Source organism: Anastrepha ludens, chromosome 4 (assembly GCF_028408465.1).
Source record: "Anastrepha ludens isolate Willacy chromosome 4, idAnaLude1.1, whole genome shotgun sequence".
NCBI lineage: Eukaryota > Metazoa > Arthropoda > Insecta > Diptera > Tephritidae > Anastrepha > Anastrepha ludens.
The window spans coordinates 24,437,543-24,509,631 of record NC_071500.1 but is presented as its reverse complement, the minus strand read 5'-3'; the positions used below and the strand labels follow the sequence as shown (position 1 = coordinate 24,509,631).

The 72,089-nt window shown below is 37.3% G+C and overlaps 5 protein-coding genes across 6 annotated transcripts in view; 4 read left to right on the top strand and 1 right to left on the bottom strand.

The window, feature by feature from the left end:
- LOC128861280 (uncharacterized) overlaps positions 1–660 on the top strand; it is a 5,683-nt gene extending 5,023 nt beyond the window's left edge. The window contains exon 2 of the mRNA XM_054099295.1: positions 1–660. This exon is cut by the window's left edge and continues 708 nt beyond it. Coding sequence (XP_053955270.1) covers positions 1–18 — 18 coding nt within the window. The 3' untranslated portion in view covers positions 19–660.
- A 37,363-nt stretch (positions 661–38,023) lies between these two features.
- LOC128861675 (sterile alpha motif domain-containing protein 1) lies at positions 38,024–38,749 on the top strand. The gene is made up of 2 exons (XM_054099978.1): positions 38,024–38,101; positions 38,182–38,749. The coding sequence occupies exons 1-2, from the start codon at positions 38,090–38,092 to the stop codon at positions 38,635–38,637; spliced, it is 468 nt and encodes a 155-aa protein (XP_053955953.1). The 5' UTR covers positions 38,024–38,089; the 3' UTR covers positions 38,638–38,749.
- A 4,289-nt stretch (positions 38,750–43,038) lies between these two features.
- LOC128861146 (uncharacterized) lies at positions 43,039–44,048 on the top strand. The gene is made up of 2 exons (XM_054099063.1): positions 43,039–43,056; positions 43,131–44,048. The coding sequence occupies exons 1-2, from the start codon at positions 43,039–43,041 to the stop codon at positions 43,779–43,781; spliced, it is 669 nt and encodes a 222-aa protein (XP_053955038.1). The 3' UTR covers positions 43,782–44,048.
- Positions 44,049–52,367: 8,319 nt separating this feature from the next.
- On the top strand, positions 52,368–53,050 carry LOC128861647 (nematocyst expressed protein 3-like). Its single transcript, XM_054099934.1, has 2 exons — positions 52,368–52,449; positions 52,519–53,050. The coding sequence occupies exons 1-2, from the start codon at positions 52,432–52,434 to the stop codon at positions 52,894–52,896; spliced, it is 396 nt and encodes a 131-aa protein (XP_053955909.1). The 5' UTR covers positions 52,368–52,431; the 3' UTR covers positions 52,897–53,050.
- A 2,207-nt stretch (positions 53,051–55,257) lies between these two features.
- LOC128861356 (uncharacterized) lies at positions 55,258–56,136 on the bottom strand. Of its 2 annotated transcripts, none has more exons than XM_054099447.1 (2): positions 56,001–56,136; positions 55,258–55,832 (listed from the first exon to the last, which is right to left on the bottom strand). In XM_054099447.1, the coding sequence occupies exon 2, from the start codon at positions 55,830–55,832 to the stop codon at positions 55,482–55,484; it is 351 nt and encodes a 116-aa protein (XP_053955422.1). In that variant the 5' UTR covers positions 56,001–56,136; the 3' UTR covers positions 55,258–55,481. The 2 variants fall into 2 exon arrangements, with proteins under 2 accessions (XP_053955422.1, XP_053955421.1); XM_054099446.1 differs by having other exon boundaries at positions 55,261–55,832; positions 56,018–56,136.
- Between the last annotated feature and the right edge of the window lie 15,953 nt (positions 56,137–72,089).

Here is a 72,089-nt window from a genome sequence, read left to right as displayed (position 1 = left end):
CAGCGCAAGCGTAGATGAGAGCGCATGGCATCGGCTTGGCGGTGCTACGTAGAACTGCGCGCTGGTGTAGAACTGTGCGCTGCAAAGAGGCTCCTTCGTTTGTGGCTAATTTTGTGTAACACCAACGCAGCACTTGACATTTGCGGTTAGCTTTTAGCTGAATGCTTCAGTGCAGCATTCCACCACTTAACAGTCACCAGTCTAGATTTAAGGTCATCTCTCTTTGGAGCTGTATTGCTCATTCGATTATTATAAGTAACTGATAATTTGTACAATTTAAAGCATAATTTGTCGTTATGCACAATAGAAAAAGTGTATAGAACTGCTGCAATCAAAATTATTCTACCAGTAAGCGACATATTTGTTGCATCTATCGAATCACAGGTTTTCTTTTTATTTTTTTCCCTCCCTAAACTCGTATGCTGTATTAATTATTATTCTTTTTTTTTTTTTATTCAAATTTATTTTTAGTTTATTATCTGCTACTAACGCTTTTGTCTGTTTTGTTTCACTCACATTTTGTGCGAATAGAGCTTTACAAGTGGTTGTTGATTAAAAATACTTGCCATAATATTTACATACCGATAAATACACGAAAAAAAAAGAAAAAGAAAAAAAACCTAACAAATTGCATGTGACTTTTTCTCGAAGATTTCTGCATTAGCGCCATTAACATTAAATCCGTTCACTTTATTATACAATAATTTGTATTTGTATTTATTTCAAAGTCAAAGCGAATATCCGCTGTTGATGTTTGGAGGCCACCTGAAAGATATTTGAATAGGTATTGGCAAGATTTCGCCAAACAAACATTTCAGATAAAAACTCATTCACAGAAGCGTTTCTGTGGCTTACTTTGCTAAGCAATTGAACCTTAAATCATTCCACTATATCCGCAGCAGTAAACAGAAGATTTTATTTTTCTTCGCAGTCTTAGAGTTTGTTTCGTAGCACGACGAAATATTTGTTGCTTTTCAATGGTCAATGCTGCAGCGCTGCGCTTACTATTTGCATAAATAATTAAATAACTTAATTAAAGGTTTCTGGGTTACGGCATCTTCAGCGCCATCTTAGTTATTATAGTTCGATGGAATATTTTGTGAACACATATAATTAGCGCATAAGTACAGTGACGGTGAAAAAAGTTACATTGATATAGTGAACTTAAAGCCGTTCTGTAAAAAACCTGAAAGAGAAAAAAGGATAGTGGCACTATGTTCTATTGGCATTATTCTATTGATTACTATAATCATTATAGTACAGAAAATTATTAAAATTAAAAAACAAAAAACCGTGGTCCAAGAATGCGACGCAGCCAGTATGCGTTGTCATCTGCAAGTTTGTTGCTGAAGTTTTGTCCACACATTTTTTGGTTAGTCTGAAGCGAATAAACAAAGTTTTCGATCAGTAAGAAAGTTCCGAACAGCAAAAAGCATATCAACGTAATGTTGGCTGTCAATGCCTCAATCAGTGCTGGTTTATACACAAAGCATTTTACAAAGCCCCACAAGTAATAGTCCAAATGTGTGATATCACACGATGTGGTCCGAGACGAGGCATAAATTGCCTACCGAAACGACAACACAGTAACTCAATTGTTTCACGGACTATATGACAAGTAATGCCGTATTATTGGAACCAAATGTTATGGAAATCATGGGCTTCAATTTCTGGCATCCGGCACCTAAAAGTCGTTTATCATGGCTTGATAACGTTACTGTTATATTGGCACACAGCTTTGGAAAAACACGTTTAAAGTTTGCCTCTAGCGCTCGGTTGCCCATGGCGCACAGGCAACAAACTCCGAGAAGAGTGCCGTGCACAGGTTCTTATAAGGCTTTGAATTTGAATTCAAATGTTTTATGCGATGTTATTGAGGGCGTAAACTAATTGTTTATAAAAAACAGAAACCGACTTTAAGAAAGTTCGAAAAACACCGTCACCTTTAAACGATGACAATAATAATATTGGTTAATGGTTAATGGTTGTAAAGGGTTAAGGTATGGCCCTTTAGCACTGCGACCATATTGATCTATTGTGCACCCTATGCTGTCTATTGACTGTTAAGTATGCTTATGAATTGTACCAACTCCTTCTGAGGGAGTGATTGGAGGTCTTCCTCTGTAAGCATGAACTTGTTTAAAAACCTTTTTCTTCTATGCGTCAACCCCGGACATTCGATAATGAGATGTTCTATAGACTCCTCATCTTCGCAGCAAAATCTGCAGGTGCTGGTGTTAGTTATGCCTAATTTATGCAAGTGTTTGTTTCAGGTGAAGTGATCCGTGAGGGCGCCTGTGAGCGTGCGAATGCTCTTTTTGTTTAACGTGAGGGCCATGTTAGCTCTTTTAGCGTTGAAACTTAGGAACTTTTTGGAGTGTCTAACACCCTCTACCTTGTTCCAGTGCTGATTTAATAGAGTTTTTGCCCAGTATTTTACTTTTTGTTTTAGGTTCTTTTTGTTGAATCCGAACATAGGACTAGGTCCGATGAAGTTTTCATCTGCCCCTTTTTTGGCTTGAAAGTCTGCCTTTTCGTTGCCGTCATATCCCTCATGTCCCGGTACCCAAATTAATGAAACATTGTTTTTGGATGCCAGATTATTGAGTGCCTTGTGGCATTCTAAGAGGGTTTTTGAGTTGTATGTATAGCTATCTATAGCTTTTAGAACTGATTGGCTGTCCGAGAGTATTTTAATCTTTACTCTCTTGTGGTTTCTACGTTGCATGATGTTTGCTGCTTCCATTATTGCGTATAGTTCCGCTTGGAAGATGGTGGTGTCCCTGTTGAGAGTGTATGATTTGTGGATTCTGGGCCCCACTACTCCTGCTCCTAATAATATTATATTATTTTTTTTTTTTTTTTTTTTTTTATTACAAACATAGATACAATATAAAATACATAACAAGATAAATAAACAACAGATAAACTAACGAGCAGTACAATTTTGGTAACATAAATAGAATTTTGTGAAGAGATTTTCATAGTCCCTTCCTTAAGCCTAACAGCCATCATGCCAGATCATGTGGTTTAATTCGATGCAGTCGTCGAGTTAGGCCTGAGGTGTTGAGCAGATTGCTAGCTTCCTCGTTCACGTGCCTTTGAAGCCTATGGGAGTGGGCTTCTGCTTGTTTTTTAATTTCTTCAGCGACCGTAGGGATATTGAGGTCACGATGAATATCCTTATTGCGAACGAACCAAGGTGCGTTGAGAATATCTCGAAGGATTTTATTCTGGAGTCGTTGAAGTATATTTATATTACTTTGACTGGCGCAACCCCATAATTGCGCGCCATAGGACCACACTGGTTTTATAATTTGTTTATATATCGCTATTTTGTTATATATGGATAGCTTTGATCTTCGTCCAATTAGCCATTTAATTTGTATTACCTTCAGATGGATTTCATGCCGTTTAAGTTTTATATGCTCCTTCCATCGAAGCTTAGCATCAAGCGTCATGCCAAGGTATTTTGCAGTGTTTGCATGTGGTATTGCGGCACCTAGCAGCATTATTGGATAATGATTCACTTTTTTGTTGGTGAAGTTTACATGTATTGACTTGGTATTGTTCAATTTTATGCGCCAAGTTTTCGTCCATTCTTCAATAGCGTTTGTTGCAATTTGAAGTTTGGTTGCAGCTTCTTCAGCACTTTTTCCAATTGCTAGGATGGCAGTGTCGTCGGCGAAAGTGGCGATCAAGCTATTCGAGGGTATCGGCAAGTCTCTGGTGTATAAAAGGTATAAGAGCGGACCAAGAATGCTTCCTTGCGGCACACCAGCATTTATTTCTTCAAGGTCAGAGTATTCATTTCCTTGTTTAACGCGAAAGTAGCGTTCACTCAGATACGACTTTAGGAGGGCGCAAAAACCGCTTGGAAGGCAGGTATTTAGTTTGTTATTTAAACCGTCATGCCAAACCTTGTCGAAAGCTTGTGCGACGTCCAAGAATACTGCTGAACACACGTTATTCTGTTCAAAAGAGTTTTCAATTTCGGCTGTGATTCTATGCACCTGATCGATGGTTGAGTGCTTACACCGAAAGCCAAATTGATGCGAAGGTAACAAATCTTTAGAGTCGATAATTGGCGTCAACCGATTGAGGATGAGCTTTTCAAATAGCTTACCAATTTGAGGCAGCAACGAGATTGGTCTGTACGAGGAAACAAGATGTAGATCTTTTCCCGGCTTCGGAATCATTATCATTTCCGCAACTTTCCACAGGGTTGGAACATAGTGAAGCTGAATTGAATGATTAAATAACTTTACTAATTTAACCAAACTTATGTAGGGTAACTTTTTTAAAACCTCAGTTGTAATTAAATCGAATCCGGGCGCTTTTTTATCTTTTAGTTGTTTTATTTCCCTTTTGAGTTCTTTTATAGTAATGAATGAAATAGGAGTGTTTTCATCTACAGTATGAGTATACAAATTGTCAGATTGATTTTCATTGGGTTGGAAAGTTTCTGTTAAGTGTTTTGCAAAAGCTACTGCCTTGTCTTTGTCACTTTTTGCCCATGTATTATTATCTCTTTTGATTGGAGGAACATGACAATTTGGTCTTTTCAAATATTTAGTACACTTCCAAAGTGAGTAGTCACCTTTTTTATCAGATCTCAAGCTTGAAAGGTATTGATTTATTGATTCATTTTTAATTATATTATTGAGCGCACATTTTTATTTTTGAAGAAATATTGGCTTAACATTTATTTATTCGATTGATGGTAGATAGTTATTATTATTTTTTATTAAAAAATTATTTTGCGTAAAAAGTTGAATTTATATTTATTTTGTTGTCATACGAAAAATATTTCAGGTCAAAAAGCGCAAAAAAAACGAATTTCTAAGTGAAAAAAATTATGCAGAAATGGTTTTATAGTTCATTGTTCCAATAAAGTTAGCCGCAACTAGATAATACACAGTGGCACAAAATTAATCCGCCTATCGGAATATTTATAATTTTTGCATATGCTGTCGTATACAAACAGACAAGCAAAAGAATGATTCGAAGTGGTGCTTTATCAAAAAATTTGGTTTATTGAAAAATTATTAAATTTGCAGAAGATCATTTGGGCTGGCCAATAGAGAAATGGAGTAGAATTTTATGGACACGCAAAAGCAAAATCGTCTTGTCTGTTGGTCTTACCCACGGCTATCCCTAAATACCAAATACAATGACAAATTTGCCACGAAAGCACTTGAACATGGAGTTTTATCACAGTGCTTTTATTTATGTCATCACTGTACATACCTTGTGACGTGTTTGACGAGCTTCTACGATGTGTATTGACGTTGGCCTACAAATGGAGCGCCCACGAGTTTTATGACGTCTCTGAACGGCAAATGATTTTTATTCGTGGAGATTTACTATGTATTGCCTATCGAGGTGCAAGAGCAAACTTTTTCAAGCATTTAATGTTTCATGCCCACATTAGGCATCCAACCCCAGGCCAACCAAATGATAGTCACACACAAACCCACCCAGCTATGGCGGTCGGTGATGATTAATCTTGTTCGCTGCTGATTAATCTTGACAACTCCTCGTTATTTTTTTGTTGTTTTTTGTTTTTGATGCAATAAAACATTGAAGTTACTTCTTGCATCGCCACACATTCTTTCCTCATGAATCCTTTCACTTTTGAAAATTGGAATTTATTTATTTTCCAGTTTCAGACACTTCAAACCACTTTGAAGCCCAAAATAAATGCTAAAATTATTTAAACGATCAACATAATATGAAAATTAATTTAAAAATCGAGATTATTACAACTTGTTCAAACAATAAATTACTATGCTACTGATTTTGTTTACCTAAGAGAAATGAAGAGATTTTGTTGAAATAATTATATTTTATAAATTCTTTGTTAGTTCATTTCTATTATTATTATTTCTTCGCCAAAAGCAAATTTGTAGTAAAAAATTTAATTAGTTCCCTCAAACAAATCAGGTATTCTGCGAAACTTAGCAAAAAGGGGGCAAATACTCCACCACTAATATAACTAAGTACGCTAAGTGTACGTAGTTGTTGTTGCAAAATATAAAACGCTCCGAATAAAGAGCTAGTAATGGGGCTAGTTTAACTGGTGCATAACAAGATGAGTTGACTGACCGGCAGCCGCCGCACAGTGGGAGCGTTTCATGCAAATGTTAGAGCTAAGAGGAAAAGCTGAGTTAACTGGTGTTCTCTTAGCTGCGCGAGAACTAGCGATATCTATAACTATGGCTGGCAGCAAGTCATCATGAATAGGCGTCATCAAAGTTTAGGTGATGTTGGAAAATGAATTGTCAGGAGACATGGGAACATATAATTCCACATTAACAAAATATATACAGGTGAGGCTAGAAACTGCTCAGACGATTGATATTGCAATGAAACTGGGAGTTCGCCAAGGATGTATTTTTCCTCCAACACTCTTCAAAACTTATACAAGTTAACCAAGTTTTAATAGCCATTAACCAAATACACGGTTGTTTTAAAAACACTCATCCACTCACCAAAACAAATATTCACTTGTATGTATATGACAACCTACACCAAATAGAATCACGTTTCAAGAATGTTGGCTTGGATCAAAAACAAAGCAATTTGTTGCAGGATCGAAGCAGCAAAAGAAGTCATTTTCAATTATTGAAAAGTTCTCCATAATAGAAATTTCAAGATAAAACTAGGCATTCGGTACTTTAAATGTTATGTTTGATCTGTTTTGTTGTACAGTGTAGAGGCATGAACACTAAAGGTAACAAGTGTGAACAAATTAGAGGGGTTTTAGCTATGCTGCTATAGGTGGATCATGAAAAAATCGTGGACAGACAAAGTCAGTGACAAAAAAGTCTTAACCAAACTTCGAAAGGATAGAGAGCTAATACATATTTCGGTCATTTTATGCATGGTCCTAAACATCAGTTATTACAACTTCTTGTGCAAAGCTAAATCGGAGGCAAACGAGGGATTGGAAGAAAGAAAATGATGGGGTTATGTAATATAAGAGAGTGGACAGGATTAAGGACTACTGGGCGGTTTTTTGAGGCAGCTCATAACAGCAAAAACCTGTAAAAAATTTTTTTTCACGATTGAGAAGATAAAGACCGACTTGCAGAGTCCGTAGTAACACATTAAATATCGGCATATTCCTCATCATTATTATACCTTGCCAAGTTTGCAAACGGAGATCAAAATCTTGTTCACGAGCCAAGTTACGCACTCAGAAAAATTAACAGCCCAAATCCTAGGTAAGTCACATTTTTACAGGCGTAAAAAGAGTACGATGTAGCACCTTTCATGAACTATCAATAACTGCCTTTGGTCACATAAGCAGACCCAAGAAAGCAGATAACGATTAAAGAGCAGTTAGGCATGTAGTTTTCCGGCAGCAACATTTTTCGATTTTTTCAATTATGCCACGTACTAAACTGTTGGGGCTAAGAATCGATGTTTCTTTATGGGGTTAGGGATAGTGAGAATTTTCAAAAAAAATGTTGTTGTTAAAGTGAAAATTTGAAGTGAGTCCGACAAATACTTTTTGAGTTATTCAACAATTAACACAAGGCGCTCGCTTGCTTGGGCGGTCCGGAGCGTTCGATAGCAAGTAGCTAGCAGCAGTTACAGTTATGTATGCTGAAAAAATGGATGCGGCACGTATGAAAGTGGCAGATAATCACGCAAACGATAACACTTGAGAAGGTGGAATGCTAAGTAGGCAACAGCAAATCGATATTATGCGAGCTGCTTTGACGGCTGACGAACTATTATATGGCCCAGGAATAGATGACACATAAATCGATAGCAAAACTTTAAATGAGTTTTTCTCAAAACTATGTTATTTGAACTGGTGATCACTGTAACCTGAAAACTGCTTGGAAGATTTCAATAAAATTTATACTGCTTCTGAAAAATATAAAAAAAAAATCGTGCCTGATAGAAGGATTTTTTGTTTTTCAAAACGTTCGATTTTTGACGTGATAACGTCTTATAATTCGATTTAACAGGCTGCACGCACGAAAAAATGTGTCGTTACCTTGCTCATTAGTGTTACCTTGCTCTTTAGTGTTACCTTGCTCACTAGTGTTACTTTGCTCTTTAGTGTTACCTTGCTCATATGTAGTTACCTTGCTCATTAGTGTTACCTTGCTCTTTAGTGTTACCTTGCTCATATGTAGTTACCTTGCTCATTAGTGTTACCTTGCTCTTTAGTGTTACCTTGCTCATATGTAGTTACCTTGCTCATTAGTGTTACCTTGCTCATATGTAGTTGCCTTGCTGAACTGCAAATTCTTTCACCATTCGAAATATAGGTCGAGATATAGGTCAAAACGTGGACCTGGGTAACCTTCGGATGTGTATGTACAATATGGGTATCAAATGGAAGCTGTTGGTGAATGCTTTAGTCCAGAGTATTTTTCATGCCGCTCCGTGACTAGGGTCTCGAGATAGAGACCAAAACGTGGACCCTAGAATGTGTTTGTACAATATGGATATCAAATGAAAGCTGTTGGTGAATGCTTTAGTACAGAGTATTTTTCATGCCGCTCCGTGATTGGGGTCTCGAGATATAGGTCAAAACGTGGACCCGGGTAACCTTTGGCTGTGTATGTACAATATGGGTATCAAATGAAAGATGTTGATAAGTGCTTTAATACGGGGTAATTTGTTATGTTATGTTATGTTATGTTATGTTATGTTATGCTATGTTATGTTATGTTATGTTATGTTATGTTTTGTTATGTTATGTTATGTTATGTTATGTTATGTTATGTTATGTTATGTTATGTTATGTTATGTTATGTTATGTTATGTTATGTTATGTTATGTTATGTTATGTTATGTTATGTTATGTTATGTTATGTTATGTTATGTTATGTTATGTTATGTTATGTTATGTTATGTTATGTTATGTTATGTTATGTTATGTTATGTTATGTTATGTTATGTTATGTTATGTTATGTTATGTTATATTATGTTATGTTATGTTATGTTATGTTATGTTATGTTATGTTATGTTATGTTATGTTATGTTATGTTATGTTATGTTATGTTATGTTATATTATGTTATGTTATGTTATATTATGTTATGTTATGTTATGTTATGTTATGTTATGTTATGTTATGTTATGTTATGTTATGTTATGTTATGTTATGTTATGTTATGTTATGTTATGTTATGTTATGTTATGTTATGTTATGTTATGTTATGTTATGTTATGTTATGTTATGTTATGTTATGTTATGTTATGTTATGTTATGTTATGTTATGTTATGTTGTGTTATGTTAATATATGTTATGTTATGTTATGTTATGTTATGTTATGTTATGTTATGTTATGTTATGTTATGTTATGTTATGTTATGTTATGTTATGTTATGTTATGTTATGTTATGTTATGTTAAAGTATATTATGTTATGTTATGTTATGTTATGTTATGTTATGTTATGTTATGTTATGTTATGTTATGTTATGTTATGTTATGTTATGTTATGTTATGTTATGTTATGTTATGTTATGTTATGTTATGTTATGTTATGTTATATTATGTTATGTTATGTTATATTATGTTATGTTATGTTATGTTATGTTATGTTATGCTATGTTATGTTATGTTATGTTAAAGTATATTATGTTATGTTAATGTTAACTCATTCTCTATATCCATACAAAATATCTATCAAACAAATAAAATTAAAATTTTCTTTTGAAAAATGCAACCATTCAATCAGTATTTTCTTATCACGTTAAACTATCGTCAGTAAACCGACTTTACAGACCACCTCTTTTTTTTTAAACAATTAATTGTCAATTTTTATCCTCGAAAATCTGAGAGATATTTCCTCAGGCCGCCATATTGTAAATTTTAGAAAAAAAAAACTTCGATCAGGGAGAAGATTATCTATTAATAAAACTAATTTCTCTTGCGCGATATATTTTAGATGAATCTCCTAGGACTTGTCATGATCACAGCAAGAGACTTCTGGAGGAACAGGCTTCACACAACAAGCAATAACTTTTAGAATATATAAACTTTTTTTTTGAAATCTTGCTATAGTCAAGTCGAAACATGATGTATTAATGCTTTATTTGTGTATGTTTTTTGTTGTAAATAAAGCAATTGACTAGGAAAAAAAAAATATTGAATATCATAATTTTTTTTGTGCCTCTGACTACCACTAACCGCTTATGTTACTCTCATATTGCAGAAATTCACATGGAGTAAATATTTTTTTGTAATTTTAAAAATTTTTTGTAATTTTATAAAATGTATGTATCAGGTTATTGGCTTCTTTAGACATTTGGCACGGTAATTTACACATTTTTTTGGTCGCGTCGAAGTGAGCTCCATGAAGATTTTTGTTACATTATTTTTTATTTATTTATTTATTTGCTTAAGAAAATATTAATAACATAAAAATGCCGTATTTTTTATAGGCTACTAAAAACTGATTAAAACAAAAATAAATTAAAAATATACAATAACAATTAGTTACTTCTACTTGACTAAAACATTGTTCAGAATTAATAGTTTTTCATGTTCTTAGGAACGCTTGGCATTCTATTGGCAACTACCTATGTACAGAGGGTTATGAAAGTGAAGCAAAATGCATCCCACGCTTTTAACTCTAATTTGAATTATTCTATTTGTATCTTAATTTTTGTTATAATTCTGTTCTGAGGTAGTTGACTATGACTGATCGTTCGATTTGCTATTACTTCATTATAGGTCTATTTGTCATTAAAATTTATTTTCTACTTTTTAGTTCGATTAGCAATAAAAGCGTGTTTTTTTTTTTTAACTATTTTTACTTTCTACTTTTTAGTTCGATTAGCAAAAAAGCGTGTTTTTTAGTTGTTTTTTTAAAGTATTTTTTATTATGAATGAAAATTATTGTTATCATTGCAATCAGTGAATTAATGATTCGATATATTCTTGTTATATTTAATTCCTTTCTTATAGACTGTGAGTCTAAAGCTATGCAGTTATCGGTCGTGATCAAGAAGTAATCGGGATGAAGAACTTATTTCGTGGAGGGAGCCTGAGAAACTGTTTTACAAGAATAAATAAAGATTTTTCATTTTACAACCAAATTCACCTTACTTTTTGCCCACAGTGAAAAAAAGAAAACATTAATCCTGGCAATCTTAATAGGGATAATGGAAAACTTTGTCATCGGTCCTTGATAGGTGTGCAAAATTTCAAGTCGATCAGATTTTTAGAAGCCATTGAAAATTAAGCTCAAAGATTCCGTTACATACATACATACATACATACATACAACCCGAGCTAATAAAAGTGTGTTAAAAAAACTTCCATTCGGAGGCATGACAACTTCACGACGCTCACCACACATCGGAGGAGGTGCTTAACCTAAACCCCTTTCAAGGATGTAAGCGCCAGCCTGTTGTTAATTATTCGAAATAGAAACAAAAATTATTAGTATTAAATATCTGGCAAATCCAATCGGTTTACTATATCAATAAAACCAATTTGAACGTAAATCTGAATGAGAATATATTGAAAGGCATTTTATTGTTGTCTATTAAAATAGTGAACCATCCAATGTAGTCATCAATTTTTATGTTACCTTTACTCATTTCCAAAACCAATCGTCATTTCAATGTTATGTAAATACAAAATGAGTTTGTAGTAATGCGCAAACAGTATCGTATTTAACAGCCTGCTACTTTCAAATTGATAAACAAATGCAAACATGTGTATGTATGTATGTATGTTCACTAACGCTTAAGTGGAACCATCTTTGAATAAAAATGTGCTCGGCAGTGGAAATCAAGGAAGCAAGAATTAGGCTGGGCTAATTTTAATAGTTTATTGGCAAAGGAATAAATGTTTAAACAAAGTTACTTAATAAAAATGTAGATGTTTGTTAGAATCTATACGCATAACACGTCAGTCATATGTAAATATATACATGCATACATATTAGTATGTATGTACATGCGAGTATTTCATTATGTATTTTTGTTTGTATAGGCATTCTAAAAAATGTAAATTTTTATTGAAAAAAAAAATTAGTTGGCAAATTTCCGCCTCTTTTGTTTGTTGGCGTACTTTTCAATTCATAATTGCGAATACTGGTTTAAAAAATTCGGAATCAATTTTCACATGGCAAAAGAAGTTTCGATTACTCGACTCGACTCAAGAAGCTATTTCCTGGTTTACAAAGATATCGATCCCGAAACATAGGTAAATTTTCTTTTGAGCTGTGTTCAAAATACAGGGTGAGCCAAATAAGACCTACTAATGTTAAGCACAAATAACTTTTTTTAATATATTTTTTGACATATTTATGTTTCTCTTTTTGTAATATAGGTTATAATTGAATTGTTGGAAAATTATTATGGAACCCTACAGTACAACATAACCCGTTAAAATTATCGAGTTTTTCTATTCTTGTCAACGATCAATTGTTTTAACGCAGCATAAATATCGGCAACATTGCATGAAGCGCATTTCCATTTAAATGGTTATGTCAACAAACAAAACTGTAGATTGTGGGGCTCTGAAAATCCAAGGGCAACACACCAACATCAGTTGGACCCATCTAAATGTACTGTTTGGTGCGGTGTTATGGCCACTAACTCTAGTGGCTATCGGCCCATATTTCTTCCAAAAATAGAATGAAACGCCGGACTCGATTTCAGGAGCTTCTTACAGAACATTGAAAACTTTTTACGCCCAATGGCGGAGCAGTATCCTAATTTGTGGTTTCAACAAAATGGAGCAACTCCGCATACTCCTAGGCAAACTATGGTCCTGCGGCGTAATAGTAGTAGGTCTTATTTGGCCCACCCTGTATAAGGTGAATTTTCATCTTTCTCAAAAAATATTTGTTTATTCATCAATTTTTATTTTATCTCCTTCACAGTAGTCTACCTCAGATATAACACACTTGTGCCAGGGTTTATTCCAATCCTCGAATCAGTTATGATATGCACTTTTTGGTATGTCCTAGAGCTCTTCAGAGATTCGATTTTTATCTCATCAATCGTCGCAAAACGCCGTCCTTTCAAGGGTCTCGTCAATCTTAGGTACAGGACAAAAGCCGCAGTGGGCCAAATCTGTTGAATACGGTGGCTAGGGCATGATAACGGTATTGTTTTTGGTCAAATAATCTCTCACAAGCAAAGAAGAGTGAGCAGGTGTATTATCATGATGCAAAAGCCATGCATTTTTTTCACAATTCAGGCGTTTGTATCCATTCGGACGACATTACCTAGCCAACATAGCCGCTGGAACTTCATTCGCTGCGCTATGTCTATGTCGCCGTAAAGCTCATATAGTTCCTCGTTTCGTCTCAAACACTCCAAGCGTCACTAGAAGCCTGTCTTCCATCTATCACAACATGGCCGATTTGGTTTCGCGTTTTTTCGATCAGGAGACAATCAGGTAGCTTGGTGTATCTTCTTACGCTGGAATCTGGTGCTGCAGACTACCATGTTTTGGCACCCGGCAAAGTCGATCAGTCTCTGTTCGTTATCGGGCAGGTGCAGAGTGAATTTTCCGACTGTGGGACCACGTTCGCTCCCTCTCGAGCGGGTGTTCGGAAGCTCCCCAGAGGATACTTGGGCTAATCTCGGAAGTTGTGTAATAATTTAACCATATGTAGAAGAGTAGTCCTGGTCACTCCCTGGCCACATGCGTGGACTTCTACATATAGAACCATCCTCACCAATTACGTGACAAAACATAAATGAGCCCTAATTTCTTAGTTTTCTTAGAAAGGCTTGAGAGATACGTTTGGTTATTGAAGTGCGCGAGAACAGCTATTGATTGCTCAGTTCCATAATATAGTAGAGTGGGGTCTGTAAACTTCTGCGATTACTCATTAACTTTTATTGCCACAACTTCACTGCTTTAGCTGACGGAATCATTGTAAAATGATTCTCCATCGAGTTTTTTACAACGTCTAATTTACATTTAACTATGTGTCTTACAGCGGGCATAACCAGCCCTCCATCAAAAATTATGCCTCGGCCATTGCTTTCCCATGGACGACTGCTTTAAAAGAAAATATTTTTCTATAATCTGCAGGATTGAGGCAAGGCTGCAATCTATCGCCACTCTTCTTTCTAATCGTAATGGATGATATGCTAAGCAATGCCCTTGACGCTCAGACTGGCAGAGGCATCCTCTGGAATCCAATCAGTATGAAACATCTAGATGATCTCGAAATGACGAGCTCATTGCTCGAAGTAAACAAAGCCCGGTTGAGTTTGAAATACGCAAACGAAAGTGGAAATGGATAGGCCATACAATCCGTAAACCTGCAACTGACATCAGCAGAATGTTCCAAGACTGGAATCCGCAAAACTCTCGCCGAAGAGAACGGGCGAAAGGAACATGGAGACGAAGCCTGTATGAAGAATTTACGACATCAGACGACTTGCACAGTTGACCGCAGATGGAGTCTAAAGCTGCCAATTGACCCCAATGGAATTTATTTATATCGGCACTTTGCGCCCCCTGCCGGCGCGATAGCAAATAATAATAATAATTTGGTGTTTTATGACCACAGTCGTTTCAAATCCGGACAGAGAGGTAGTTACACACCAACCCATTTGGTTGCGGGAGCCGGTACAAGAGTATAATACTTTTTAAAATAATTTGCAGAATAGTTGGCATCCATTTTTTTATTTATGGATGGGAAGTTGGAAACACGTAAAATAAATAAACGTAAATAAACTTTATCAACCAACCACTTTTAATAGGACTATGAATAAGTTCGTGCGGTTTTACAACAGATGGCGTAACTTGATTATTATTCCATCGATCCACATTTCCAAACATTCATTGGAGAGCTACTGTCGTAAGGCACAAACGTCAGTATAAGTTTTTTATTTGAAGCGTAAACAACAATATTTTTACCACACTTGAAAATGTCGAATTTCGTGCCAAATAATGTGTTTTTGCGGGGAATTCTTCTTCATTATTTTAATATGAAGAAAAAAGCAGCTGAAAGTCATCGTATCTTGGTGGAAGTTTATGGTGAGCATGCTCTATCTGAGCGAACGTGCCAGAAGTGGTTTGCACGCTTTAAAAGTGGTGATTTTGGCTTGGAAGACGAAGAACGCGAGGGTGCGCCGCCAAAGTTCATGGATACCGAATTGGAGGAATTGCTCGATCAAGATCCGGCTCAAACGCAAGAAGAGGTTGCAAAAACTTTGGGAGTTGATCAATCAACCATTTCCAAACGTTTAAAAGCCATGGGAATGATCCGAAAGGTAGGCCATTGGGTGCCGTATGAATTGAAGCCAAGAGACGTTGAACGCCGTTTTATGGCATGCGAACAACTGCTTCAACGGCACAAAAGAAAGGGTTTTTTGCATCGAATTGTGACTGGCGATGAAAAGTGGGTCCATTACGACAATCCAAAACGTCGGGCAACGTATGGATACCCTGGTCATGCTTCAACATCGACGCCGGCGCAGAATATTCATGGCCTGAAGGTTATGCTGTGTATCTGGTGGGACCAGCTGGGTGTTGTGTATTATGAGCTACTGAAACCGAATGAAACGATTACGGGGGATGTCTACCGACGACAATTGATGCGTTTGAGCCGAGCACTGCGAGAAAAACGGCCGCAATACGCCGATAGACACGACAAAGTTATTTTGCAACATGACAATGCTCGGCCACATGTTGCACAAGTGGTCAAAACATACTTAGAAACGCTCAAATGGGATGTCCTACCCCACCCGCCGTATAGTCCAGACCTTGCGCCATCCGATTACTATCTCTTCCGATCGATGCAACATGGCCTGGCTGACCAGCACTTCCGTAATTACGATGAAGTCAAAAAATGGATCGATTCGTGGATTGCGGCAAAACCGACCGAATTTTTCACAAAGGGAATCCGTTAAATTTGCAAACATTTTACGTCAATAAAGTTTCAAATTTCGAAAAAAAAACCGCTCGAACTTATTCATAGTCCTATTAATTGTCAGTGCTTGGTTCATATTTTATTACTGCTTTTTATTACTTGACATATCCTTGAACTTAAGACAGAAAAAAAAGTAAGTAAAATTTTTCCACGCTTTGATTTGAAAAGGTTTCAAAACCAAATGCGCATGTAATTATCAATTGATAAATTTCACATCTTTGTTTCTTATTATTTTCATTATTTTAAAAAAGGTTTAGAAATATTATAAATAAATTATTTCCAAAAATCTACGGTATCTTTTAGTGTCTTGAATCTTGCACTTACTAAAATTCCTTGGGCAATAAATCTCTATGCATAGAAAATTCTAGTTAAAAAGTAAAAATCTATCGTGTTTCAGCTGAAACCGAACCCTGATCTCATTTTGTTTTCTTTTGTTTTGGTCTGGCAACAAAACCCAACCGAAGTGTCAATGTCACTATTTACATATACGTATATGAGTATAAATTGCATTGACTCCCAACCGTAAAACACATTTCGTTTATATAAAAAAAATGTTATTAACATTTTGAATAATTAACATGGGCAATGTCAACGTAACATACATTTGTGTATATGTATGTGTAATAAATACATAACACATTTCTCTCGTTAAATAATTTCTATAACATCACTTTTTTATTTCATTTTTTGTATACTCTTATAGCAGGTGCACCAAAAGAAACTACTCCATCCATTATTTAAGCTTCACTTATACATTAAAAAATCGGTGACGACTGGGTCGATACTGTCAATATTTGAAATTAATGCTCATTATTTATTTTTTTATATTAGTTCAACGCATACAGAAGCATTTTTTATGGGCGCCCACATTTGATCAAGCATTTGCATTTTTTTTCATATTTTATTTTTTAATTGGACTAAAGTGCATAAACAAATATTTGAATCATCTGACTGAGACGTAAAAACCCAGCACATGACACAGCGGCAATAAAAAATGTATATTAGTTAATAAAAGACAAAGCAAATGGGCTTCGTACAGTCAACGAACTTTCAGTTTGATGTAAAAAAGTAGTTAGGAGAATTGGCAGAAATCATCAACACGTTATAATGATCACACTTAGTGACAGTCACAACTTTAATGCTTACCTATTTTTAAATATGGCGCCCTAAACTTGTGGCTCCTCTTTGTTTTAATTCTACGTTTCTTTTATTTCTTTAATTTCTACTTTTAATGCTTCTTCGGCAAAATAAACTCTTTCCAGTACAGTGCGCGCTCACTTAAGTAAAATATCTATTTGCCCGCTTATGAGAAATGTGTGAAAAAAAGGAATAATATGTTATGGGAGGGTCAACGTGTTATGGGAGCGTGTCCGCTCAAGAGGAAAACTGAAAAAAAAATCTTAAGAATTTGTGGTTTGTACTGAAAAAAGTGCTCGCTTATAGAAAGTGCCCGCTTATGGGAGGTGTTAGACTTAAGAGAGGTGTCCGTTAGAAGAGAGTGCACTGTATACCTATGAATTATTTGAAGGCGGATATCTAGGTGCTGGGAGCTTAAGTATTTTATTGTTAAAGTTACTACTCCTTAATTAGTTGTATTTTATCGATTTAAAGAAATCTTTAGAGTGAGGTCACAAACCGCTCAACTCCACTTTTTGAAAATGCTTAAATTTAAGTATCAGAGCGTTTGCTATAGCATAGCTTTACATATTTTTAATAACTTTCCAGAATAATAAAGACTAACACCATAAAACGACAACATTTTTTGGGCCATTGAGTAATAAGTAATTCATTTCAGAGTCCATTTTTATTAACTATTTAGCATTAGCAACTTTCAAAAAAAAAAATTGTAGATAGAAATTATACATATTTTATTTAATTTATTTTTTCAAGTCGACTTCACCGAAAAATTGGCGAACGCCTGGCTTTCGGACCAGCTGCTGGGGACTGCCTGCTTGAAAATGGCCGGTTCTGAACACTGCTTGCAAGCGCTCAATGACAACGGTAAATTTTTAAGTGCTTCTTTTAGTCTTATTAGAATTAAAGTACAATAAAATAAATAAGTCAGTCTGAGTCTAATTCCATTAATTAAGGTAATCCGTCCAAAAATTTCGAAAAATATAGATCAGTCTATATTATATCATAAAGATATAACTATGAAAAACAAAAATTGGAGATACATGATCGACCTGCTAAAATCCATTCAAACGTCAAAAATTCTGTCACACTTGATTACTAATAAAAACTTTACAACAAATCGAAGTGACAAGTCCTCCTCTACTGCTGATGAAGAATACATAATTTATATTGGTGATTAATTTATTAAAAAGAAATTCAGTATTTTCTCCGTAGAAGGCTGACATTTTAGAAAATGTCAATAATGTCGACAAAATCACAGAAATAATCGAAGTAGACCGGCATGTTAGTAGTCGTAGCAGGAGCCCAGGAGCTAAAGATCGACCGCCAAAAAATTTTAAACCATTTTCGCAAAGCTGGATTCAAAAAGAAGCTCGATGATTGGGTGCCACACCAATTAACATCAAAAACATGATTAGTCAAATTTCTATCTGCAAAGCCGTGGCCAAACGGAATGAAATGGACCCATTTCTTAAACGGATGGTGACTGAGAATGGGAAGTGGGTCACATAAAGCAGGGTCAAAGCATGGTGAAGCAGCTCCGACAGAGGCCAAAGCGAGGAAAGTTCTACTTTGGGGGACTTGAAAAGGGTCATTTACTATGACCCCTCTACTGCCAACAACTGGATTGACCAGAAATGGCAAGAATTGGGAAGCTTTACTGCATCCATTATATAGTCCGAACTGGGCACCAATCAATTACCACCTTTTTCTCTCATTGAAAATCGATTCCCATAGTTTTTTGCCAATAAGTATCAAGACTTCTATGAAAGAGGCGTTATAAAGCTGCCTATAAAATGTCAATAAATTATGCAACAGAACGGTGCATATTTGCCCAATGTGAACAATCCGAAACTTCTTAAATAAAGTTTTAAACTTTGTGCAAAAATAATAGGTTTTTCCCTCCAAAATATATTATAACAAAACTATGAACTTTTTTTATGGAAGATCTGTATTCAAGGTATATAGTATAATAACTAACTTTTTCTGTAATAAAATGCTTACAAATTACACTGAATTTAACTTTATTACTTTTTTCATTAAATTCTTCGATTAATTCCACCAGTCGCATAAAATTGATAACCTTATTGATTACTATTTTTTGGCTATTCTTTTTATTAATAGGACTATGAATAAGTTCGTTTCGGTTTTACAACAGATGGCGTAACTTGACTATTATTCCATCGATCCACATTTCCAAACATTCATTGGAGAGCTACTGTCGTAAGGCACAAACGTCAGTATAAGTTTTTTATTTGAAGCGTAAACAACAATATTTTTACCACACTTGAAAATGTCGAATTTCGTGCCAAATAATGTGTTTTTGCGGGGAATTCTTCTTCATTATTTTAATATGAAGAAAAAAGCAGCCGAAAGTCATCGTATCTTGGTGGAAGTTTATGGTGAGCATGCTCTATCTGAGCGAACGTGCCAGAAGTGGTTTGCACGCTTTAAAAGTGGTGATTTTGGCTTGGAAGACGAAGAACGCGAGGGTGCGCCGCCAAAGTTCATGGATACCGAATTGGAGGAATTGCTCGATCAAGATCCGGCTCAAACGCAAGAAGAGGTTGCAAAAACTTTGGGAGTTGATCAATCAACCATTTCCAAACGTTTAAAAGCCATGGGAATGATCCGAAAGGTAGGCCATTGGGTGCCGTATGAATTGAAGCCAAGAGACGTTGAACGCCGTTTTATGGCATGCGAACAACTGCTTCAACGGCACAAAAGAAAGGGTTTTTTGCATCGAATTGTGACTGGCGATGAAAAGTGGGTCCATTACGACAATCCAAAACGTCGGGCAACGTATGGATACCCTGGCCATGCTTCAACATCGACGTCGGCGCAGAATATTCATGGCCTGAAGGTTATGCTGTGTATCTGGTGGGACCAGCTGGGTGTTGTGTATTATGAGCTACTGAAACCGAATGAAACGATTACGGGGGATGTCTACCGACGACAATTGATGCGTTTGAGCCGAGCACTGCGAGAAAAACGGCCGCAATACGCCGATAGACACGACAAAGTTATTTTGCAACATGACAATGCTCGGCCACATGTTGCACAAGTGGTCAAAACATACTTAGAAACGCTCAAATGGGATGTCCTACCCCACCCGCCGTATAGTCCAGACCTTGCGCCATCCGATTACTATCTCTTCCGATCGATGCAACATGGCCTGGCTGACCAGCACTTCCGTAATTACGATGAAGTCAAAAAATGGATCGATTCGTGGATTGCGGCAAAACCGACCGAATTTTTCACAAAGGGAATCCGTGAATTGCCAGAAAGATGGGAAAAAGTAGTAGTAAGCGATGGACAATATTTTGAATATTAAATTTGTAACCATTTTACGTCAATAAAGTTTCAAATTTCGAAAAAAAACCGCACGAACTTATTCATAGTCCTATTATTATAATTTATTATACCAGCAGATGAAGGCTATATCTGTAATAAACATATCTTTGAAAGTATTTTGAAAAGGGAATTAAAAAAAAAATTTTCGCTATTTTATCTCCATTACTCTCCATTTTTTTTTTTTTTTGTGAAGTTAATCGATTTGTGCACTGGACGGCTTTTTTAAAAGTGACAGGTCGATTTTGAAAGGCTATGACGAGTCATGTTTATTTAGCCAAGGATGATAGATTTACCTGGTTTGTTCTTCAACTATGGTGAAAAAGAATATTGTGAGGGGAACTTCGACTGCCACGTCTCTTGTGAGATTCAGCCGAATTCGTCACGATCATTTCACATGCAGGCACATACTTGTCCAATCAGTCGTTGTTCAGGCGGCAACGAAGTGTCATTGGTTAAATTGTTCCTATAACTCCAACACAATCTCCATTTTTTTTTAAATACATCCCAAGTGCCGTTAGCTCATCAGCTGACTCTGTCAAATTCGCTTAGATCCGAATAACGGTGTGCCAAAGAGCACAACCCTAAAAATCGTTTCACCATGGGCTTAGCAACGTTTGCCGAATCGCCTCTTTAAAATTCACTCACCATTGGCATTCGGAAATGCGCAACACCCCCAATGAAAAAAAATTATAAACTGGCTTCGTTAGAAATTTCGAACAATACAAACGAATACAATTTTTCTCAAAATTTTAATTTAAGGGGTTAAGGGTAGTCAGAAGCCCGAAAAAATGATGATAGTCAATAATTTTTTTTTTTTTCCTTGTCAATTGCTTTATTTTACAAAAAGAAAAACATAGCATTAATACATCGTTTTTCAACTAGATTTTAAAAAATTTTCAAAAAAAAAAAAAAATTAATAATTGTAAAAGTTATTGCTGTTTGTGTGGCGCCCGTTTCTCCAGAAGTCCCTTGCGGTAATCATCACAAGTCCTTGGAGATTAATCTAAAATCAATCGGACAAGAGAAATTAGTCTTACTAATAGATAATCTTGGGCGTGATCGAAGCTTTTTTTTTTAAGTTAACAATATGGCGGCCTCAGGAAATATTTTTCATATTTTCGAGAAAAAACCGTATAAATTTTATTGAAGTCTTCGAGGCGGTTTTTAAGTTACAGTGATCACCAGTTCAAAGAACAGAGTTTTGAGAAAAACGCATTTAAAATTTTGCTATCGATTTATGTTGATTTATACGAATTATTTAATCACTTACACTGTGTCATCTATTCCTGTGCCATATAATAGTTCTTCAGCCGTCATAGCAGCTTCCAAAATATCGATTTGCTGTTACATTGCATTTTACCTTCTCGAGTGTTATCGTTAGCGTCCAGCTACTTGGTCTCGAACACTCCGGAGCGCCCGAACGCAGTTTGTTAATTACTGAATAACCCGAAAAGTATTTGGCGGCTTCACTTAAAATTTTCACACAATATTTGTAAGATATAATACTTTAAGAAAATGCAAAAAAAAACCAATTTTTTGAAAATTCTGACTACCCTTAACTCCTTCATGGAATTCGATTAAAAGGCTTTTTGGAATTTTTTTAATTTTCGCATAACATTTTAAAAGTGGATTTATTAGTTAGACAGTATATATATATATATATTCTATAGAAGTAATGGACATTCGAAAATTGGAAAAATAAAAAAGGCGAAACTGGTCAAAACGTTGATATGCTACTGTTTTATTGCATGCCTACTGCAAACATGCCAAATTTTATATTGAACTACATAGATGGTATATTCACCAGTTTTTCTCATCTAACATCGAGTTTTTAAGAATCTCCTACCTTAAATTGCCATGCACAGGCATAAAAAGAAATAAATAAATAAAACAAAAAAACTTCTCCCATAAAGAGTTTGCAAACCCGCTAAATAGCGCATACGTACCCACATGGCCAGACCCACATACATAACTAAATAAGAGTATCAGCTTCTAAGATCCACAAGTAATGAAGCAGGAAATACAAGAACGCTGATTAAAACTATCGATATGACAGTGTTTTGAGCAACATTTTTCTATTCTCGCCCATTTAGTTCAGTAGGAAATAGCAACAAGAAAACATACATTTGTTTCTACTCTTTTGCATAAATATTTATTTGAAATGGCAAAACGGATTTTAATTGTTGGCTTCGAGGCAGACTCTGGGAAGATAAATCTGCGACATAATAGAACGAGCAGAATCTGTGATTACTATGTATATAAAATAGAAACAAACAAAAAAACAAATATAAATACAATTGCGTCAGATAAAACAAACATCTGTTAAGATTTATTATTGCCTTGCAGGCAGACACCTTTGGAGTAGATGAAGAAATCAAAGAAAACTATAGAACTGTGTACATATCTTAATTTGGTGATAAGTAACCCAAACACGCAACATATTATAAAGAAGAATACTCCAAGTGCCGTGGAAGCAGGTTTTTCTGTTTTTGTAAAAATCAAAAATATTTAGATTCGGTATATAAATTTTCTTCGTACATTCTTCCAACCCAAAACTTAGCATATCATTTAGGTACAAATATGATAAAAATATTTAAAGGAACACGTATGCACGATTGAACTTGAAGGATATCAGATTTCTCTTGCAGTCGCTGCTGACGATCTCCGAAAATGTGGAGTCCAATGACAAGGGAGTGGTTTGGAGCATTAATGCAGTGGTATTAAAAAGGTCGGAGGAAGTTAAAGAGGAGCAATTTAAAAGGCAAAAGGCAATCGGTGTTCAAGGCTTATTCTCGGAGAACATCTGAATGACCACTTGATCGCGATTATCTTAGAACTCCCGCGGGGCGAAGCGAAGTGACGATGGATGTCACGATGTAACCTCAGGAAAGTGATGGAATCGGTGACATTGACAGCGAGTTCGAGGAGTTGAGGCAACTCAGAGCATATCGGCATATGATACAGCGATGATGTGATGACAGTAGCTGAAAGTAAATTTGTGAAGGGGTAGTAAAACTGGTGACCAGCACTAATATCGTCCATGCCAAAGCTGGCTCGGCATTAAACGTAAGGGCAATTATAGATATTATATAATATATAGTTGGTGTTTACATCGTTTTTGAAATACTCTCGGAAGTTTGCCATTGCCCCGCTATTAGAGAAAAGGTTTCCTCCGTTTTGGTCTTTCACCGAGATTCGAACCTACATTCTTCCTGAATTCGGCTATGGTGGCGGCGAGGACAATTAGCAGGTCTAAATTGAGTATAGTGCGGGTTGAAGAACCCTGGGTCCTTAGGGGCCAGATTAGAGGTTTGGTCGCAATAAATACGCTGATGTTAAAGCGTCAGATATAATGACCCCCTAGTCTGCATGGTATTCTCTAGGAATATAAATTTCATAAGTCTTCCAGAGTTTTTATCCAGAGAATTAGTAGCGGTTGAAGTACCAATTTGCTGAAGAGTATGCCAGGAAAACATAGTGGTGGCATCAGGGCTAAGGTATGAAACTCAGGTACCACCTCTCTAGTCAGTAAACTGGTAGAACACTGCCTGGAGAAGGAGGTTGCCTTTAATACTTGGATTCAATATTAGATGCCAATGTGCATAATGAGGTATGTGGAAAGCACGGATACCAAAAGGCGTGGTGAGTACCTTCTTGAATTTATTCTCAGTTTCAAATTAGAAGTTTTTAAGGTAAGTAATACGTTAACATTTGTAACTGGCGTAGGGGGAGAGATCCTTGAAAAACCCATAAGAATTACTCGAAATGGGGAGCTAGTAAGAAATTAGATAGTATTCAAGAAACTGTGATACTTGATAATATGATATGGCATTGGGGCTCTTAAACAAGTAATAGAATCCTTAGGAAACCAAAGAAGGTATATTGGGGTAAATAGTTATGGAATCTTACAATGATAAAGGCCAATACAGATGGAAACCACTGTCACGAGCATATGAAAGCAGTTGTCCAATAAATAAAGTAAATTTTGACAAAGACGTTTCTTGGTAGAATAATGACCTAGCTCAAAAAAGAAGCGCCATCAGCAGGCTTGAAAATAGACCAAAAAGAATCGGAGGCATATATGAATACAAAGACACTCTAACTCTTTGAGAATAATAGAGAAGCGAGAGATACAAGTTTGAGTAATTTTTGCGAATACGATTGAGCACTCCAATTAGGTTTCTACACACTATAAAGTTCTTATTAAGGAAAGTAATATATTTAATTTGAAAAGGTCGAGCCAAGGAGCACCAGGAGATTTGGTGGCTTCTAAAACACTCAGGCTAAAGAGCCCATTGTATTGAAAGCTCTGGAAAGGGAGTAGATAGTCAAGGAGGAAAGGAGAAAAGTATCAGAGAAAGAGATAGGAAAGAGTAGAGACAGAAATAGAGATAGTTAGTCCTGTAAGAATTTTCCAGATTCTTTGGCAAATCTGTAAATATCCTCCAATTTTAGAGATCGAATATTACTCATTCTCATGACATCGGAACCCAATACTCGTAGCCTTGCTCTAGCAAAGGCAGGACACTCACAGAGAAAGTGCTCAGTGCTATCCGCCTCCTCCAAGCATGACACGCATACCGGGATCTCGATGATTGCAATGGTGGTCATATGCTGACCCCATGGGTTGTGTCCTGTAATGATGCCGACCATCAACCGAATATCTTTCCTTCTAAGTTTTAGTAGAAAGTTTGACAGTTTTCTGTTCGGACTTGTCACAAAACACTTTGCAGTTCTGCAGCGTTTCAGACCGGACCATCGCTCTTTATGTAGATTGCTTACATAATCGCTGATCCAATTCTTTATTCCTGCGGGACTGATTCCGATTATTGGCTCTGGCCCCTGTGGGGGCACCGCTGATCCACGGTTGGCCAATTCGTCGGCAATTTCGTTTCCTTGAACACCGGAGTGTCCTGAAACCCATATAAGTACAAGTCTGTTTTGTCTTGCGACAGAATTAAGCTCCTTCTTACATTCTTGAACAATCTTTGAGGTTTGCTTCGCGTTCTCCAGGGCCTTCAATGCATCCTGACTGTCACTGAAGACTCCAATCTGTTTCCCGCTCCATCTCCTCTCGATTATCCATTCGGCTACTTTTAGGATGGCAAAAACTTCTGTAATATAATATATTACGCACTAGCTTCAAAAAAATATACAGGATCTTCATCGAAAGGGAAGATGAAACAGTTAGACTAATTTTCGAGGCACTTTCTAAGCCCCTCTATGACATTAAAGACAAGAACAACACATAAAGAAACCCTAAGAAGGGTTAACCGGAATTAATGGATTATTGAAATGGGCGATAAATAGTTTCGAGCTACTAAAATCAATAGGCGTTGATGGAATATTCCCAGCATTACTCCACTGCATAGGATTTAGAAAACACATATGGCTCTTAGGTACATACAAGGCAGCTCATGTATAATAACATCAAAGTCTATTTCAAAACAAACTCACTATTTTGAGGGGGTATGAAGCTTTGACTTCAGTTGAGGAAATTGAAATTATGATTCATCAACACTTTTGACTGTTTTTTAACAATAAATAAAAAATTCGATAACGGTATTATTTTTTCGTAGTCAAAAACTTTGCTAGTTATACGAACCCGAAGAAAAGCTAATTGGTCTGATGCTTGCAAGTTGAGCTCAATGTTTATCGTACAATATCTTCCTCAAGCTCAATTCGTTATATATAAAATTCTTTGAACTCAAAATTGTAAGCTTCAATATATCGATAATTGTAAGGACTTTGGGTACCCCTATACTAGGAAAATTATTTTTAACTTACAGGAAAGTTGAAAATCAGAATAATACGGCGGCGGCTGCCATAGCCGAATGAGTTGAGACCTACCATTCGGGAGGGCGTAGGTTCGAATATCCGTAAAACACCAAAATGGAGACACAGCTTTTTCTAATAGTGGTCACCAGGCAGGAACTGGCAAGCCTCCGAGTGTATCTCTGCCATGAAAAAGCTACTTATAAAAAATATCTGCCGTTCGGAATCAGCTTAAAACTGTAGGCCCCTCTACTTGTGGAACAACTGTAAGACGCACGTCACAAATAGGCGGAGGAGCTCGGCCCAACAGAAGTGTACGCAGGAATTTTTATTTATTTATTTTTTTATGTTTCTAGAACCGAACGAATTCGAAGATAATTCCTCCGTTCTGCCTTCAGCCTCTTAACTATTCTGATTCGCTTCCATTTTATGCTGCTCACTGTAAACTAATAAACGTACAGTCAATAGAAAGTAGAAGGCCTCTTCGATTACTGATGATTATTTTCTGTCTGGTTTGTGAATACACTGATTGCCCTGAATTACTCCAGTAGATAGGTATAGATGATCCGCACAGAATATGACGTTTTTAACCGAATTGAATTAACAATTTAGAGCTCTTTTGGAATTTAATACTTTCTCAAAGGGAGTTCATATTGAATTTTCATCACCAACATTCATATCTAAGTCCATTCTCGATTGATTTTAAGCTTAGGCTAAGTTATCAAGTAACTCCCAATCATGTTTTTAAGATTTAGGATAAGTTACTTATTAACTAAATACTTCGACAAACTACTATGTAGGATTTGCGTATCATGGAGTGAAATAAATTGAAATGAAATGAAAAAGCAATACTCTTTGAGTTAACACCTTTTATGGTGCAGCAAAAAAAAAAATGCTCTCACGGTCCACTGAATGATTTTTTTGAAGTTTGTTATTTTCGTAAATCAATCAAGCGGCCATAACAATTTAGTATTTAAGCGACCACACACATCAAGACATATGTACGTATATGAATGTAGCTGGTACACAGAAACGCCGGGATCAATGGTACATATAACTCATAAGCCATGCTGACCTTGAGCCGGATACATACATACATGTAATAAATATTTAAGTAATATAACACAAAATAAGCAGAACTTCCAGAGTGACATTAAAAATATCTTTACGAATAACTGGGACTTTCTAACATTTCTTTTTGTATAAATTCTGTGACTGGCCAGCTGCGAGCTTAATCAACCAAAGTATTCATAAAATGCAATAAGAAAATTAACAAATGGACAGCAGCTTTAGACCTGTGTGTATTTATGACGTCGGTATATTTGGTAACTAAGCAGGTCTAAGCTGTTTAAAAGCTAAGCTATTTAAAAGGTGGGTAATTGGCTGCTTTCTTTGATTTTTTTTAATTATGTGCCATTTTGAAACTTACAGCTATTTCTAGCTCAAAAACTTAGCAACAATTTAGAAATATATTATCGAGGTACGAAAGGGGATCGATTTATGCATTAAAAATTTTCGAAATATTATAAATACTTCCAAGCACATTTTTAAAGATAAATTATCGTTCAGATAGTACTTCAACCCCACTTGTCTACATAAATTTGCAAAAAAAAAAAAACAAATAGCCATTCTAATTGATAAGGCTATCCTCGTGTTCGCTTGGACCACTCACCATATTACGGCTGTAGCCAATAACTACTGACCACATCAACCCGAAAAAATCAACTCACTGTATATCGCAGCAACCCATCACCAAACGAACCGCTTTCAGATATTGAGCCCAAAATAGCATCCATTTCGATATCGATTTTTAATTAATTTAAAATTAATCACCTTACCAGAAAATTTATAATTTTTGAATAATTTGAAATTTGTGAACTAGACATCGGCAGCATATAAACATGCAAGCAATGGAGCGCATAAAGTTGATATGAATATTTCCATTACTTAAAATGATTATGTTTTATTCAGTAAAAACATTCAGAAACAAACTGGGATGAGTAATTTTGCGCCACCCTGAACTATACATGCACGCTACAGGCTAAAGATTACGTTGAAATTCTAATGCACAGTTGGACTTGTTTGGTTCTATAATATAATTATTGCATCGGGTTTGCAGGAGCATACGTTTTCTTTTATTTTATAACGTTTTGTTTGCTGTTTGACCAAGGGTAAGCATTCATTCGATAGAAATATTTCTGCTCTACAAAACTATGTTAATTGTATTTTTGAATTATTTAATTTTTTTATTATTTTTAAGGCATAGAAATGGAGTACCCAGGAGGCAAAAATCAACAGATTCGACAACTGCACTTCTTTGCTTTTTATCGAGGTCAAAAAGTTGCCGAAGCAGCCCGGGACATTTGCGTCGTGTATGGGGAAGGTGTCATAGGCGAGTCTACAGTACGAAAATGGTTTGCAAAGTTCAAAAATGGCGATTCGCGACTTTGACTTTGATGACACGTCCCGCAATGGAAGGCCTTCTGAACTCCATACGGAACTGCTCAAATCACTTTAGAAGGAGAACGGTCGCCAAACCAATCGTGAATTGGGGGAAAAATGAACTGCGAACATAAAACGATTCTCAATCCCCTTCATTCAATGGGATTTACCGTAAAACTGGGAGCTTGGGTGCCTCACGAGCTCAACGAAAAAAACCAAAGAAAAATTGATTCTCAGCCATCAAGCAATACGCGATCATAAACAAAGCTTTGTGTACCGGAGCGTCACAGTAAATGAGAAATGATGCCTATATATTAATATGAAGCAAAGAAGGGAGTGTGAATGAGGCTATTCGACTGAAAAGACCTAATCGACATGGTCAAACCATACTCTTTAACGACAACGCCAGGCCCCATGTTGCACAACTCGTCAAAGTCGCACTCAAAGAGTTTAAATTGGAGGTCGTTCATTGGACATTGAACAGACCGATTACATCTTTTTCGCTCCCTTTCAGGCCGTATGAAGGGCGTTACCTTCGATAACAAAGAGGTTCTTAAAAACTGGGTCAACAATTTCTTTGACACCAGACCTGGCAACAAATTGATCGAGAGGTGGGATGAGGTTGTAATAGCAACGGCGTATACACAATTAATTAACTTATTGATATATTGTAATTATTGTTTTTTTTTTTAATTAAAAGTCTTCGGTAAAAGAGCTACGAACTTATTCCCAAACCCCACATTTATTTTTTCTTAATCTTACACGAAATTTTTTTACTTAATAAGGCTTTTTTTAGGAATTATGGTTTGTTTAGAAAAGAGATTCATGTAGAGAAAATTTCGTCTAAAATATTTATTAGTTAACCGTCGCGAGATCGTGTAAAAAGAGAGTTGGATGCAATTGGAAAATGATTCCGATGTTTGCACAAAATCTTCTTTGCCCACCTAATTCGCAAAGAAGATTTTGTGCAAAAACTGCAAACTATTGTACCATATTTTGTTTGATTAATTTTTTATTTCATTGCAAATGTAATATAAGCCCCTAACGAACAATATCATATTTGTAAAGTTTTGCGTTATACAAATGAGTTGTGATGCTCTGAACACTCCTTGCAAAGTAATTGGCTGCTGCGTGAGGTGATGCGGCCTCAGTCGCTTTTTCACTCATTCCGATTGGTGAGAGCTGAAGCTTCGCTATTAACATGGTGAGAGCACCTCTTCGTGTGTGATATGGCATATTTTTGAATTACTGCAGCAACTGGCTCAATACCAAGATCCGCTACTGCGTGCGTCCAAGGCGCGTTAACAGCACATTTCAAAACTTTGTTTTGAAACCTTTGTAATGGCAAGGTATTGCTGGTGCTTGGGCGACCGCATACATCCATATTTGTTTGAGCATCTGGTTATGTAGCAGTACTTCTTCTTTTCTTCAACTCTTCTTTTTTTTACATGTTCGTTCCATTTCAGTTTAGTATCTAAGGTCTTACCCTATATTTAGCGGTGTTGTGTTGTGGGACTTGTACTACTCCAGTCGCAGACTAATAATCGCATTCTGAGTATGTAGGTTTGATGTGATTTCTAGCCAACTTTTAACCATTTTGGAGAGTTCAATTAGCCTCCACGGATTTAGGATTTGACATAGTTAGACTTTTTCTGCTACCTAGTAAAGCAGAATATTATTCAGGGCATTGCTGAAATAGAAAAACGAAACTATTTAAAAACTAATCTAAAAACTATCTACAAAATTTCAGAACAAAATAGGCTACAGCAGCTTAATCATTAAAAAAAGTTTAGAAAGAAAGTTTAATCTTTTCATTAAAGCAAACTTCACTGAAAATTAATCTGCTTCATGCCTGGTCACTGACCCACCCTTTCATCACGTTTTAATTTTTTAAAATCCAAGTTGAAATAAGGCAAGGTCACTCGTGATATTCCTATTTCTAAATATATGCTGATTTAGTCAGACGTGCGTTAGTCTTGTTTTGTGCTGATTTGTCGAATGAATATCTGAAATTAAAACAGACTAGACGGCTCTGCGGACTTTTTTCTTTGCAATTCAAAAATTTGTAGCTTAAAATAACAATGAATTAAAAGAAAACAATACTCGAAAAAAGTGCGCGAAATGGTGTCAATTAAATTAACAACATTTATTGCATAATTTAGTATTCTTATATGTACATACAGTGGCTCACAGCCGCAGCAATCACTTGTCACAACATTAAGTTAAAATCTTGCAAATATTATAAATTACTCAAAAAAAAAAAATTTTGTTTAATTTTCATTTAATTTCATATATTTATGATTGAGAAAAAATATTATGTATATATTGTGAGCACGTAATAAAATCAAGCACGGAATTATATGCAAATATGTAGTCACAGCCAAATGATGCACTCGCAATTACTGTTAGTCGCGACGAAGCCGTGTGAAATTTAAAATGTGCAGCGAGCGTTCTTAGTGCCTAGAAAAAAAAATAGGCACAAAAAAATTTAACAAAAAATACGTGGTCACGAAAATTTAAATGGATCATCAAGTACCTGCTGAAGTGCGTGAAATAGTATTAAACCATTATAAAGATTGCAAAAACCAAGGAAAAATCGCATTGAGTCGCGGCACTGTTCGACAAACTATTAAGTGTTTTGTGCCCGAAAACCGAGTGCAAAATAAAGTGAAAAGTGCGCTTAAAGAGACTTTCAACCACATTGATTCTAACTGAATATCGCGAAGAGCACGTGAAAATCAACTTGAGGGCGTGCTAGCAATTACAAATGAAGTTGGAAAATATCTTGGGTAAGAGTCTTAAGAGAAGCTGATTTCCCTGGAAACACAGCCTTATTTATTTAACTGACAACTACAACCGATAGTCGGTCATGGTCGCTACCAAAATGTTGTGCAAATAGCCTCTTAGAGAGAGACGCCAGTTAGAAAAACCAAGGGCGATCAGGTCATCGTCGGCTTGGTCATTCCTATGTAGATGAGGACGTACTTTTCTTGCGAGTGCCACCAGTACATTTCGAAAAAGAGCCTTCTTTGCTGGGGTGTTGTTATCCATTCACTCAACATGACGTAGCCAGCGCAGCGTTGAATTTTAATGCGCATCACTACGTCGATGTCCGCGTGGCTGCATCTTATTCACGCAAATTGGATCATAGATTTTGCGAAGAATTTTTCTTTCGAAAATTTCTAACAACTGCTCATCGGAATATGTCAATGTCCAGGACTCAGCGCAATACAGTAAGACCGGTAGGATGAGTGATTGATCCACTTCACGGGATCCTACGAGTATTTCATGACTTAAGGACGGTGCACTGAGTATCCGCTCACTAATGCCAACGATGTAGATATCGTCAGCATAAGCGGTCAACATGACGCTTTTATAGAAAATACAGCTTCCGTCACTCGAAGTGTAACCAATTAAAAAGGCTATAAATTTAGTTTGGAAAATTACTTTTATTCAATTCAAATTAAAAAGTGTGTGAAAATAATACAAAATTTAGTTTTTTGCTCGATATGACTACCTTTTGTCTTGACTATGGTCTTGAGACGGTCCAGCAACGAATCTTAAGCTGCCCGAATGTGACTTGCAGGTTTTTTTGGGCTCACTCATGGACAATGGCTTTTTTCAACACCTTGAGACAAGTGAATCTTTTAGTTCGGGTCTTGCTCTCAATAATGATCCAAATAGAATAAACCATCGGATTCGCGTCTGGTGAATTTGAGAGCCATTGTGTGGATGTTATGAAGTTCGGAACGTTGTTTTTTAGCCATTCTTAGTTCACTCCAGTTTTGTGAGACGTTTCCTGTTGAAACGTCCATAGTCTGCTACCGAAATATTTGTCTGCTCATGTCCTCAAAGCACCCTCCACAATACTTTCCCGATAATATTTCACATTTACCTTGACGCCAGGCTCGATGAAAAGGATTGGAGAGCGCCCATCTGCCGGTTACAGCGGCGCAAACCATTACCTGTGACGGGTGCTGCCTCCTGGTGGCCAATCCAAGACTCAAATTCTTGTACAAAGGGTCGGTCAAATAAACCCTATCGGTTTGAGAGTTTACGAATAATCAATTATAATTATCAATTAATTATAATTATCAATTTGAAAAATTTTCTCGTGAGAAAACACAATGTTCGGATTGACCGCTTTCGATTGACTCCTTTGTTCTCTCAAGTCTGAGTTGTTACTGCTTTGGTGTGAGATTATGCGCCTTTTGGATCTTGTAAGGTTTGACTTCGAGATTATTTTTCCGTATGTGGCGGATGCTACGGTCAGATATTTCCTTCTTCAGTTCATTCGCCATTTGATTGGTCCTTCGTCGGGGATTTCGTTCAAGTCGCTTCTTCTCTTTTTGAACCATTTCACGTGACGTTGAAGTTATTTGATGACCACCTCCATGACGTTTCGCGATGCTACCAGTATCATTGTAACAAGTAATGGTGCGATAAAAAAAAACTTTCTTTACTTAAAGGCGCTCGAGCTCACGAACAATCGCTGGTTGTGACCTTCCAGCAAAATATAATGCAATCACACTATTACCTTTGAAAAAAATTACTGATTTTATTTTTTCGCGTTTAGTCTCGGCAAAATGCTTCCGCGCGCTTGTGAACAATACTCTGGACTGTCATTTGCGCGAGAGGTCTGAAGTTGAATTCACTTCGAATAGTAGTATCGAAGAATAATCCATCATCAAGTTGAAAACGCCGCATGATAAGGAATCGCCTTTTCTGAAGCCCCGCTTGGTCAGAGAGATTTTTGCCAATTCTCACTGCGCTTACTAGTCACTTAAAGTTGTTGTTAATGCAATAGCTATAAGTAATGTTGATTGGGAATGCATGATTTTGGGTATGAATTTATATTATGTTTAGGGTACTATCCAATGAATCGTGAACATTCACAATGATTTTTTTATTTACTGCACCATTCTTGACATCATCATGGATGTGAGGCGCTGTATGTGGAACATAGTAAAGGCCAAATGTTAGCCGGATTCACATGCATACGAAGCGACGATGCTTACAGATAAGTAAATCACACTTCCATTTCAAAAAAAGAATATCACAAATACCTAAGCCCCACCTTCAACTTCGTTTAAAAATATTCATATGTTTTAATTAATTGCTTAGCAGCAGTGATACGAAGCAAAAAGACATCAATAATACGCACACGCTTTTAAATATCGGACTTATAGTCGTATTTTCTAATCTACGCATATTTCGTTTGAACTTCAGCGGCCGATGAAGTGACTGTGCAAGAATACATAAATAAATGCCAAGTTTCTGAAACTATTCGAATATTAAGAATTGGAATGGTCAGTTTTGTGCGTGACTGGTGGGCGTATTTGATCAACAAATAAAAATCTAAATGCACACAGTTGTATATGCACGTATATACCAATAATAACAAACTTGGTTCAATAGCAGCGTTCACCGAAATGCCACCATTATACTATTCTACCGGCGAAAGGTGCCGAAGAAGCCACCAGAGAAGAGTTCTTCACGCAACTCACGGCAACGCTCCCGCGCACACCGAAAGGGGGCATTATTTTCCTGACAAGCGAGTTCCAAGTGCAGATTGGCAGCAATAAAGCACCTCAGGAACGCACGGCTGCGAGGTTTGCAATAGAACTGCTGAGCGATTCATTGAACTCTGCCAGCTAATTCCAGCTAATCGTCGGCTGCATCTGTGTGAGTAGAACAGGGAGAAGCTCGCAAGTCGATGTAAGAAATAGACGACGAGCTGGCACCGACAGTGCTCTCGGGCACCAATACAATTTAGCTGAGGAAACAACAACTTGGTCAACAAAGATTATGAGAGTCTAGATGGCATCGTCTATCATACGTAAAACTGTGAAACTATCAGCTCTAGGATAAAGTAAGTCGCGGAAGAAACACTTTTCATGATAAGGTGTAAAAGCAGGAATAAAACGTAGATATCGGAAACAACCTGTCGCATGATTGCGCTGTCAAACTCACTCAAGAAACCCATTATTGTGAAGAGTGGACTGGAGAAGTACGAAATCAGCATGAAAGAATAATCAGTCAATTAGTTGGTGGTCGCTGTTGTTTATGCTATTTGTCGACTTCAAGAAAGTTTCTTGGTCAGCGTTAAGCACAAACCTATACCCCAAAGGATTACTCGAACTATTAGATCGATGAAAGGAAATGAGGATACAGTAATGCGGCACAGCACAACATGATCAGTGAGCCATTCACTATAAACACCGGCCAGGCAGGGATGTCCTTTCATTTTTACTCTTCTCAATAGTCTCATATGAAGCAACATTCAAGCTGATTACTTCTGATTATTAAGTGAGCATTATGAAAAATTCCACATCCCATCGCGGGCAGTTGAGCTAACCACGGCTCTTTTTTGTCCTTTCACACAAGTTATCTGAAATACAAACCAAAACCAACGAACATTGCGAAAACTAAGTCCATAAGAATCAACAAAACCAATAACAGCAGAATTATGGTAAAAGGCACCGCACTGAAATTTCTCGCCAGCTTCTGTGATCAATAACTACGAGGGATGTTTGAAAAGTCCGAGTGAAAAAAACTGCTTGATTATTTGGGGTAAGCCTTTTTTTATTTTTTAACATAGTCACCTTTTAGGCTTATACACTTATTCCAACGCTGTTCTAGTTTGTTGATCCCTTCCAAATAATAGGATTTGTCTAAGTATGAAAAATAGTCAATCATTTCTGCAATCACCTCCTTGTTTGAATAAAATCTTGCTCCCGCCAGCCTTTCTTCAAATTGGGAAACAAATAATAGTCTGAGAGATCCGGGGAAGCCAAACCTGTGAGGGAGTTGGTACCCTGTGCCTCAGTTCCAATAACTTTGTGAACACAATGCAGAGGCGTGAGCTGGTGTGTTGTCATGGTGGAAAGGGAAAATTACTCGACTTCCCCGAGTTATAACGAATGCCAAACAAAATATATCTGGCTGAAACTTATTGTGGGTTCTTCAAAGAGGTGGTACTAACTAAATATAACATCGGTATGTGGCAGTAGTGCCATCTCTCTGACTTTGCACGGGCTTTTCTAATACTGCGGTATAATATCGTTGTGATGGTGGTGGTGGAGGTATTGTTGAGTAACACAGGCCAAACTCAATTAGCACAAAAATGTCATTTTGATGCACCACTTGTAGAACAGCTGATTTTTATTACTCGAACCATCTTGATTTGACTATGAATCTGCTTATGTAGTCTATTTTGTTTTCTGCAATTTATTTCAAGGTAACCATTTCGAATTCCCCACGAATTCTATGTCGTAGAGCATCCAAACTTAGGCGCTCACAGAGATAGTGAAAGACTATTTCCTTCTTCTAGATTGCAACTTCTGCATCGATCGTTGTACGTCCACCCCATCTTCCTGGCATGGTCTCCCAAAGGCCAGTGGGCGGTTATTATTGACGTAATTTTGAAAATGTCTGCCCGTGGCTTTCTTAACAACTCGGCTGTTCTAGATTTGTTGAAATTCAGCCACGTTTGTTAAGTTATTTTGCAGGTAGCTGTGTTAATCCATCTGTCAATGGCCTGCATCTGGATTATCGAGAATATTTCCTTTTGGCACACTCCTTGGGGACAGCCTATTTCTATTGCATCGGATTCGTTATAGGATGCGGCTGTCATACTCCGTTTCTATATTCACGCGTAGTTGTTCGCAGCCGTGTAAAACTTGCGATTTTTATCAGCATTTCATACCAAATACTCAGAGATATGACAGGTCTTCCCCGTCCGTCTGATGAAAATGAATGAAATCGGTCAATAATAACGCCCACCGCCCATATAATGGCAATTTCCAAAAAAGAAAAAAACCATTACATCTCAGTTACGAGGGTTGTTATTACATTTCTGAACTAATAGAAAAATGAAAGTGGTGCTTAAAAACGTGATTCATGAGGCACCGTTGCATCCCGAAAAAATCACTGTTTGGTGCGGTTTACATGCCGGCGGCGTAATTGGCCCATATTTTTTCGTTGACGAGAACGATCGCCACGTTACTGTGAATGGAAATCGATACCGCGACATGATAAACGATTATTTTTGACCGCAATTGAATGGTATGGACTTAGACGACATGTGGTTTCAACAGGACGGGGCCACAAGCCACACATTTCCATTATTTCCAGAAATGGACCGGTCGAATGACCGCCGCGCTCGTGTGATTTGACGCCTTTAGACTATTTTCTTTGGGGTTATGTGAAGTCATTGGTTTACAGTAACAAACCGGCGACGATTTGTGAGCTCAGAGCCGATTTATGCAAAAGAGTGGTCGAAAATTGGGTTCAATGATTGGACTTCGGAAAACGTGCACGCGGTGGTCATGCAAAAGAAATCGAATTTCATACTTAAATGTATATGTTCAAACTCGATAATAAAAAAAAAATTATTTGAAAAAGTCAAACCGATTGAGTTTTATTCAAAAAAAAAAGTTAAAACGCTCTCACTGAAAAACGCTTTATGTATCTCGACAATGGCTTAATAAAATTCGCACAAGCTTAGTAACCGCATTACTCCCTACCTCTTTTCGGCCCGGCATGCTTATATGTCAAGACAAATTTTTCGCAAATCTGTCTGATGTTAGAAGCGACACAAAAGTCTAATTGTCTATGAGTTTGTTTGGCTCAAATTCAATTGTATTGAAATGTGCGCGATTGCATAAAGTTCAGTCCGAAATAAATTGCTTTTTCTTACTAGTTTGACTTATTTTTTTAAAACCCACAACTAATAACTGTTGAGAAAATAAAAATTCATACAAAATATTATATTTCTCTAAAATCAAGTGGATATACAAACACATACGCCTCAAATAACGTCACGCATAAAAAGGGAGCAAAAAGCAAAAATAAAAGCAAAGTCACAGTTTCATCGTTACTGCTTTATTTCGTCTTATTTTCGCATTTTTTCGTCGCTAGCATATCAAACAAATAATCTCACTTCCTCTAGTGAACACCAATAAATACATGCACTAAAACAGACTTTCAAACCCAATGAAGAGCTGAATGTTTATAAATATTGTATATGCGTTTGTATACTAAAAGCAAATAAAAAACGAATCAAGGGTAAATGCTACTCTGAATTGGTTGCGAAAAATACATACAATAAAATACAAATAGTCAATTTACAAAATTACCACTTCAGTTACCATTTCACGTTTCATGCCAATCACTTATCGATTGCATTCTGAATTTTATACATTTCTTTTAGCTGCTGCAGCAAACATAAATAGTTTGATATGCACGCGCCGTAAGTTGGACGATGCAAATTAGGTGAGGTCTTTCGACGCATTCATTGTTTTTATTTAACACCATCAATCGAATTTGTATAAATTTTCGGGTGACTAATTTACAATAACTACTTTTTACTTAACAATTACCAAACACTTAGTATTTTTAGTATAAAAGGTGGTTGCGTTTGGCAAAGGAAGCATACAAACACCACACTTCCTACTGTCAACTACCAGCACAAATCCTAAACAAAAGCAAAATGTTCAAATTCGTAAGTTTTTTTCTTTTCAAAAATTGCATTCAAATTTGTAAAGTGTATTTTTCAACATTTCATTTATTACACATTTTTAGGTGACTTTCGTTCTTGCCGCTCTCGTCGCTTGCGTGTCAGCCCATGTAGCACCACTAGCCGCTGCTCCTCTGGCTGTCGCTGCCTACGCCAATGCACCATTGTACGCCGCTGGTGGCAGTAGTCAAATCGACGTACGCAACAACTATGATGGCACACTCTCATCGTACACCACAACACCATTCCAATATTCTGGTCCCTTCGCTAGCCGCTATGTGTCCGGTGTACCCGCTGCCTATGCTGCTGCTGCTCCACTGAGCGCTCCATTAGCTGTTCCAGCTTTAGCTAAATACGCTGCGCCAGCTGCTTTCGCCGTGCCCGCACCATTGGCTGCTTTACCAGCTCCTCTGGCTGCTTTGCCCGCTCCCTTGGCTGCTGCGCCCGCTCCTCTTGCTGCAGCACCATTTGCTACGCCCTATGCCGCGCCTTTCGCTGCCCCAGCCCAATATGCTTGGTAGATAGTTGCTGAACGTAGCAAGTAATGGAAACACGAAGCTTGTCGCCTTTGCTTGCAAGTTGCTGAAGATTGAACTGACTAATTTGTTAAAATAAAAAATAAATTCACTTATATTTAAAAAAAAAAGTTATTAGAGTGTTTTCATTTCACTAACTTCAGCAGTAAAGAAGGAAATATCATGTTTTTGATTGCTAGGCGAAATCGCTCATAAACCACAACTAACTTTCCTATAACCATAACTTTCAAAAAAAAAAAAATTGTAAAAGTAGTGATTAATCAAGAATCCAACTAGCGCTTCCGCATCATTTTGTTGCCACATCCACTCTATCAGCTTCTTTCATGGCCAATTACAGCTTGTCTTTATTCAGTCTGTGCGATTTAAGAACCTTATTAGGTTGCTGACATCTAGGCCAGACAGTTGTTCGAGACTCTCGCACAGTGATTTGTCAAGAGTTGACGTTCTCTCTCCCCATAAGGCACGGCAATCACAGAGGAAATGGAAAATAGCTTCCTTTTTCTCTGGTTGTTTAAAACTATGACAATGCAATTTTAGCTGCTTGTTCCCCGATATACCAGCACTTCCCTACTTGTCTTAAATGAATTTTGAAAAATATTATTTTCCCCCTCAAAGATAAGTATAAAGACCTGTAAACACATTTTTAATCCCTTCATTATTTTTCCTTAAAAAAGTCTTTAAATAACAAAAAAGCTTAACTTTTGACCAGACCAAAAAGTGTGAGATCCGTGTTCACCGTTCCACAACAAAAACGGGTGACATTATCAGCAAAATTGGTAGTTTAATTCCAACAGATATTTTTACTGGGGTACCAAACTGTTATTCAAAATTACTACCTTCACGTGCTTCTTAAGTATTAAGCCTTCTACCGTAAAGATATGTTGATTCGCGCAAAACCTAGAATAATAACATTCAGAAATGTTCCGATGGGAAATATTTGCGTAACTGAATCGTTACATAATTGTAGTTGTTGAAGTGCTGGACTGTTTTTATTGTGGTAATCCTAATTAGCGACTATTTTACTACCAAGAAGTCTGCACTTAGGCTATTGACAACAGTACAACTAATTCAGAGGCCTTATGGCCACAACCGAATGTGCAGAGGTTTAAACGCTAACTCGGACTACGTTATTCCTCAAGCTAACTTCAACAGAGAACCAAGGTAGTATTCGAAAAGGACGGATGGCGGAAGGGGCAACTTTTAACGTACCACACTTTTAACACATACGAGTACACAGACGGTTCCAAAGCGGCAGAGGGGGTTGGAGGTATTCTGTTTGGAATTAGGGTATGAACAGTCATTTGAATTACCGAACTATGTACTGTAGTATGTTCCAAGCTTAGATTTACGCGGCAACGAAAGCTGCAGATTTAGCCATAGAGAACAATCCTCGGAACTCTCAAACAAACATTTACATAGACAGCCAAGCAGCCATCAAAATAGCAGCTGTAATGACAAACTCACACTCCGTACGATAAGGCTGGATGAGCTAGGAACTGAGACAACAGCCCCATCTACTGGGTTCCAGGATACAAAAGAATTGAAGGAAACGAGATGGTGGGTATACTAGCCAAAGCAGGCGCTAATCTTCCTGTAGCTAGCATGACCGGTATCTGTCTGAAAACAACGACTTGGTGTAGATGCAGCAATGATTCACGAAGCGAACTTAAGATGTTAAAATCAGTACTACAAACTATATTTTATCTCTTCCTAGGAAAGAGTGTAAACTTATAGTGGTAATACTGGCGGGACACTGCTTCATTCCATCGTACGCTGCCAAACTGAAGCTGGTACCGAACAATACATACACAATATGCAACGAAGTCAACGCGAGACGAACTCTGGAACACCTACCACTAAACGGTATATAGCAAAACATGAATAAACTGCTTAGGATCTGCATCATTCTTTAGGAAGCGTGGCATCCAAACTGTGTATTAAAGAAAAAATATAAAATAAACTCTCCATACTAACACTTGGAATCACCATGGATCAATTTCTGGTCTATGTGCGATCTAAAGGATCAACCAAGTCCATCCTAATCTAATCTTTATAATTTAAATAAATGTATGCAAGAACTAGTTTCATCAGTCAGTCATCAGTGGTTTTGAGAAAAAATTCTTTGGATAAAAAGTGAGACCTGGACGCAGGTACATGGGCGTAGACTTTTGTAATGAGGAAGATGGAACGCCACTCTGAAGTTATGCGGAAGCGTTTTCAGAGCCGGCGACGTTTCCAAATAGAAGGGGAACTTTTTAGTCTCTGGACATAGCATTGATGCGATGGCAGCTTTAATGACGCACCTCCCTCATCCGCAAAAAAAACATAAAAAAAGAGTGTCGGTAGTTTTAAATTATTTTGCACTTTGCTTCACGCTTGATATTTGAGTTTCTTGAATGAAATGGTTATAAGGAACAAGTACTTTCGTTAAAATTTTACTGCTTGTAGTGGCAATTGCGTACAATTTTTATATGTACATTTTATAATTGAAAAGCTTGCTTAAGGTAAGTTGAGTAGTTTGTATTACCGAATAAATAATTTTCGTTCGGGGAAAATAACTTTTTAGGACACTAAGCCAAGAGGAACGCAGCTATCTACTGAGGAGCAGGCTAGTATTCTATCTTATAGTGAGACGGGGGCTTCTGCAAAATAACGCTCAAAGTAAATAAAAATAAAAATACCATCCACATCTTTTTAAAAAATCCTGCTGGATAATTCCAAAAATTCGAAAAATTCAAAGAACTGGTCCGAGGCTTACGATTGACGACTGGCTGTCAATAAAATCACTAGAAGTCAAAATAGATGTGAACTTTCTTCCAATGTTACGAAGAGAAAAATACGGCAAATTCTGAGTGTATATTCAAGTTTAAAATATCAAAATAGACTACCTAACCGAAGCTTATCCTACGGCACAAAAAGTTGGACTTGAATTCGCCTATATCATAAGAAGTACTGGAGAGATATTCACGAGCTACGACAAACGCGTCATTCCGAAACTCCAGAGAGCTACCTCTTATTACCTGTGGTGTTTTAGTTACTTGTTTAATTTCACATAAGATGAACGCAGAAAGTTACATAGAGGTCTTGGACAACGTTTTATTGAATTTCGACGAAAAATTCCACAGTGAGTCTTGAACATACCAACAGGAGAATGCTCAAATTACAGCACTGAGCGTACGAAAACTATTCCTGTGCTGAAGTGGCCCGCAGTTAGTAGTAATGTAAATCAAACGGAAGACCTCTAGAGCATTGTTAGCAATCAAGTTTATAAAAGCGGACGCTAGCGGACAAAGCGGATTCCATAGGAATCGGCAAAAATCGTTCATGGTGTCCTTCAATAACTCATAAATTCAATGCCACGTCAACTAGCATTAGTTACAATAGATACCGGAGGGCATACAAGCTATTAAATATTATTAAATTTTTGCAAGAAAGGCTGAAATAAATCGTTTAATATGCCTTATTCTTTGTTAACTTTTCGGCACGACACTGCGTATACTTTACTTCATTGGAGGAAAGTTCAAAATTCAAAAACAGCAAGAGACGCGAAATTGGAATATAAAAACGAATACTAAATTTATTTCATAGCTAGCAATATCTGCTTTTGTTTTATATCCACATTAAATCATATAGTAAGTATAAGTATTTAGAACTATCTATCTATTTTAAATGTAGTCCTTTGAAACTTTATAGTCCATTAGAATATAATTAATAGATGATAAAAAACGGAGTATGCTGTATTGCTTCATAAAATCTATAGTTGTGCGTGCTTGTGAAATCGTTCCGCGTTAACTTTTAGTGTCGCCCAATGTAATAAGATCAGTTTAGTTAACAAAATATTCGTTGATGTCACCCACTAACATTGACATAATTGCACCGCGTTTCATAATGATAATGCACCATCGCTTATGCTTAGCACTATAAACTATGTGTGCACAAAACTATGAACCTATAAGGCCAGTGACATAATCACCTTACTTTAAAAACAATATTTGTTACTACATACGCCAAGCCACCAATTAAAGCAAGTTTACGTTGAAGAAATAAATTAGTCAAATTATTAGGCGCACAAACCTATGCAGCCTTTCTTTCGAACTGCATACTTACTAAAGAAGCGTTGAGTACTGACCCACCCAATTGACCACCAAAAATGGACACCCACAGTCGCTTATTGGTGATTGGCGTCGCAGTGGCATCAAAAGCACACTTCGGACTGAAAGTGAAATGTCCAATGGTTACTTGAGTCATTTTGAGGAATGTGAATATTTTCATATAAATTGACGCATCAAATATTAATAATTCATTAGCACGGTGACATTTGCATAGTCAAGTGGGGTTGTTGGAAAAAATCTAGTAAACGTTAAACTCTGACAAAAATTAAGTAAAATGGCGCTTATGAAATTTGTAAGTATAGTTTATACATAAATAATAATTATGAAAATCATCCTAGACGATATATTTCTTTTTTTGCATTTCAGGCTCTTGCTTTGCTAGCCATGGCTGCCTTGGCTGTCGCTAAGCCGTCTCATCCTTTTGCACTGCATTCAGCCATACCCGAACATTTCGATTTTGCACCACCTGTATTGCCGCCTACACACTTCCATGCTGCAGCACCTGTTCCTGAGCCCTGGCTGCCAGCGCCTCATCTACATGCCGCAGCACCAGCACCTCTGTTGCCAGCACCCGCCCAATACCTCCCGGCCCCAGCGCAACTGCTACCCGCACCTGCTCCCATCTTACCAGCTCCTGCTCCCATCTTTCCCGCTCCCGCTCCCGCACCCATCTTTCCTGCTCCCGCACCCTTCTTTCCAGCTCCAGCTCCTGCGGCTATTCTGCCAGCTCCTCTTTTGCCCGCTCCAGTAGTGCATCATCATCATCATGTGCTGCCCGCTCCTCTGCCCGTACCAGTACCAGTTTTGTCTGCTCCAGTATTGGAACCTGCACCTTTTGTTGCTCCTACATACCGTGCCATTCCCGGACCCAAAACCACCACACATCATGTGTCGGTTGGTTATGCCTTTCCTCATGCTCATGTGGCCAAAATTGTAGCGCCTCATGCTCATTTGCATGCCGCGCATTTGCACTCGGCACCACTATTGAGCCATCATCATCATCACTCACTCTTTTAATTTCCTTTCTAACAAAGAAAAAAGGATTAATTAGAGGCTAAGGATGTGGCTTTTCAGAAGTCAAGAGTAAGCGTTCCAAAAGTAATTTGCGTAAATACATCACAGAGTTTGAGTTTTACTTCAACTCGATTGTTAATTTATTTAACATCTGTTAAGTTTAATATAATTACATATAATTTTTTATATTTATGTTTTGTGTTAAGAATTACTTTTGTATTTACTATGCATTGCAAATAATCGAATATTTAGTACAATTAATAAAAACCCTGCTATTAGTGCATATGCAAAGAAAAATTGGCTTTGTTCACTGCGAAAACTTTATTAGACACTGTTTCAAAGATATTCAACACTTGCTTGGTTTCGACAAGCCTCTCTCAACACCTTATTTACGCACAGTTGCCAAGGTTTGATTGAAGTTGAAACTCTTTGAATCTAAAATTACATATATTTGCCAAAGTAAAATTTTTGCCTTCTTTTCCTTGTTCACTCCTCTCGGGAGCATAGGGCCTCGACAAGACTCAGTCTTGCGTTGGTTTCATTAATCTATTTTGATTTCTGACAGGGTAAGTGATTAGCCTACCGCTACCAGTTCTAAATAGGAACAAAATAGCTCAGGAACAACGCCTTTTTACTGCTTGGAGCGCCATCTGTGGTTCACATTTTTCTGCCAGAAGGATGGCACAAATGGTTGAGGACTTGGCTAAATTTTGGTGTGTCTGCTTTGCTTATTTTACTAGCCACAATGTGAATAATGCGCTGACTATTGTGCGGGAGTGACGATCGAAAAGATAAGTTTGGGTTTGAGAAGTGAGTTTGGGAAATGTTTTTGGAATGGAAAATTATTAGAGAGAGGGAAAGTAGATAAATTTGGAAAAGTGCGTGGACTGTGCTTCACGTGGGATTCTAGCCCACAACCTCTGGGATGGCAGGCTAGTGCGCCTACGCTAGACTATCGAGGCCGCTAAAATATTCCAACAAATACAATTTAGATATTTATAAATAATCTTAACTTACTGTAATTAAAACTATACTTTGCTCTTAGAACGTACGCATCTGTGTTTCAAGCGGAGGTGTACTCATATGCTATTCAAGAAGCGATGAACTTTTTTGTGGCAAACAGATGTGTCTGCAGCAACAGCAAACCCTTTTCAAGAGTAATTGGGTACTGTAAATCCAGGCTGAACATAATACCCTGATGTTAAATGGGTCACGAGAAACGTAGTTATCGTGGCTAACGAGATCTCTGACTCTTTAGCTAGAGTCACCACTCCCTTTTGCAGCCATCAAAGCACGGTGAACACACGGATTACTTAAATTAACAAGCGAGCTTGGCAGATTTAAAGAAAGTTAAAAAGGGAACCTTTTACAATGGACTTAATGTTGTCTGGGTCATGTATCATACTTGCTAGTTTGTCCCGACAAAAAAAGGAGCTCATTTTAAAAACATCACCGCCAAACAGACCTCGAAGGATAGACAGATAAAACTCAATGTTTTTGAGCAACAATGCTAGAGAAATCAAACACTTCCTCAATTAGTTGTATACTTAGGTTGAAATAAATAAAGAATTTCACCGGGCCATTGAACAATATATTTCCTGAGGAGGAGTCTGCATTAAAAGGGCATGATGTCAATTTCTTGATGCTGTGAACTAGGCGACTGTACGCTGACTTCAGCTGCCTACCTCCAGGCCTGTTTCGAACAATAGATGACAGGGGCTTATTTTACAGTCCCAACAATGCTCCCTTCGAATCTACCATAGTACGTATCAGTGCTGAAACTCTTATTTTTACAGATCCTTGAGGACTCATATGGTTTCCTCTTTCACATCTCCAATACACGCAAATTTGTTGTCCTTTTTCAACTCAACAAACACATAGAAGTGGTGACCTGGCGAAAAAGGCGAGTAGGTCTAACATTGATATGCAATACTTGAGTAAAAACTTCTATCCTTTCTCTTTCGGGGAGTTTAGGCAAAAACGTAAAAGTAACTATGTTAATTAATAATTGTCCTTCACGAGCCCAGTGAGGTGCGCAATCGTATAATATCGAAAACTACCAGCATCACTACATCGAATTTTGATTTGTTAATTTAAACTTTCTTTAGCGTCTTCTAGCGTTCTTTTCCTCGTCGTTCTAGTTTATCTAGTCTTATTATTTTCAGTAAGTTTGATTCCTCTTCAAAAGTGTTGAAACTGTCAACGCAATTATTTTTGGGAGCGAAAGCCCTGCTCATACTGATTCGTTTACAGAAGCGAGAAGTACTTCTTACGCTCTAGCGGAGAAAAGGGCACCGAGCGTGGACAAAAATCTAAAAATCGAGTAACTTGGAATTTGAACGTGATATAATTTGAAATAAGAAGCTTCAATGACGGGAAGTTTTATAAGTATAAAATTTTGTGATACAATAGACTTCTGCTATTATGCATCTTCTCAAATCAAATGTAATTTGTACAGTACATTTCATTTCGATTCTTGGCACGTGTAAGTAGTTGTAGTGAAAAATTTGTTATAAATATATTTTCAAAAATATAAACACATTTTTTTTTTAATAAAAGAAAATTAAAACTTGCAAAAAAAAAAATTGTTTTTAATATTACATGAAACTCCTTCTATATACATACATATATACTATTGGTGCTTACACCCTTTTTGGGTGTTTTGCCGAGCTTCTCAGTCACGTACCAACCCATTCGGCTACAGTGGTTCGAACTGTTAAAATCGTCTAAAATATTGAAGGTTTACGGTAATTTGTACCATTTTTTGCCGGGGAAAAGTAATTTATTAGACGCCTTGTTCCGCCTCTAGAAAATATTTGATTGCTTTTTTTCATATTTGTTTTAGCGTTTATATGTAACATATAGTACCTATGATCAGAAAGTACCGGGAATGTTTAAATAAAATAAAACAGAATTAAATTTTAGGCAAATTTATTTTATCTCCTTCAAAATATGACACATGTGCCAATGTTTAACCCAGTTCTCCATGCATCCCTGGTAGGCCGACGAAGGGATGGTCTTCAGCTCCTTCGTTACATTCTCTTTGATCTCCTCTATCGACGTGTATGATCTCTCAAACGCTTCCAACGGATATATAATATTCTTATAGTCCTACTAACATAAGAAAAAATATGGACCGGTTCCCACTTGCGCGGTTCGTTTAAATTAACCATTCCCGATACTTTTTGATCATAGGGTACATAACTCGAGAACGAATTTTTTTTCCAGCATTAGATGAGTACGGATCGTTAAGACTTAAGAAGTAAAGTTTTTTCGAAGAATTTTTCTCTTTAAGGATCCCAAAAATTTCGATCTGCTCTGCGTCTTTCGAGAGAGAGGCCTTCTTCTCAATTGCCTACTGTGCCCAAAGTAACAACTGTTGGCAAGAGTTATTCTTCGTTTAATCTCCAGGATGACCTCGCTTTTGTTGTTAATACTGGTCTCAATGTAGACAGAGTAAACTATAAGAAACAAATAACTCTTCAAAGTGTATCGGTTGGGGGGAAAGCGAATGAACTTACGTTACACCACGTTTTATTCTAGTAGCAAGGATCAGATTTCATATAACAGGTATTAAACGAAAAAAGATCGGGGACGCTCGAGGGAACTCCTAGGGCTAACAAAGCCACAGCTCTCCAATTTGGTAGGTATCCTTACCGGACATTTACCGCTAATTGTTCATGCGGTGAGATTTGGGATTGCCTCAGGTCCGTTCTGCAGAAGCTGTCTTGAGGATGAGATGGAATCATCTCAACACCGTGCCGAATGGAATGCCCCACACGAGCCACCACCCAAAAAATCGCGTTTGGATCATTTGTTTTTACGAATCCATGGAAATTGCCCACAAGGAGTTCGTGCCAATGGGCCATACCGCTAATGCAATTTTCTATCTTAACGTTTTGAAGCGTTTGTTGCATCGCATTCGTCGAATTCGCTCTAAATACCCCAAAGGAGGAAGCTGGCACTTATTGCATGATAATGCACCATCGCATCGTCACTCTTGTGACTGACTTTTTAACTAGAAATCGCATTTTAACCATTAATCTCTCACCGTATTCGCCTGGTATCGCTCCCAGTGACTGCTACCTATTCGGAAAACTATTTGGCCATGAAAAGAAAACGTTTTGCGTCCCTAGAGGCCATCCAAAGGGCTTGTACGGACATCCCTAAAAGACATACCGGTCAATGACCTCAAACACTCTTTCGACAAGCTTTGAGATTGCCCAAAACAAGGAATGAAGACCAGAGGGCACTATTTTGAATAAATAAACTCGAATTATTAGAACAAAGCTTCTGTCATTTCTATTTTAGCTCAGTCTAGTTTATTTTGGACTTCACCTTGTATACTTTAAAAAATTTGTCACAGAATTTATGGCAAGACTAAGTATATATACGTATATAGGTAATGGCACATCGGCTATACTGTAAACAGCTCATGATACTACTTATAAATATCTAAAATAAAGTTTCTTTAATATCCTGTTTGCCCAGTAAACTTATCTAGAAATATGTGAATAATAACGTGCTCCAGTTCACCATCTCATCGGGTAAAACTCATTTTTCCCACTAGGCTCACATACCAAGACACTGTTTCTTCATACTGGAATTCCAGCTGGTCATAGTAAGTACAACAACAATATAGCTGCAGGTGCGTATACATATATAGATTGGCACCTCATAATTGAGCAAAGAACTCGAAGGGAAGTTGAACTCGTTGTCGTTATCGCAGTTACATAAATTTATATACATACATGTGTGTGTGTGTGTGTGAATGTGTTTACTTTTACTGAAAATACACTCAAACATATTTGCATACACACACATGCAGTTACATAGTTGAGAGCACATGAATGTTCACATAAAATATTTAATTCACTAATTTACGGCACGCAAAATTGAGAAACTAATTTAAATGCTTAGCACGAAACCGACTACCGTCATTGGTGGTGTTGCTGTTGGTCACAGAATTGATGCAACGGTCACTAGGAGCGCATACAAACGTACGCACGATCCACACAACCAACCATATACACGAAATCAATCGTCTATGAAACACTACAGGCACTGCGTAAGTGGGCAGCGTAAAGCAAAATTGCGAATAGCTGATTGCGAACAGCGGAGTGAACAGTGTTTTGCGGCTGAATAAAAAAGTAACTTACAATTTTATGAGATTGCTCAGAATTCAGTTTTAAAGAAATTGCAGGATGGGCGAAAAAAAAAATGCTTGAATTGTCTATGGCTTGAAAAGTTTGAGTACTTGGATCCCGTGGAACTGAGATACTCAACTTTCTAGAAGAAATATCTACCAAGCGTTTAAGCCTTTCACCGAGCATATGCCGCGAAATGGCAAATAAGGTGTGGCATAGGCCATTCAAGTAGGATTTTCTACAGAGTCCGGCACTCGTAGTGTAACCAATTAAAAAAGCCATAAATTTCGTTTTGAAAATACTTTTTATTCAATTCAAAGTAAAAAATGTGTGAAAATATTACAAAATTAAGAATCAATTTACTTTTGCTCGATATGACCACCTTTCGCCTTGACTATGGCCTTGAGATGGTCCAGATACGAACCGCAAACTGACCGAATGTGACTTGAAGGTATTTTGGCCCACTCGCGGACAATGACTTTTTTCAACGCCTCGAGACCGGTGAATATTTTACATCGGACTTTGCTCTCCAAAATTACCCAAAGAGAATAATCCATCATTTTCGCGTTTGGTGAATTTGAGAGCCATTGCGTGGTCGTTATGAAGTTCAGAACGTTGTTTTTTAGCCATTCTTGGTTCACTCGAGCTTTGTGAGATGTTGCCAAGTCTTGTTGAAACGTTCATGGTCTGAGACGGAAATGTTTGAAATGTAGCTTCGATTAACTTCGACACATCTGGGCATGTGTGGAACGAACCCTTGAAGACGAGTAATTTTCTTCGAATTCAAAGCACATGGCTTACGAAATCACCAGCTAGTTATGATAATAATCATGAAAAATATGAGTAACTTACAATATTTCCAAAACTGTTAATTTGCGAACTCATGTTTGGGAAAACTGTTTTATTTATTTTGGTCCATAAGGTGACCCATATGACCCATTACTTGGTTAAGGCCGACTGCATACTATGACCTCTTAAAAACCTTACTATTACCTCGTATACCAAAGTCCCTAGTCCCTTTCAGGAAATAATTTTTTTTTTTGGAATATTTTTATTTAGATTAAAAGTGAAAATATTAAGATTAAACAAATTTATTTTAATTAAATGTTAAAATTTTAAGATTAAAATAATGTATTTGGTATAAAGTAAAAATAATTTATTTCCATCCACTAAAAGAACCCACAGTACATAGCAATCGAAATGCAGCTATTAAAAAACAAATCACTTGGCATAGTTCGGTATCGGTGACTGTCTACTAACGGTAATTCGTTGCCTAAAATCGATTCGCCAAGCCAATAATTAACAATTTGCCGGTAAGTATGAATGGAAATTTAATTATTTCATTACTACAATAGATTGCGCAGACGTTGATTGCGGGCGGCAGTTTGTGACACTTGCGCGTAGACGTACATTTGCGTAAACACAAGTAAACAGACACACGGCATATACTTATAGACATATATACATATATTGGTAGTGAATACGTTGTAGAGGCACGAAAGTGGAATTGGAATGATCATATGGATGTGTGTAAGTAAAGTGCGAAAGTATGACAATGGCCAACCTGAGTGGGGAGACGTGTGACAGCATGTGGCATTGCTTGCTGTTTGTTGCAATTTTGTAAACATTAAAAGCTAAACAATTTTTGGAGGTATTAAATAATTTGACATACAATTATTAAACAGTAGAATTACCTCATTAAAGGGCTTATAAAGTAAGTACACCTGTGTTCACAAATAATAGCAGGCCTGAGTATTGCAAAATTTTTACTAGTTATATAATTTTTATTCAATTTTTGAAGTGAAACTTCTTAGGCGTTGATGGACGAGCCCGTATGAAGAGTAAAATTTCAAGGCCATGCAACGTTTTGGGCATTTTCGTTCCGCGAGAAAGAAAAAAGATATAACGCAGAGGAAAAGGAGAGAGAGAGCTATACCTTATATATATCTTAGGTACACTTTAGGCTACTTTTCCTGAGTTTTTCCTTGTGGTTGCTAATTTTTAGTGAGAAATAACTACTACTACCTGCTTACTTTTTGGCGCTTGTTTGTTGGTGCAAACATGTAGGAAATATACAATATTTTTGGTGCCTACTTTTGGCGTTATATTTCCTCGGTGCCTACCGTTTGGGCCGTTTTTTGGTCCCTTTTTTTGCTGCCTACTTTTTGGCGCTTATTTCCGTTTCCTGGTTACTGCTTGTGCCTACTATAAAGGGCTATCCATTACGGCGTCGGATTTATTGGTAATTTGTGCCGTTGCTGCGGTCCTGGAATCGCTGCGTTTGTGCGGGTGATAAACGCTTGGAGTAGAGCGCATTGTTGCCACGGTTTGTGTCCGGCGTTTACCTACACCGATCGACCCTTCTCTGTTTTTTGTAAATTTTGTCTATTTGTATTCTCGGCAAATGTTGCGAATTTATTTAGATATACAATATATTCTTTTTCTCTCTCTCTTTCTCTCTCTCTCTCTCTCTCTCTCTTTCTCATTCTGTCTCGGGTCTCTCCCTCTTTCTTTGTCTGCCTTGAAAGTTTCACTTCTGTTATGTGTACTACGCTACACGCACTTTTTCAAGTTTTATTCCAACAGAACCATGAAACTCGAAGTTCCAATCATGGCACCAAATTAAAAAAAAATGTAAAATATGTCCATTAAGGTTTGATACTTTTTAGTCAGAATCTAAACAAATTATGGATAAGTAGTTTTGTAGCCCATCCAATTTTGATTGGGCCATTTTAAAATTACTCAAAATTCGCTTTGATTGTTTATTTTTTTTGTTGACGGTGTTGCGTTTTTTCCACCATGCAACGAGGGCTCGAATTTTGTTTTTAATAGTGAATGCCAAATAAGAATGCCAACAAAGAAAAAAAGCAGAAATTGTCAAGAACCAGCGCGTTTTTTGAGTGACCTCAGACGTGCCGTTTATTAGACCAAAACTTAATTCGCTACACAACTGCATACCACACATTTTTCTATTTTTTTTATTATTGTAAATAGTTTAAAATTATGAAATATGATAATTTCTTGAGTTTTTTTTAATTTTGTGCCAAGTTTTTTGTAACATAATTTATAGTTCTTTATAAAAAAAAAACAAAAATACTAAATAAATATATTAGTTAAAACTATGCATTATACCTCGCTGCAATTTGTTTTGTTTCAATTTTGTGAAAAGTTTAAAACTTTAAGCTATTTGGTGTTTGTTGTAGCTTAAGCCATATTTTTGTAAAAATAAAAACTTGCCAAAACTTTTTATTACAACGCACTGCTACTTTTGTGAACACAAGTGTATGCGCTGAGCGCATCGCATAGCGACATATGTGACATACCGATGCCTTTACAGTTATTCAAACTACTTCAATTTCAAAGTCATTTATCGTTTACATTTGTTTATCGACTATGCACCAATTGCAATTATTATAAAAGATCACTCAAAATGTGCGCTATGGATCAAAGCCGTTCACATCGTCGAGCAATTAACATCAAAGTAAATACAAAATTTTCAAACAAATATGGCTAGTAAATTTATGGTAAGTATTTAGTTGCCTCTTTTTGACAATTTTTAGAGCCATTTAACTTAACTTCGCTAATATTTACAGCTCATTGCTTTGCTCGCCTGTGTCGCTGTAACCAATGCTAGTCTATTGCCTGCTGCTGCTATTGCGCCCGGCATTGTCGCGCCCTATGCATCCTCATTCAACACTCATTACATAAATCATGCTGTTGCGTTGCCAGTTGCACCCGCTCCAGTTCCAGTTGCTGCTCCGGCTCCTGTCGCTTTGGCCGCGCCAGCTCCCATAGCAGCGCCCATAGCCTTCGCCCCAAAAGTGGCGTTCCCCGCTCCAGCTCGAGTTGCATTCGCCGCTCCTGCTAGACTAGCTGCTCCATGGGCAGCTCCTCTGCCAATTGCTCCGGCACCACTTCCTTTAGCTCCGGCACCCCTACGCTTCGCGGTGCCAGCACCATTTTTCGGCTAGATCAACTGAAGTACCTGAACTATACTTACGAATAAGAAAATGCGTTGTATGTATCTAAATTAAAGTTGGAAAATATTTTTCTTAAACTTTGGATAAACTCCTCGCATTTTAGTGAAAAGGGCGAAATAAAAATACGAAAAGAACTTGAAATTTGTTGCTGAAAACAAGGTGGTCTGAATAGAGGTATATTTTCAAATAATATAGTACGTTTTTTTAACATCAACTTTGACAACTTTTTCGAAATCTTGGCTACCAGTCCGTATCACATTTTCATGCAACCAACTTTGCGCTTTGCTCTTGAACATTCCTAGCAAATATTATATCTGAAACTTTTTTTTACAATGATTACTGTGTTGCCCTATCTGTGTGATTATTAAGTTAAGAGTGATAATTGACTGACCATTATTTTAGTGGCCTCTTCCGATTTTGTGGACTAAAATTGAAGATTTGAACTGGAAAGATCTTCGGTTTCACTTGAACCTGCCATCAGGCCATTTCCATAGATTGGCGAGTTCTTTTCTCAAAGCAAGGCAAATGTGTAAAAAAGTGAGGCAGAGCGTGGTTTGTCTTACTTTAACTTATCTGTGCACAAAAGTTTGTCAAAATAGTTGTGCTCAAAATTTAAATGGTAGGCATAGTACTCTGCGTCCATTTCACGTGAAATAGCCGTCAAAATTCATAAATTATTAGCCGTGAAATATGCGTGGAATTTCACATTAATTTCACAAAAAAGGTGTACTCTCTCTGGGCTGTAGGAGGGCGCAAGAAGCTACGCCAAAGCCGAGAGTTAGGTCGGATCTTCATCCAAAGAAGTTCTTGATTTGTGTTTGGTGGAACTGGGAGGGCATGGTGCTTTGGGAAATGCTGGAAAATAATGCCACGGTCAACAAGGAGCTCTAAATTGCCCAGCTACACCGCGTTAATGAGGCTATTTGACTGAAAAGACCTGATTGACCATACTCCTTCACGACATCTCCAGGTTTCATGTTACACAAGTCGTCATAAATATTTTTATGGCAGGTGTTGCCTAGCAGCTTAAAAAATCATAATCTATTAAAAACTAAGTTTTTTTCTAGCGTGGAGATTGTCAGCTGTCTACAAAGCTGGGTATATCCATAATAATAATATTATATATAGCGAAAGGGTTAAAAAATGGTACACCTTTTATTTTATTAGCACAATTCTGGAATGTGTAAATAATGTAAATACCCCTCAAATAAGCGAAGGAAGGTCCTTTTCATAATCTCAATCAACAATGCCACGATTTCTGCACCCAATATGTAAGTAGCTGCTTCGAATAACTGTAGTTGTTTTTTTTTTTTTTATTTGAAATTTTCTTTCTGTGAGCGTTGAATTTTTCTTGTTATTCTCTTTCGTACGAAATGTGCAACCTTTTCACAGGGAGTATGGCAAAATTGGTGCAAAGTTGTCGCGAAGTGATGAGACTTTTTCCGAGAGAAGTAAGAGACTTTACCATCCATTAAATTTCGCTGTTGCTACTCTATGCTTCCACGGTATTCAATGATGATAAAATGATACCACAAGCCACTTAGAATATGCATTCGATTAGTTTTGCTTGACACTGCTATGAGTAAATGCATAATTTGAGCATCTAGCATAGTGAATACCAAACCGTATTTGGCACTGCATTGCCTACTGGATTCGTATTTTATAACTTTGATACAAGTATTCAAAAATTGTTTTAATAATTGCGTTTTTTCATTTTAAATTGTCTAACTTAATGCCATCTGAACAATGGCTGATTGGACGGATGTGTGAATGGCTGTGTGAATTCATGTGGAAATATCGTGGAAAATTCGCCTACAGACTCTCCAAGTGAGGTGGGTGCCAAAGTTACCCTCACAATTTTTTTTCACCGTAGCTAAATAGCAAACTTGGTAATCTATCATCCTTGGTCTATTTTGAATTTAAAAATAAAATTTTTATTTCTCAATTTAATTAATTCTCAACCCTGCATCTGGTATTAGGTGTTTGCTCGAGCTTCTCTCTTAGTTTTGATGCTGCCTACAGTTTTACCCACAGATTACCTAATAGCATTTTTTTTATTGCACAATGACTTTTCAATGCTTCTCGAGGGTACCAGAATCAGAAGACGAAATGCTTTTATTATATGCCATTTCACGCACGTTCACAGCAGGCCCTGAACACAGGACCAACCAAATCATAGCCGTAGACAAAAAGACTCTGCTACAGCAGCCACCGTAAGTCCCTTTATTTTATTGCTGACAAAAATTACTCAGGATGCTGAGAGATATCAAATTCCGGCTCTATTAATTGGTGATTTTCACTGAATATAATGAAGTCATTATAACAATTTGGTTTTCTTCATTCCTCAGTATGCGTGTTTTTTATTACCTTAAAAATCTCTTAATTTAAATTTTAGAAGAAACTGGCAAATCTTTTAACTCCAGCACACATCCTCATTATTTATAGGCACATAAAAATAAATTAATTAATACCAACATTTATTGCTAAATTGAATTTTAATTGCCTGATTTTATAGGTGCACATATTTCATATAAATTTTTAGTAGGCATTTTATTTCGTTTCATTGTTGTGCTTTTTTACAATTTAATCAACTCATCGTGCGATTCACGATGAAACAGCGGCTTGTGATCGTTGGGCTTGTGTGTCACTGGCACGGAATCGTAGGTGACGTGCGCGATATGAGTCAGTGGTGCTACAATAGCAGTTGCCATATGCTCAGCCTCATCTGCATTAACGACTTCATTACCGCCAGCCACATTTTTATCCTGCGCAGCAGAAAATTCTATTTTTGACTGCGTGTCATTAACAATGTTCGGCACTGTTGTTGTTGGATTGTCAGCTGGTTCTGATTCCACAAACATTTCCTTAGTGAGTGCTGCTGCGCTGGTGCCCAAAAGCCATAGCAGAGTTAAAGTCAACAACCGCATCTGTGAAAGTTGTACAAATGTTGATTAGCTCAAGGTTAATAGTGGTGTACTCGTTGTTGTAAATACATTATTGGATGCACGTAAAACATATAGACATACATTTAAATGCGAGTATTTGTATGTATGCACCCAAAGGAATGCAATTTTGAAAATTATATACATTTTTACCCCACATAATCACACACCTCTCAAAATTTATTGCTATGCTATGCAACTTATATTCAGGTATTCCTTCACAATTCTCTACACACTGACGCTGTCCGTAAGTCTTCTGGCTTTCATTAGACCTTGGCTTCTTAAATTAAACTACGACGCATGGCACTTTATAAAATTCTACTTACCACAAATGGGTAAAGGAATGAATCGTGTCTTTGGTCATACAGGTACACATTTGTGTGTATGTATATATGTTGTATGTGTACAAGTGTATACCCTGCAGGAAAAACTTGGCCGTGGGAAATTTAGTATTGAGCTATTGCAGGCAATATTGCGGGTTATTTGTAGCGAGATTTAGTAGAGAAATTATGATAAAGAAATACTATGACAAGAAGTCCATTTGCGAAATTAGTGAATTTGTTGATAAAAAAAGTCTACAGTGCATAATATTATTATAATAAAAGGTTGCAACGTGCGTTACAAATAACGTATCTTAACGAGCAGAGCGAAAATCAATGACCGGAGTACTAGATTTATACTCCATTTAACAAAACAAAATCCAAAGTGATCTACTGTAGATTTGAAAAAAAAACCAAAAAAACAATTAAAAGAGGAGAAATATTTAGAAGCTTGTACAGAAACGATTCGCCGACTACTTAAAAAAAAACAAATTTTAGCACGGGCGCCATGGCGTAAGCCACTTATTTCGAAAGAAGCCAAAAGCCTAGGTTGGAATTTGCGAAGAAGTTCCAATATGGGAATGTGAACTTTTGGTCTAAGGTATTCGTTGAAAAAGAACAATATAGCATTTAAAATCTCACGAAAATTGATCTGCATTCTAGGTTTTATTTACTGACATGCTTAATGCCACTAGAAATGATTCAACAACTCTCTGCTCTGTGCATAACAGGAGCGATGAAAAACACTCCAACGGCGGCACTGGAAATGATGCTCAGCATGCCACCTATTGACCTTATGGCGAAACACCTGGCAGCGAAATCCGCGAGGAGGTTAGTGGCTGCTGGAGTATTCACCTGCAGAACCTTCGGTCACAGCTCAATAGGGAAGTGGAGCTCAGGTTGCACAGACTACATGACTCCGTACTTTAGTTGGGAGAGAAGGGATGGCACAAAGACATAAAACCTGGCCATAGAACTTTTCACATCTTACAGACGGCTCTAAAACTTTAGACGGAGTGGAAGCGGGCACTTACTGCTCAAAACTTGGGATAAGGCAGACTATCAAGCTGCCAGACCACAGCAATATTTTTCAAGAGGAAGTTTTTGCTGTGGGGAAAGCCGGAGCTAGCCTACACTAGAACATGAAAGAACTCAACAATTAATATATACGTGGATAGTCAAGCAGCAATAAAAGCAATAAGCTAATATTGTATTAAGTCCAAAAATGTTCGACGGAGCAGGGAGGCCATAGAGAGGCTAGCCGCAAACAGTAGGCTGCATATCTATTGGGTGCCTGGTCACAAAGGCATTACGGGGAACGAAATAGTACATGAGATAGCAAAAAGCTCTGTTAGACTACTTTTTGAACAAGAGAACGACATACCAAAACCGCTAAACACAGTATACAATGAAATGAACGACTACATGAAAAGGCGAGTGAAAGATAGGTGGACTAATCTCACCACATGCAAAGCAGCAAAAGTCAAGTGTAGAACTAATGACAAAAAACTGACTCAATTCGTACTTACACTCTCGCGAAAGGACTGCAGAACTATTATAGGTATGCTAACAGGTCATAATCTATTGGCTGCACATGCGTACAAGATAGGGATTGCTAACACGGGCAAATGCAGGAAATGCAGAGAGGATGTTGAGGAAACTTTAGAACACCTTCCACCTTTGTCCGGCATTATCAAACACGCGTTTAAAATGTCTGGGGGCCTCATTATTTGATGGTCTGGAGGACGTCTCAAAAGCGGATCTCCCAGCGCTGCTTAGATGCGCCAAAAGCGCTGACATCCTACATGATGTCTACTTTCGGTATTCATAGAGGTCGGTCTCCATCTGGTATCGCTAGGGACCATAAGGTCTATGCGTGGCTTGTTGCCAACCAGGCTAACCTAACCTAACCTAATGTATAGATAAACTTTATGCCAATTTAAAAAAAATATATATATTGACTTCTTCATTTTAAATAATTTTAATGAAAATCAGGGAAAATATGACCGTTTACAGGTATCTGTCGTCTTAATACATCACTTCGATACAATTCAAAACAACTTGAATTGAACTCAAATAAATATTTTTGTCAATGAAATCGGAAAGCAGTTGAATCGAAATATCCGTAAGACAATTCGTTTTAGTTACGGTTCGAATTAAGTAAATTTTCCTGCAGGGTCTGCAGATTTTCCATGCTTGACATTGTTGAATTTATTGTGCTTCTTTTACCTTTCACCAATCCGCAGTAATTATTTATTGATATTTTTATACCAGAGCGCACTTGTGATTTCTTTTGTTTGTGCCAAAGCAATGCTTCTTGTTCAGCGATACTTTGTAAGAAGTTTGTTTTTTACACATAATTATATATGTATGTATGCATGTGAAGTACGTGCGAAGGAAAAATTACTATCCCACACATACTCACATGTGCTTATATGGATGGACATAGGTATTTTCAAAAGTACAACATATTCGTATATATGTAAATACATACTTCGTGGTTGACATCAGAACCTGTTTTAGTATTAAGCGGCTTCAAATTTTTCTTTTTGGTTTTTTGTCTTCCCCCTGCCTTTCTGTCTCGCTTCCTTATGCTTAACAAAGTTGCTGTCATACTACCTTTATACCCGCGCTAAAGTGCACAAGGGTATTATAGAGGTGTTCATATAGAGTGCAGGACTTAAGTCTACATACAGAAGCATATTTTCTTATTTCCCAGAAGGTATACAATAATTGATAAAAACCGACGATGCAGTTTTTTTCGAAACTTATATTTATACATCAATTTACTAAAAATAAAGTTATTTGGCTAGCTTTATAGCAAAAAAATTAACAAAACAACAACCAACACATTCTGCACTAATTGCCAAAGAATGACTCTTATATTATATAACGCACCCAGACTACTAAATACACCACCGCAGAGTCCGGATTTAAATGCCACAGAGCATATTTGGGAGGTTTTAGAGAGAAAAAATCGAAAAATGACGCAAAATCGATCAGGAAAGACTTGATGGAGGCATGGAACCAAATAACGAGGAAGGAGCTTGAAATTGAAATTTGAAAAGGTCGAGGCAAGGAGCACCAGGAGATTTGGGGCTCCAAACACACTCAGGCTGAAAAGTCCATAGTACTTGGAGCTCTGGAAAGGGAGTACATAGTCAAGGAGGAAAGGAGAAAAGTATCAGAGAAAGAGATAAGAAGGAATAGAGACAGAGATAAAATAGTTAGTCCTGTGAGAATTTTTCAGATTCTTTGGCAAATCTGAAAATATTCTCCTGCTTGAGTGAACTAATTTTACTCATTCTCACGACATCGAAACCCAAAACTCGTAGCCGTTCTCTAGCAAAGGCAGGGCACTGACAGAGAAAGTGCTCAGTGCTATTCGCCTTCTTCAAGCACGACAGGCACATTGGGTTATCAATGATTCCAATGGTGGTCATATGCTAACCCCATGGGTTGTGTCCTGTAATAATATCGACTATCAACCGAGCGTCTTTCCTTCCAAGTTTTAGTAGAAAGTTTGACAGTTTTCTGTACGGATTTGTCACAAAACACTTTGCAGTTCTGCAGCGTTCTAGACCGGAACATCGCTCTTTATGTAGATTGCATACATAATCGCTAATCCACTTTGAGATTCCTACGGAATTGATTCCGATTATTGGCTCTGGCCCTTGTGGGGGAACCGCTGATCCACGGTTGCTCAAACCATAGGCAATTCCATTTCCTTGAACACCGGAGTGTCCTGGAATCCATATAAATATAAGCCTGTTCAGTCTTGCGACAGAATTAAGCTGGGAAGAGCTTAATCAACTAGTTACCACGACGCCTTCAAGCAGTGACGGATAACTATGGTGGACCTACTAAATACTAAAAGTATTCAAAACAGATAGTTGAACTTGATTAAATTTGTTTTTTAAGCTAATTGAGCTGTATGTAGACTTTTCCCATATCACTTTTTTGTTATTTTGTTAATTTCTTGTTATAAAGCAAGTGAAATAATTTAGTTTTTGTAAATTTATAAATAAATATGAACTCAAAAAAAATTCACCAACAGTTTTTTCAATTATTGTATACCATGTAGGAAATAAGAAAATATGCTACATGCAAGAGCAACTTAAGTCCTTCACGGTAGATATATTCCAAAATGCTCAAAATGAAACAGAAGTCAATGTAACGATGTTCGTTCGTTCAGGCGCACGAAAGCTCGACGAAAAATTAATGCATTTCAATAAAACTCGTTTCTTAGTCCAAAGCAATTTGGTACTAAAAGTGCGCGAAATCGGTCAAAAACCAAGCCCACCTCCTATGCAACGGTAAGCAAAGGAAAAAGTGTGATAACTCTGCTGCAATGATACCAAATTACTCAAGTCACTAGGCGCAAGAAAAATTGTACACAATGGGCAGTGCCACACCCACTTTTTTTGTAAATGAGTGTGTCTCGATAACAACTCAATAAAGCTCGTCCGAAGTTAGTACATACATTTATTCCCACCTCAGTTAGATCCGACTTGAATATTATTAAGATCGGATATAAGCCACGGCCCCTTTTTAAATGTTAAGACTAAATTTTCGTCCGTACGTTTTATGTTACACCCTATAACTCTGGCATTGTCTATGAGCTTGTTTGTTTCCAAAAGCAGCCAGCCCAAATTAAATTAAAATTTTTTTTATAAAATTCGGTCCGTACCGTATTTAGCACTTCCCTACTCGTTCTTCTTCATTTCATTTTCTTCACTTCCGCTACAATGGGCAACTTCAGCATTATAATTATCGGTTATCTTTGAGCTGGTTGCAGCAATGCGCAACTTGTTGCAACTTCACAGTAAACTGGTTTTCAAGTTCAAGTTTAAATGGTTCACTTAACCTGCCGGCATCAGAGACTTGAACAGAAATGTCACGTTATATGCACATACACACATTCATGAATATGACTACAATACATACACACCTGAATGAACATTCGACAGATTGTGTGTTACTATTATAGTAGACTGTCCAGACAGTATATTAAAATATATTTGCAGTTACGTTTATAAAAATCAAAATATTATTTGTTTCTAGCTTGAAATCGTGAGTTCATCATTTAAATCAATGGCGGTTTTCTGTTCATTTAAATTATTTTCCCTCAAGGTTTTATTTAAACAAATTTCAGAAGCAACAATAATAACTGGCATAAAATCTACATATATCGAACAATAAATAAAACAAGAACAAATGAAAATTCAGAATAATACAATTAAAATGACAGAGTGATTTCCTGCTATTACAAAGAAGCTTAATACAAACACACCTCACACGTGCCACGACTGTGTCTAATGATCGAAGAAAATTATGTTTTTCAGGACTTCAATTTATTCTTTCCAGATCAATGTTGGTCACTAACTAAATTAGAGTAAAGTGATATTGAAATGCTCGTTAATATAAATTGCAGTGGCAACAGCTATGAGTAAATCCATAAGGTTTTATTTGTCCGACTTCCGGACTACTGTAGCGCCGATCAAGCAGAAGTCTTAGCCATAAAGAGGTAACTGTGTACCTTAATACACACGCCGTAACAAAAACTATGATAACATCTTCTGGGATAGTCAGGGACCATCAAATCAATGGATGTTATACGAAGATCAAAGGTTCCTCAGAAATACCTAGCAGCTCTAAGTGATATTAGCACCGTCTTCGAGGTCAGTCTTATATGGTTTCCACGACAAAGAGATATGAAAGGGAATTGCAAGGCCCATGAGCTAGCCAGAAAGGGTACTAATATTTCACTGCTTGAAAACAGATCTAACTGCAACAACTATGGCAACTTGCAAATTAAGACAATTAAGGCAACTGCAAATTAATATTTTCCAGGAGACCAATAGGTCATCGAGAGAAAAAAATACTTGTGTTACAACCAGACTGTGAAACTTGCCACAGTGCTGTCTTGAATGTCCTTTTGCACTTACATCCCATCGACTTTTCCGTCATTTCCATCGCAGCTCCAAGTGCAATCAAGTTAAGGGAGGCAATCCCTCAAGGGACATGGCAGCATTTTCGGGCAGTTAATACCGTATTTTTTCGAGCTTTGAACAGACCTCTCGCAAACTAGAGTTTGAGGGTCGTGCTAGGGAAATCTTTCCAAATAGGCAGGATTGGAACGCGGGGAAAATCTGCACCAAAGCTTTGGACTCCTCGCCATTCAATTTCCCAACTCGTAGCTGTGTTTACCGGTCACTGGACGATCGGAAAAGCTAGGGTTACCATTTAATCCCCATTGCAGAAGCTGTGAGGACCATTCGGAGAAAGAGAGTGTAGAGCATTTTCTCTGTAAATGTTCGGGTTTGGCAGCTAGACGACTAAGGTCACTGGGTGCTCCTTTCCTCGACAGCCTGGGGCAGTGCGCCAACCTGAATCCAATAAATCTCCTCCATTATATCAACAGCTCTGGCTGGATGTAGATATCTGCCTGTTGGAGGTCTCAATTGCTACTTGAGGAGTGTCAGACCGGCACTTCAACAATTTCACCTACTTACCTACCCACAACCAGACTAAACGGTCGACAGAATTGCTCAATCTCTCAAGAGAGAATATCTCGAAGATTGCGGCTTGCTTTACCGATCATTAGCTTTCACGTACGCACTATTTTAGGCAGGGAGTATTTTCTCATGACTACTGCAAAAGTTGTAGAATCGAGGAAGAGGAAAAACCCGTAGAACACTTCCTCTGTAATTGTCCAGCCTTAGCTAAGAGTCGAGCAATGTTATTAGAAAAATACTCTTCTGACTCTCTTACGGAACTATCTGGAGTTGGGATAAAACTTATCCAACGCTTCATTTGAGAGTCTAAATGGTTCCATAAAAAATAAACAGTAATGTTATCGTGTTACACAGTGGTATTACAACAGACCTACATGGTCTAAACCCTCAGTTTATGTCGTTGATCTATAGTACCTGAATAATGAAACTGGGATACATCCTGCCTAAATCTAAAGCCTTCATTGAAGCTTTAATAGCCTTGAGTTTCTCAGGCTTGCCTGATAGTTCGATGTGGACCTTTATGTATTGTGTTTTAATATGTATAGGGTAACCTTTCTCAACTTAAGTAAAATAAGACTCTGTGATATATCGAATTGATTCTATCGTTGCTTTGAAGCTACATTCATTAAATTATGAATGGAATTGCACATCACTCGAATGGCCGCCTCGGCATTGTTGACAAGTATGACAGTATTCGTGTTACCGCGATCCAATATGTGCCGCGTTATTCTGGCAATAGAGAAAACAAAGAAAATAATCACCGAAATGAACCAGATGCCGAATGCATTACGGTACGTCCCTTGTATGAGATGTACCGCCATTTCCAGAAAGTCGGTTAGCATCACTTCTTTCCGACGATCATTGACGGTTACGTGTAAGAAATTGTAAGTTCCAATGTTGCCGTCATGCCATAAACTCCCCGAAACAGTCAATCCATACAATAAAGGCAATATTGTTTGCTGGCGCAGCCGGCGAAATATAAGTTTGCCTTGTCCTTGATCCAAAAATCCGGTCCTGAGAGAAATATATGTTTGTATGATGGGGTTGGGTTGGCGGGTGCCTACCATTCGGGAGTGCGTAGGTTCGATTTCCGTGCATGAATATCAAGTAATAGAAACAGTTTTTCCAGCTATCGCCCCTCGGCAGCCAACGGCAAACTTCCGAGTGTTTTTCTGTCATGAAAAAGCTTCTCATAGAAAACCATTTGCCGTTGGAAATCGGCTTAAAACTGTAGGTCCCTCTATTTGTGGAAAAATATCAAGACACATACCACAAATAAGAGGAGAAGCTCGGCCAAACATATCACAGAAGTGTACGTGCCAATTATTATTATTATTTTTTCTTTATATCACTTACTTTTCTAATCATTCTGAACAAAGGCTTCAGAAGGATTCTAAAACAGATACCTTCTCATTATTCGCCATCTTGTCAACGACATTATGGCAAAATTATCGAAAAGGTCGTCAGAATGCGAGCGCTGCTGATTTTCGTTCAAAATCTTCATCTTCATCAGCAATCATACATTTCAGTCGGTGTTCATTTAAGCAGAAATCTAAAAAAATTTACAAATAAATACATGTGCATATACGAATTGTTATGCATGTTAACTAAATTTAAAAAAATTATATCTACTGATTATTCCCTTTTTTTGTATAATTCATTAAGAAAATTAAATAAACGAATTAGCATTAGCTGCCAGGACTATCAGCTCAGTGTGTGATTATTGCTTATCTGTTTGAATACTGCAGCTGTATAGTTGACAAGTAACAAATGTAATTGGCGTAAGATGCATTTTGCAAAGATGAGGGTAATGAATTACGCGACACCTTGTATATAAGAATGTTCCAAAATGCCAAAGTAGCTGATAAATTCGCCATCGAAAATACTAGCGTCACCGTTAAATACTTTTACCTTAAAGCAAAAAAAAACAAAAAAAATTAAAACAAAATTAATTACCCTTGGAAACAAATACTTTTCAGCTGATATCGATCTAACTTCTTCAAACGGGGATCGCAACCTTTTGCGTCGGAAGAACCCAAAATTAAAATTTACAAAATTTTACAAATTTACAAAATTTTAATTTTTTTTTCTTGCCAACAATAAATAGTTCTGTCATAAATAACTCATCTCACTGTATCCATCCGGAAAACTAGACCATGTGTCGAATAAAAGTTCCTCCCCTCGCGGCATTTCTTTAAAGCTGCCCACTTTTGTTGCGACACCTACATACATTTCTGGACCTCCAACTCTTCTAACTTGTTTTTCAACTCTGTAAATATTTCCACCCACAAGGCTTCATTTTTTAAATCGATCAACTGCATTTCTAGACATCCGGTATTAATTCCAAATTGTTCAATGTTGGTTTCGCTAATATTTGTGTTGACAGAATTTACTACGAATCGTAGTTGATAGTTTTGTTGGTTTTGAACAGCTCAAATCTGTCATCAAGTTTTTCTTAAATTTTCTTTTTTTATAACTGCGCTGAAGTAATTCGTATCTACAGTTGCATTGGGCTTTTTAGACTGAATGATTTAGGAGCCACCAAGAGATTTCGCCATTGTATTTAGAGCTCTGGGAAGAGGGTATATAGCTAGGAGGAAAGCAGAAAAGAATGAGAGAAAGGGATAGGAAAGAATAGAGACAGTGACAAAGGCCTGCAGATTCTTTGGCAAATCTGCAAATATCCTCCAGTTTCAGAGAACTCGTAGCTTTGCTCGAGCAAAGGCAGAACACTGACAGAGAAAGTGCTCAGTAGTATTCGCCTCCTCCAACAAGACAGGCACATTGGGTTATCAATGATTCCAATGGTGGTCATATGCTAACCCCATGGGTTGTGTCCTGTAATAATATCGACTATCAACCGAGCGTCGTTCCTTCCAAGTTGTAGTAGAAAGTTTGACAGTTTTCTGTTCGGACTTGTCACAAAACACTTTGCAGTTCTGCAGAGTTCTAGAGAAAGAAGAGAAAGAATTTAATTTTCTTCAAAACAAACCATTTCTTCTACCGAGTCATAGGCTGGATTTCCCTTTCCTTGCAGTTTTAGATTCAGCTCATTTCATTTCGCTGTGATATCCCCCTAAAGTAAAATTTGTGCAATTATTTATCGTTCTCTAATTAGGGGGGATTCATGCCTTTTCCATTTTGGAACGAATCATTTTTCATTCAGGCACAAACCAAAAAAACCAAAACGTTTCAGCACCTTACCTAGAAGTAGGTCGGGTTACTGAGTTTCTATTTGGTTGAAGAATTCTTCAAACTGACGATGGTAAACTGACGATGGCAAGATGCTGTTGACAATCTTGATTACGTTTCCGAGTACAAATGGCCGGGAGATAGATTCGGTGCTTATCCTCGTTATTCGATTCACATCGATTTTTAAATGTTTTTTTTTTTTTTTTGTTTTTTAATAAAGAATGTGAAAAAGTCGCATCTTCACAGCCAAAGAGCCACATGCAGTTTGTGAGCCACAGGTTGTCGACCCCTGTCATTGACGATTTTTAATCAATGTGAACAATTTTTTGATTTATGTGAAAACAAGTTTTAAATTGTTGTGTCTAGAAATAATTTGTTATACAATACATTACCATTCATATGTCATATGTCACTGTAACTACACTGCAACTACTCCATGGAGATGTGCCGTTATGGTCCAACACTTATATTCATCAAGTCTGTACTAACCTAATATTATGATGATTAAATACAACTGAGACGTATTTTAAATAAGTACCATTTGTTAATGTAATATTTAACGAACAGCTACAACTACACACGAGCTGACCACCAGCAAATATATATTAGCAAATCCGTAAAAGTGGCATAACTAACGTTTCCCCTTAAGTGTGGCAAGTGGCGTAATATGCAATTTTCTTCTTATTTGCGCTTATAGCATTTTTACTCCGCATGTGCAACAAGAGCGAAATTAAGGCGACCAAATTTAGAAAACTCGAAATTATTCGCCCAAACTAGATTAAAGATACAAATAAATTCGCATTATACAATATTACATAGCGCATACCTTCAGCTGGCCAGGAGTTGCTGGCTCACTGAACCGCTGCTCCATTATGTCGCAGAATGAAAGTGAAGGCTGGTAAGTAAGTCAGTACAATAAATAAAATGAGACAACTATAAAACTAACAAGATGCCATACAAATACTCCCATCTCAATGCGCACACAGTAACAATTTAGAAAACGGGGCAGCTGCACCAGCGAATGTCGAAGTGATTGCAGTAAGTATGTGATTGCTGGCGCAGTGGTAAGTTATCGCCGGCGCATGCGCAGCGTGCAATAATTCACAATTGTCTGGCAAGGCGTTGCTGCTGAGAAGTAACCATGTCGTTTATACGTGTTAGAAATGAGACAAATGAGAAATATTTGGGAAAAAAGTGTATAAGAAGACAATTTTATGAATTACGGTATAATGCATTTTGTCCACATATGGCATATGTTGCTGTTATGAGCGTAGGCGGCTGCGAGCACTAGTGTGTGTGTTCTTATTAATTAACAAGTTATGACAGCGGCCGCCGTATCCAAATGGGTTGGTGCATGACTACCATTCGAGAGGGATCTCATTCGAAACCCACCTAGGACATGAAACACCAAATGATAGAAATGGTTTTTTCTATTAGCGGTCGTCCCTCGGCAGACAATCACCAGCCCTTGAGTGTCCCATATTTCTGCTTGTAAATGGTAGACACAATTTTTTCCCCGTCTGGGGCGAAAAGGAATAAATACATACAATTGGTCACGTTAAAGGCACGCATTTTCTAGATTTAGTCCTGGCACTTGAAGAACTAGAAGTGATTGACCTTGAGCCTTGTTAATGGCCAAGTATGATATGCCCACGACATGAGAATAATACGAACGCATGGAATTAGCACATCTTCACCCTTCGACTTTCTATTAAGAATAAATGCCTCGACGACATTCGACACAATTTTCTTCACAGCTAGTTTTGTTCTATTACACAATCAGGGTGGATCAATATTCCGCAACAGAATAATTAGCACGCCGACTATTTAATTATTTATTTGGCAAGAATCCAAAAATGAGTGTTTACTTTGCGTCCAATTGGAGGCAGAAAGAGAGGCCGACCAAGAAAGAGATAGCTTGATGACGTAGAAGAAGACTTAAAAGCGATGAACGTTCGTAATTGAAGAAATGAGGCAAGAGAGAGACTGAATTGGAGGAGGATTGTTGATGAAGCTATGGTCCACAACAGACTGTGAAGCTAGGAGAGAGAGAGAGAGAGAGAGAGAGAGAGAAAAACTTGTGAAAACTTACTTAAAGAAATAAATCTGCTCGCGAAATTAATAGAGCACTGGCGGCATCATCTTTATTTTTTTCGAAATGATGAAGGAGCTGCCAAATGGCAAGCAGTACTGAGCCCCACTGGCTGAATTTTTGTTTCCAAAAATTAATCGCGTAAACATCGATGATATCTGGTTCTAACAAGTTTGGTATAGCGCAACTTGCCTTACAGCGCTGAACAATCGAATTATTTCAGTATGACGCATTCCGGCCAGATTTATTGGAAAAAGTAGTCAAAAATAGTAGTCGAATGGACCATCTAACTCCCAACCGAGGCAAACATATGCCGGATATCACATTAAAAATATAAATTCTATGAAATTATCTATCAGATTATAATAAAAATAAAATTTATTTTAACAATATTTCTGTTTCGGTATTATAATTTTCTCAATGAGGTTTTTTTTGACAGATCACACGTGACCTCTGTCAAACTAAATACATAATTTACTCATTTGCATTTCATCATGAAAAATCGTACGCCTCAACAGCGTTCTCAAATCCAAAAATCGTATTACGAAAATCGACGCTCTGTGAAATGTGTTCATCGCGCGCTCAGGAATTGAGCGGTGAGGCCCATATTTGACATTCGCGAGTCATACAAAATTGGTGTTTACGGATGGCAGAATTACGGCACAGTTGCGGCCAGCATTTGAGAGGGATTATCTTTAAAAAATAAATGCCGTGAACGCTTCTATCCAAACCAATCAATTTGGATTTTCTTTGTTTTATTTCAATTTAAAATCCGATACCTCTCAATTGATCATATAAAGAGTTTTCCAATAACAGGTGTTAGGTGTTAAACAGGATAGATGATTAACGATTTTTAATGGTCGGAATTGCATGGTATTGATCCGGACAACGTCTATTTTCAATAAGACGGCGCTTCGAGTCACACAAGCATCGAATCCATTGATAATTTAAGGGAAAAGTTTCCAGACCGTATTATCTCTCGAAGAGGTGACCACAATTGGCCACCAAGATCTTGTGATTTAACACCTTGTGACTTTTTTCTTTGGGGCCACGTGAAAGAGAAGGTCTACGCCAACATCCCAGTGTCGATTCAAGACCTCAAATATGGAATTCGTGAGGCTATCGAGGACATAGGGCATCCACTTTGCAATTCGGTTATGGAAAATTTCATGAAAAGGATATTGTCCTGTAAGAGTGGTCGTGGTGGTCATTTGCCTCATGTTATTTTCTCTTTACAATGAAATAAACATCCGATCATTTATTAGGGGTTTTCAATTGGCGTGGGTCGATTTTGGCGCCCTGTGGCAGCCATTTTATTTTGGTGACATCTGTCAAATCTTTTGTTTATTATTCAGATTTCATTAAGTGACCAATTAAAAGTTTGCTTTAAAGCCTAGGAATCAGAAACCAACGAATTTGAAGTTTTATTAAATTCTTTCTAGGTTCAATACATCGCAGCGTCTGAGGTATAAGCGATTCTAACCCGATCCAGAAGGATTAAATCATTACTTCTCAGGCTTTTTTGTAGGATGTGAAAATAAATACCCTCTAAAGGAAAGAGGAAGTCAATTAGTCCATTGATATTTCAAAATATAAAGCAGAGTGCAATAACATTCTTTCTGCTGTGTAAAGACTTTCAGTTTATTAATTCACATTTTGCATCATATGAAGGAATCGTATCGGCCGAATTTAGTGATACGAAACGAGACGAAGAAAATTCTTTTGAATTCGTTCAAGTCTATTAATGTGGCTAAACTTGGATGGCCCACATCGCGTGGATGATAGATTACAAAGTTTGGTTATTCGAGGTAAAATTGTGAGAGTAACCGCGGCTGCCACCAAGGATGATGGATTTATATGATTTGGCCAATAACTATGGTGAAAAACCAAATTGTGAGGGGAACTTCGACTACCACGTCACGGAGGATTCGCGAGCCGAATACTGCACAATCGTTTCACACATACATACAATCAGTACATACTCGTCCAATCAGTTGTTGTTCAGATGTTGTTCACTAACATATTTTTCGTAGTCAAACCGATTCATAACCACGGCTACGTCAGACCATCAGCTGATTCTGTCAAATTGGATCAGTGTCGAATAGCGTTCTGTTATTGCCCTTCCTCACTTATTTTCAACATCGGTGCCACGTCTTGGCGACTCGGCAGCATTTCACACGTAGCTGTGCAGACGACAACGAAGTAACATAAGTAATGGTTGGACAATACCAACACAATCGCTGTTGTGGTCGACTTCAGTCGTAAATCAACAGTTACCATAACCCCGATTATGTCAGCAAATCAGCAACCTTCAAAATCGCTGAGTGCCCCACCTTCTGAATTAATTTCGCCATGCTTTTATGTATACGAGTATTAAGGCAGCATATTCTGACTTGGATGGTACAAGCGAGGTAAGTAATAACTTCAGAGTGTAGGGATCAGTATAGTCAGAACCAAAACACCGGATAAAGGAAAAACTGAAAAATTATGTAATGTAAATTACTCAGGAGTAGGTATTTTGAACCATGAATTACATCTAGATCAGAAACTTCCTTCAAAGTGGAGTGACGCGATTCTTTAATTAAATATGAGGTAGCGAATAACTGAGTGACTATTCCGCGGTGGCACAACACACGCATTTGAATACCCTTTGGTATAATTTCGCCGCGAAAATTGTGGCTATAGGTGGCACCCATACATCAATGGGTTCGCGCATATGAAACACCAAAATGATGAGAAATGATTAGAAAAAGCTTCTTCTAATAGCGGTCGCCCCCGGTAGGCAATAGCAAACCTTCGAGTGTATTTCTGCCATAAAAAAACTCCTCGTAAAAAATCTTTATCGTTTGGAGTCGGTTTAAAACTGTAGGTCCCTCCATTTGTAGGAGGAGTAGCTCGGCCAAACAACGATAACAGTTGTAAGCGTCAATGGTATATATAAATATGGGAAAATTTACAGCTTAGACAATGATACCAAGAGACAAATATAAACCGTACCGATGCCCTTGCGGTTTTCTTTAAAATAATACTTCGTAAACTTTTTTAAATAATATAAATAAACTAAAAAATTTAGTTCCGTTAAAAATACGGAACTCTGTGAATGCGGCCCTCAAACGCATTGGTTGAAATATCCACCTCCCTGGAGGTGATGAACACCTAAATTGCAATGCTTCAAATTTAAGGTTATTTGGTAGCAAACGTCGTTGGTTATTTGATAGCAAAGGGTGGTGGTTAGGGTAAACTTTTATCGGACAGCAAGACGTAAAATGGCTTGGGAAAATTTCTGCTCTCAGAATACCCCAATTACTCTTATAACTGATTCCACCAAAAGAACTGAAGGTAGTAGTCTAAATACTCATTTTTATAGATATTTTTTAGCAATTTTTTTTTTTTAAGAAAATAAAATGCGATCGTTTTGATTTTATAGTATGTTATTATTGACATCAAATAGTATACAAAAACAACCTGAAACAAAAAAGTTAAACTGATTATTATTCTGTAGTCTTGTCATTCTGACAAAATGGCGGACTTTTGAAAAAAGGTATGTTTTTCGGGTAGAAATTAGGACTGAAAAGAAACGAAAATAGCATATGCCAGAACACTGTGTGGAAGAACTGATGAAAATTTCAGATCCATCAGATGTCCTGTAGAGCCAAAAACCTGTTGACAAGCTACCTATCCTTTTTTAAGACGCTTACTTTTGTGCCACACTAGATACCACAAAAAAAAATATGAAAAAAAAAATTGTTTTTGTACACTATTTGGTGTCAATAATAACATAGTATAAAATCAAAACGATCGCATTTTATTTTCTTAAAAACAAAGTTCCTAAAAGCTATCTATATAAAATGAGTATATTTGACCAGACTACGAGTACTACCTGAACCGGCAGTTCTTTGATGCTTATAGCAACAACCGAGTCTTCAACTACCGGTTACAACAATGATCTATAGGCAAAGAGTAGCCGTATTCATTTGGGTGCCGACATTCGAGCTGGGAATGCTGGTGTGTCGAGCTTTTTTGTGTCAATAACCAATTGCGTTTTTATACCCTCAACTCTGAGAAATCCATGGAAGGGAGCGCTTTTTTTTTATTTTGAAAATATGCACGGGATTGTTGG

What these genes read in the sequence shown, in the direction of transcription:
- LOC128861356 (XM_054099447.1), bottom strand. Translation starts at nt 55,832, where the DNA reads ATGCGGTTGTTGACTTTAACTCTGCTATGGCTTTTGGGCACCAGCGCA.